Here is a 72,089-nt window from a genome sequence, read left to right on the forward strand (position 1 = left end):
GGCGTGAGAACAGACTTATACTGTAGTGCGGTGCAGTGTGTAGTTAGTTATCTTCCCCCTCTAGCTGGCTGCATGGCTGCTAGCTCAGAGCGCAGGCTTTATCTGGCGGCTGCGTTTTGTGCTAGGTTGCTGTGATTAAGTGGCAGGCGGCTAGGCTGGGCCGGGTTGAAAGTGTCCCGGGCTGGGCGGCGATTGGCGGCAGATCCAGGCATGTGATGAGAGAGGCGGCCAGCGAGAGGAGGAGGAGGATGAGAGAAGGAGGAGAGGAGGTGGAACCGTACCCACAGGTTCAGGAGCCAGGGAGCTCTCAGAGTTCGGAAGTCAGCCGAGGGAGTAAAAGTTAGTGGGTCAGACAGACACGCATGCGCACATGTTTATCTGGCAGAGTGTGTGTGTGTGTGTGTGTGTGTGTGTGTGTGTGTGTGTGTGTGTGTGTGTGTGTGTGTGTGTGTGTGTGTGTGTGTGTGTGTGTGTGTGTGTGTGTGTGTGTGTGTGTGTGTGTGTGTGTGTGTGTGTGTGTGTGTGTGTGTGTGTGTGTACTATAGTAACCTCTAGCACGTGGCCTCTAAGTGCTGGCGCGCTGCTGTTCTCTGGTCTGCCAAGTCGTGGCACGCTTGTGTGTTTATATACGAGGTGAATCTTTGAGCTATGGGTTCAGACGGAGGATTTCATCCATGCTGTCGCTGAACTGGCAATCTGTTTATAGAGACTGGCATAGCTAATCAATGTCCAGTATTCTGACGTATGTCTTGTTTTTGAATGGATTCTTTCATTGTAAGATTGGTTGTCAAAGTTGAGTTTTGCCATGTTGATGATCAGTTGAATATGAGGAAGTAGATTCAAATTTAGCCGTAGGCTTTTCTTGTTGCGCTAATGATCTTCACGGTTTCAGTTATACATGTTCAGACAGTCAGGGAATTGGTTGTCATGCTACTTTTGAACTCAGTGAACTTACTAAGGTCTAAGTGCTGACACATACTTCTCATCAGCTAAGGCTGTTGGTCACCATCTGTTGTTGTCATGATTCAAGCATCATTCTGGAAAATAGTCAAGACTGGCTCATACATCCACACAAACAACGCCCTGTTGAAGAAGCACTATAAAAATCTAGTTTTCACTCTTTAATTCTCCAGTGTACACATACAATATACAAATATATATATAGTTGAAGTCGGAAGTTTACATACACTTATGTTGGAGTCATTAAAAATAGTTTTTCAACCATTCCACAAATTTCTTGTTAATAAACTATAGTTTTGGCAAATCGGTTAGGACATCTACTTAGTGCATGACACAAGTCATTTTCCAACAATTGTTTACAGACAGATTAGTTCACTTATAATTCACTGTATCACAATTCCAGTGGGTCAGAAGTTTACATACACTAAGTTGACTGTGCCTATATCGACATAACCTGAAAGGCTGCTCAGCATGGAAGAAGCCACTGCTCCAAAACCGCCATAAAAAAGCCAGACTACGATTTGCAACTGCACATGGGGACAAAGATAGTACTTTTTGGAGAAATGTCCTCTGGTCTGATGAAACAAAAATAGAACTGTTTGGCCATAATGACCATCGTTATGTTTGGAGGAAAAAGGGAGATGCTTGCAAGCCAAAGAACACCATCCCAACCGTGAAGCACAGGGGTGGCAGCATTATGTTGTGGGGGTGCTTTGCTGCAGGATGGTCTGGTGCACTTCACAAAATAGATGGCATCATGAGAAAGGAAAATGATGTGGATATATTGAAGCAACATCTCAAGACATCAGTCAGGAAGTTAAAGCTTGGTCGCAAATGGGTCCTCCAAATGGACATTGACCCCAAGCATAACTCCAAATTTGTGGCAAAATGGCTTAAGGACAACAAAGTCAAGGTATTGGAGTGGCCATCACAAAGCCCTGACATCAATCCTATATAACATTTGTGGGCAGAACTGAAACAGCGTGTGCTAGCAAGGAGGCCTACAAACCTGACTCAGTTACACCAGCTCTGTTGGGAGGAATGGGCCAAAATCCACCCAACTTATTGTGGGAAGCTTGTGGAAGGCTACCCGAAACGTTTGACCCAAGTTAAACAATGTAAAGGCAATGCTACCAAATACTAATTGAGTGCATGTAAACTTCTGACACACTGGGAACGTGATGAAATAAATCATTCTCTCTACTATTATTCTGACATTTCACATTCTTAAAATAAAGTGGTGATCCTAACTGACCTAAGACGGAATTTGTACTAGGATTAAATGTCAGGAATTGTGAAAAACTGAGTATAAATGTATTTGACTCAGGTGTATGTAAACTTCCGACTTCAACTGTATATATGATGTATACATTTTAAGTATACACTGCTGTTTTCTAACATTTAGTTTCAGCTCTAGAAGGGTTACTGGTCTTTGTAGTAGCTCTTCAGGAAACACTAGAGCAACGTGAGCGGTTACAACAGACTCTGCTGGCGTGATTTCTCTTCTCTTCATACGCAGTTATTTCCTTTTCAATCATCAAATGTGCACTTGCACCATGCGCAAATACACGTAGACTGTTTACCGGAAAGGTAGATGGAGCAAAGACATGAATTAGTCATTGTGTTTCTGATTACAAATGGAAAGTACAGCGCTAGCAGGTTTGGTTGAACCGTGCTGTGTCCCAAATGACAACCTACTCCTATGGGCCCTAGTCAAACACTAGCTATGTAAGGAATAAGGTGCCATTTGGAACACAGCCATGTTGTGGAATCCCCACCCTCGATTAGATTAGAAAGGGTTAACCGTGACCTAGTTTATGTGGTAACAGTGAGTGGCAGATGACATCACTGTAATTTGAGCTGTGACGAGATGGGTTGCATGTGTGCGTGGGGGGGGGGGTAGCAGTGTCTGTAGGTGTAGTATTTACGGAAGGCGTGCGGTGTTCCAGGTTAGTTACATTCAGCGTCTTTTTTGTTGTTGTTGACCTGTCACTGAATACGGTTACATGCACACAATAATGCGATTACTGTGGATAGTCAGATTAATATAATAGTTCAATTTAAACATTTACATGCTTTGCAAAAAAAAAAATATCTATTTCCTCAATAATCCTGTTTACATGGACATATCTGAAATCAGGCTACCTGATGGGACTCTGATAAATGCAGAAAATCGCTCAATCAAAATAAACGTTCCACCACAGCGACCATGTTATTTTTGGGAAGCGTATTTGATTCTGAGTTCGGACATATAAAGTTTGTATGTGAAAACTACTTCTAAGACGCATACATTCAGTTGTTCTGAACTCACTTCATACATTCAGTTGTTCTGAACTCACTTCATACATTCAGTTGTTCTGAACTCACTTCATACATTCAGTTGTCCTGAACTCACTTCATTCATTCAGTTGTTCTGAACTCACTTCATACATTCAGTTGTTCTGAACTCACTTCATACATTCAGTTGTTCTGAACTCACTTCATACATTCAGTTGTTCTGAACTCACTTCATACATTCAGTTGTTCTGAACTCACTTCATACATTCAGTTGTTCTGAACTCACTTCATACATTCAGTTGTTCTGAACTCACTTCATACATTCAGTTGTTCTGAACTCACTTCTTACATTCAGTTGTTCTGAACTCACTTCATTCATTCAGTTGTTCTGAACTCACTTCATACATTCAGTTGTTCTGAACTCACTTCATACATTCAGTTGTTCTGAACTCACTTCATACATTCAGTTGTTCTGAACTCACTTCATACATTCAGTTGTTCTGAACTCACTTCATTCATTCAGTTGTTCTGAACTCACTTCATACATTCAGTTGTTCTGAACTCACTTCATTCGCGCAAAAGAGGGAGGCTCGCTCGGCTGGTGCTAACACATGCGCAGATCAAATACACCCCTGGAACACCGATTTAAGGTGTTTACATGTCCTAATAATTCAAAAGATTGCTCAGAAAACTAGGTGTTTTAATCGGCGTATGCTTACTTCGATTTTGACCTTTTTAGATAAGCAGAGTAAGTTGTTTGCATGACTATTGCATTGTCTGCCCACTGCCATAATCAGTTTAATATCGAATTATTACTGTGCATGGAAACGTAATCATGGCCCTGATGCCTGTTGCTAAATGTCCGTCTACTGTTTGTTGGATTGAGGAGGTGGGGTTTTATAGTGCCCACGTGTAGAGGAATTGAACACAAATCGAGCCGATTGTTGAATGTGATTGACCAAGTGTCAGTGCCTTCCGTTATGAGTCTCAATGCACTTGTGTCCTATAGATGACAGCTCGCAACTTCTTAAGAACGAAACCTGTCGAGCACAACGAACAATCATTCCTCATGGTTACGTTTCCATTGGTTACGTCAGATATTCGAGAATTATTACTCAGAAATCATCAAACCGTTATGCAAACCACTTCAAATCAAGTGACTGTCTCCCCATATTACTCACCGACCGAGATGTGCAGGAAACATATTGAGCCCCAATGGGATCCTAAATGACATTTTGATTCAGATTCTGTATTCACCCACTAATTCACCTCCCCCGATGCAGACTCCAGGGACCACTCAAATGTCAAGAAGGGATTGACTGTCATCAGCAGCTCTCTTGTAATGTGTCTTTTCTAATTAATGCTCTATAACAGACGCTCGTCCCAGTTCCCAGTCATGTTTCTTCCCCCTCACGGGTCCTGTCTGTGGGGCTGACTGAGTGCCCGTGGCTTGGTTTAAGTCCTGGCATGGATCATTGGCGGTGCCCTGTGTGGTTGAAGTGTTGTGGCCCTCGTCCGTGCCGGATGGCGTCTGGTTTCTCCTGGAGGATAGAATGGCTGAGCGGCCGAGCACCGCTGCCTGCCACGGTTAATGAAAAATGAATGGAGGGAGGAGTAGGAGGCTGTTGTGTCATGTCTTAAATTCTCACCTCTCTGCTGGCTGCTCTCTCTCGGAGACTGGGAACCAACTCTGTGTGTATAGTACTGTAATGAATCCAGCCAATCCACAACCTTTCTCCGCTAAACCATGACTATATGACAGGATTTAGAAGTTATCCCTGTAGGTCTGTTTTGAGTTTTCATGATACAGTATTGGAGTCTGGTGTGAAAACACATGGATCCAATCGGCTAAACTCTTAGAAAATGAAGGGGTCCAAAAGGGTTCTTCAACTGTCCCCATAGGAGTACCTTTTTTGGTTCCAGGTGGAACACGTTTGAGTTTCAGGTAGAAATCTTTTGGGTTCCATGTTGAACCCTCTGTGGAAACGGTTATACATGGAACTAAAAAGGTTCTACCTGGAACTGAAAGGGTTCTTCAAAAGGTTCTCTTAAGGGGACAGCCGAAGAACCCTTTTAGGTTCTAGATAGCACCTTTCTTTTCTACGAGTGTAGGCTACAAACGTATAGGCGATACAGTATGGCCTCAAGTGGCTTGAAAATGTTTGTTTACAACACACGTCATGGTTATTGGATATGTAGGGTATGTAGTAGTCGATGTAAAGCATGACACAGAGCAAGGCGATTGATGCTATAGGTTCTCTGCAGTGCTACAGGCAAGGATATCGCTGGACCTTTTAAAACGGGCTGCACTTGACTTGAACATATGGGGAGCTAATGTTAGCAACACACCGCCATGCAGGGGCTGGGGAAGGTTCTCTCCCTATTCGTTTCCTTTAACCCCCTTTCTATATATTTCTCCCTCTAGCTCCCTCTCCCTCTCTAGCCCTCTCTCTCTTGCCTTCTCTTTATCTCTCCCCCCTCTCTCTATTTCGCTCACAGTGTAGCCCTCCCCCTAGGTGTTACGTTGTTGCACCATAGTTGTTTTATTCTCTAATATTTTCCCTCCCTGTACTGCTGTACTGTTTGTTGTCTGTCTGTGTGTCTTTGATGGATGGGTTGTAGACAGACTCCTCCCCAAAATGTTCCAACTGAAAGTTACTACTGATTTAAACAGTATAACCTCATCGCACTAGTGACATCATCTGCTATCAATTCTACTGTCTTGTCAACTACAGTATGTAAGAGTATTATGTCCACTACTACTTTAAACCCTTTCACCCTTTCTCCCCCCCCCCTCTCTCCACCCTCTTCCCTCCATCCGTTTCTTGCCTCCTCATATTTCCCTCTATTTTTCGTTCAGTCCCAAGTCTTTCCCACAAAGACCAGTCTTTCAAAAACACTATTCCTCCTTCACTTTCCTCCCCCTCTGCTGGTGCTGGAGTGTTTTTGGTGGCTCCGCCCTGGCCTCCCTTTTCCTCCCTCCTCTCCTCCTTTCTCCCCTTCTCTTTGTGAGGAGTGGTGGAGTGGGGCAGGCAGGCAGACCTCTCCCTCCCAGCTGGGCTGTGTGTGTGTGTGCGTGCTGACTTGCACGTGCCATGTGTCAGGAAGGGCAGAGTCAGGAGCTACTTCCCTGTCCCTCTCTGTCTATCTGTCTGTACCTCTCTGTCCCCCCTGTCTATCCATATCTCTGTCCCTCTCTCTGTGTCCATCTGTCTGTCCCCCTCTCCGTACCTCTCTGTCCCTGCCCAGAGCAGAGGAGGAGCTCACAAGTCAGGGACAACACAGAGGAGAGGACAGGGACAGAGTTAAAGAAAAAAAGAGAGAAAGAAAGAAAGAAGAAACGGATGGAGAAAGACAGAGAAATAGTAAAAACTTCAATTTTTTTTAAAACCGGTATTAGCTGTCTTTTGGGCAATTTTTTGTTTGTTTTGAAAAGCCGATAAATACAATTGCTACTGGCCAATTGTCCGGGAGAAGAAGAAAAAATCGAATTGCGAAATAATGTTTTTTTCCTATTCATTGATGGACATACCAGTCGATGGAAATACATTTGACTGGTCATGCTTATAGGTTCATTTTAGGTAGGTTCATTTAGCATAATCTTGTGGAATTAAATTGTGGCGTGTAACGTATATTTGCAATGTATTTTATTTATCACACGTGTACAGCATACAGATACAGAGCCTTTGAGCAAAACATCTGTCAGACACTGCGAGAGCCACTGCCACAGCATCTCAAACAGCAAATACATAGGCAGCGGGAAGGCAGGCTTCATCGGCGCGTCACACACCACTTTGCAATGAGCTGGAAGCAGTATGCATTTTGAAAACATATACTTCATTGTTTGAAACCTGAATTTTTTTTTATACATATGAGGCATGTCTTACCTTGCTTCAAAGTAGCCTAGCCAAAATCAGATCATATTTGTGGAGGCAATTATTTTATATCAACTTTCTTTCATTGTCCAGTAGCCAAAGGCACAACCCAAGTCATATTAGCAACCCATGCTAGTTTTTGCCTATTAGATCTCACCTCTTTCTAAATTTCAAATTGATATTTACCTCTCTGTCACATGTCCTTTTGACAACTGTGTTTTCCTGCTAATTGCATTATGGAACGAACAATCCCGCGTAGACTGCTGCCTTGTGTGCATTGTTGCGCTTATAATGCGAAGAAATAATAGTCTATCAACATTTTAAGCTACAAGTTCTGATCTGTTGCATCTGACTCATGCCTTTTAACGTTGTTTTTTATGTAGCCTAGTTGTATGAATTTGGGATCTATCGTCCCACAACTGTCCCAGAGTCGGTTTGGAATAGGCTTTTTCTTCGTTGACAAGCTGACCAATAGAATAGGTACACTTGTCTGCTATGGGTGATAGTAGATTGACACAGGCTAGTGATTCTGCTGTTCGTTACTCATCTTGTTGGCTGAGGAAAAGTAAATGTGGACAGCTATTCTAACATGTTCAAAGTGCACATCAGAATTCGGTAAGAAGGGCGGCACATGGTTTCATCCTCAATTTGCATGTTCTGTTAATATGAATTACCATAATCTAAATGTGATTCCTGTCATTCTGAGCACCGTGGGTGGATGTCCTAATCAGGTTACAATGCATATGGGTCCGGTAAATTTCTCAAATGTCCGGTAAATTAAAATGCTGCCTGTCAAATGTCTGGCGCCACACAACCGAAAACCTGCTAAAAAGGTAACTGTTTTTTCTAAGAGTGTAGAGTGAGAGATAAAATAAGACAAAGGAAGGAAAAACAGAGAGAAGGAGTGAGCAGAACGATGAGGATAGATTCTCAGATATTTGTATTCTATGCTACACTTTCAGTTCCACTCAGCACCTGCTCATTCACCCTCACCAATACACTCAATGACCCTTGTTTACATTTGAGTCATTTAGCAGAAGGTCCTATCCAGAGCAACTTACAGTAGTGAGTGCATACATTTTTATACTTTTTTTTCTTTCTTCATACTGGTCCACCGTGGGAATCGGACCCACAACCCTGGCGTTGCAGGCGCCATTCTCCACTAACTGAGCCACTTGGGACCACCTTCAGTCATTGTATGCGTGTGAGTGAGAGCACAATCAATCAATCAAATGTATTTATAAAGCCCTTCTTACATCAGCTGATGTCACAAAGTGCTGTACAGAAACCCAGCCTAAAACCCTAAACAGCAAGCAATGCAGGTGTAGAAGCACAGTGGCTAGGAAAAACTCTCTAGAAAGGCCAGAACCTAGGAAGGATCCTAGAGAGGAACCAGGCTCTGAGGGGTGGCCAGTCCTCTTCTGGCTGTGCCGGGTTGGAGATTATAACAGAACATGGCCAAGATGTTGAAATGTTCATAGATGACCAGCAGGGTCAAATAATAATAATCACAGTAGTTGTCGAGGGTGCAACAGTGTGTTACACAAGCCAGCCAGCCTGTACTCCGCAGAGAGCCTTTGCGTGTGCTCCCCAGTTTGCATGTGCTCCCCAGTTTGCATGTTCTCCCCAGTTTGCGTGTTCTCCTCAGTTTGCGTGTTCTCCCCAGTTTGCGTGTTCTCCCCAGTTTGCGTGTCCTCCCCAGTTTGCGTGTCCTCCCCAGTTTGCGTGTCCTCCCCAGTTTGCATGTGCTCCCCAGTTTGCGTGTTCTCCTCAGTTTGCGTGTTCTCCCCAGTTTGCGTGTTCTCCTCAGTTTGCGTGTCCTCCCCAGTTTGCATGTTCTCCCCAGTTTGCGTGTTCTCCTCAGTTTGCGTGTTCTCCCCAGTTTGCGTGTTCTCCTCAGTTTGCGTGTTCTCCCCAGTTTGCGTGTTCTCCCCAGTTTGCGTGTCCTCCCCAGTTTGCATGTGCTCCCCAGTTTGCATGTTCTCCTCAGTTTGCGTGTTCTCCCCAGTTTGCGTGTTCCCCCCAGTTTGCGTGTTCTCCCCAGTTTGCGTGTGCTCCCCTGTTAAGTTTGTGTGTGCTCCCCTGTTTGCGTGTGCTCCCCAGTTTGCGTGTGCTCCCCAGTTTGCGTGTGCTCCCCAGTTTGCGTGTGCTCCCCAGGCGTTTGCCTGTGTGAATCTCTGCCTGTGTGCGTCTCTCTCTCTCTCTCTCTCCCTCCCTCTCCCTCTGTGTGTGTCACATGAAGTGTGTATCAGAACAGATGACCTTGATGGCATGAGGCTGGAAGGGAGCAGGGTGTGTAACGTGGGTCGGGGGATGGAGGGATGGGGTCAGGGACTGACAGGAAAACATTGGGTTGGGGGTTGGTCTCTGCTCTGTCAGGAACCTAGAGCAATGATCTAATTTGGGTGGCTGGACCGTCTAATCTATTGATGGTATTTGGCCTAGGCTATGTTTCTCCTTAGAAGACTTGCACTGTCCACTCCCTAGACCTCTCTGTTGTTTTAGAAGATGTGACTTAAGACATATGGTATGTTCTGACACAAGCCTCCCTACAAATAAGGTGAGAGGGTTGAGCGTAGTTGCATCAGCCACTAGGCTTACATGCTGTCTTATATTTGCTGTTTCCTCAACACTGAGAGCTGGTTTCCTCTGTACCCTGTAGAAATAAATGACACATTCTGTTTGTCATGTTTAATCTTTCTCATCTTTGAGATTCACCCACCACCTGTGCCTTCTTGATACAGTAAACGCGTACATGTGTTGATTTGTGTGTGAGGGGGGTGTGTGTTTTCTTTGTCAGTGTGTGTGGGTGACTGTTTGAAGGAAAAGATGAGTCAGTCCGTCTTAGTCATGGTAGAAAGAGGTGAACACAACACATGGCCCCAGCTGCACTCACTCTATTCTGTCATCACTCCTACAAGGCCAATACAATGCTTTGTGAGAGAGAGAGAGAGAGAGGAGTTGAGATGTGGAATCACATCTACTGATAAATCGGAGAACTAGTCAGATAATTATTTCATTTCTGAGTTACCACATACCACGCACCTCATGCTCAAATAGAGTACTCCTACTGTAAGTGTTGAATTGCCCTTCTGTTTTTTTTTTAAATCATCACATTCTCCTTCTTTAGGCCCCCTCATTAAACCAGCACTGTCTTGTTATTATTCACTAGTACATCAGCGGACCACTTGTTGCTATGGAACTACCCACTGACCACAGACGTCAGTTCCAGGACTAGTTTTGATTTACATTTGGTTGAGTTGTCAACTAACGTGAATTCAATGTGAAATCAACAAAACATTTCACCGTGTCATTGGATTTAGCTAAAGTTGGGTGAGAAAAAGACTAAATTCCCTGACGCTGATGACTTTTTCCAAATCCAATTATTTTCCCACGTTGATTCAACATCATCGCATTGTATTTTTTGGTTGAAATGACGTGGAAACAACGTTTATTCGACCAGTTTTTGCAGACTGGGTACCCTGCAGTGTTTTGAGAGCAGAGCACTCACTTTGCTCATTTCTGTAATGCCTTGAGAGTTGTCGATATGCTAGTTGTGTTCTTTACGGTTGGAAACAAAATAGTGTTATGTCTGTCAGGGCTTTGGCAGTACTTCAATTGTTGTGACTGTCTGGCAGTTTGGGTCTAGGGAACACAAGGTAGTCAGGGGTTTGCCTGAAGGAGTTCAAAGTACACGTGAAAGTTGTGTCTGCAGGTGGTTGAGACATAGGGAACGTTCTCTCTGGTGTATTGTTGAGGAGATCACAGAACAATAGTTTCTGCCATCTGGGACTCCTTTTGTTTTGATGAGTCTGATGGAACATATGGTTAAAATATATGGCTAATATGTGTGTAGATTTATATCATCGTGGGTAGATTTAAGTTTAAATCATTTTTCACATTTAATTTTGACAAGAGTGGATGTTAGTTTATCCCGTCCTATACATAAAGGGACAGTTTACCGTGCACAGATTAAGCCTAGTCCTGGACTAGATACAAACTCTATGGGAGATTTTACATTCAATTCTTTTAGTGTCCAGGACTATAAACAAACTCAATGGGAGATTTTACATCCAATTATTTTAGTGTCCAGGACTAGAAACCCTCAATGGGAGATTTTACATCCAATTATTTTAGTGTCCAGGACTAGAAACAAACTCAATGGGAGATTTTACATTCAATTCTTTTAGTGTCCAGGACTAGAAAAAAACTCAATGGGAGATTTTACATCCAATTATTTTAGTGTCCAGGACTAGAAACAAACTCAATGGGAGATTTTACATTCAATTCTTTTAGTGTCCAGGACTAGAAACAAACTCAATGGGAGATTTTACATTCAATTATTTTAGTGTCCAGGACTAGAAACCCTCAATGGGAGATTTTACATCCAATTATTTTAGTGTCCAGGACTAGAAACAAACTCAATGGGAGATTTTACATTCAATTCTTTTAGTGTCCAGGACTAGAAACCCTCAATGGGAGATTTTACATTCAATTATTTTAGTGTCCAGGACTAGAAACAAACTCAATGGGAGATTTTACATTCAATTCTTTTAGTGTCCAGGACTAGAAACAAACTCAATGGGAGATTTTACATCCAATTATTTTAATGTCCAGGACTAGAAACACTCAATGGGAGATTTTACATTCAATTATTTTAGTGTCCAGGACTAGAAACAAACTCAATGGGAGATTTTACATCAAATTATTTTAATGTCCAGGACTAGGCTTAATCTGTGTCCGGTAAACTGGCCCTTTATGAGTCCACACATGGACAGGGCCGTCAACTTTGGCGTGGCTCTGACGTACTGAGGTGAAAACTACAAGGGCCTATAGGGCTCGTCAGGGAGGTGGTGGTCTTGACCCACTCGATAAGTGAGTCTGTTGTCTGAGCTGTGATGGCTGCTGGTCTGCTCATCCTAGGTGGTGTATCACAGAACAGTAGCACTAACCTAAAACTCCCCCAGTGTTATCATAATATAGCTTTTTTTCTGGGAAGATATTATTTGTACGAAAATCGACTATTTTAGCTTCAAAAAATGTGAGAGAAAATGTATTTAAAAAAACAGTTTAGTTCTGACAAGTGTAGTCTGCTAATAGCAGAATGCATCTATATATTGGCCAGTGGAGGCTGCTGAGGGGAGGACGGCTCACAATAATGACTGGAACGGAGTCAATGGAATGGCATCAAACACCTGGAAACCGTGTGTTTGATGTATATGATACCATTCCACTTATACTGCTCCAGCCGTTACCACCAGCCCGTCTTTCCCAATTAAGGTGCCGCCAACCTCCTGTGATTGGCCCGCTAGTTGCTTAAAAGCATTTGGATTATCCTACGCTGTTTTAACTGTCTATATGACATGGCCAGAACAGCCTTTTAGAAATGGGTTGGGGCTAATCAAATTCATATTGAGAATTCATATCGTATTCAGGTTCTTAAAACAGGGGGGGGGGGGGGGGGGGGGGGGGGCAGGGGGGGGGGGGTAGTACAGAGTTTGCTTCTTTCTTTGTTGTACATACACTCTCTTGTTGAGCAGATGAGTGTGTTACGCTGAACGGAGACGGTTAAGTTTGCTCTAAGAGCGAGAAATGCTGTGTCACTGCACAGCGGGGGAGAGCGAGCGCTAGTCAGGAGGGTGAATGAATGAGAGTGTGTGTGTTTATTGGGGTAAGGGGGGGGGTCTACACACGGTGTCATATGAGACTTAAGTCCAGCCTGTGCGAGGCGGGGCAGCCGGGCGGGTTCTGATGATGTAACAGTTATGTCATAACTACATGCTTTCACTAGCTCTCTCTCAACCCCCCGCCCCCCCCCCCTCTCTCTCTCTCTCTCACTCTCTCCCTCATTGGTGCTTCCTGGACATGTGACACAACACACTTCCCTTTACTACTAGGCACCAGCTTGGGTTGTGCCGTGTTTGTCTGTGGGTTGCGCGTGCGCACGTGTGCGGTGTGTGTGAATGCCAGGCAGCGCTGGTGGAGGACTGTGTGAATCACAGGGCCAGACAACGAAAGCCTCCGACAGGGTTGGAGTGACACTGTCTGCCATGAACCTGGAGCGATGGAAAGGAATGGACAGAAACCAAACACGAGAGAGAAAGTGTGAGCGGAAAAAGAGAGAGTGAAAGAGAGATTAAGGGAGAGGGAGAGGTTACTCAAATAAATCCAGCCAATGCGCAGAGTCCACATGCTCATTCATAATAATAAAACGATACTGTGCAGGAGCTGACAAGGATCTCATCTGCATGGAGGAGAGACGAGACGTCGGCCATGTTTTTTCCCCCTTCTTCTTTGATAAATCTGATTCCAGATAGAGAGCGGGGACAGAGAGAAGAGAAGGAGCAGAGAAGGGCGGTCAGAGGGGTAGCATGTGGAGTGAGCTAGCGATGGTGGTGCTAAAGCTGAAGCAATGGTGAGGGGATAACGTTGGGAGAACATTGGCGGGACAGAGGGACCGGCCGGATGGGAGGAGAGGGAAAGCAGGCACGCCATGGAGAAGGAGAGACAGCGGAATCATTTCTGTCCTCTTAGACGTCGGTGCAAATGATGTTGCCGTTTGTCGATGTCTCTAGTAGCACCATGCCGCTGCGGACGGTCTCTGTCAAGCGACAAGCTGCTCGATCGCTGCTCCTCTGCTTCCTCGTCCTTCTCTTATCCATGTTCTCCTCTCTTGCTAGAGCCGAAGTCACATGAATAAGACAACTTACTAGGTTGTTATGTGTGTGTGTGTGTGTGAATGTTGCATTTCTGTAGCTCAACATCTCTCCTTACTCTCCCCTCGATGTTCCTCTCGTCTCTACTGTCCCTCTGGCTTCCTTTATCCCTGTGGTCTGTATGTTACCAAACTGCCATTGACTGCTGCTTGTGCAGTTCCCCAGACTCCAGTCCTGTAGTCTTTATCCCCCCTCTCTCAATCACATTCAATCCATTTGCTCCCTCTTTCGCATATGTATTAATCAGGAGATTATAGGCTTTAGAAACGATTGAGTGTGAAACGTATTGGCACCTTTAAAGTCTTCTCAAGCCATCGCTATCCTCTGGTATGTGGGAGACTCGCTATGCTTCGTCTCGCCTTTACAAGTCCTAGGCTGCCCTTCTTCCCCCGGCATCACCTCGCACTGAGCGACACATCAGCGGCCGGGGAAGGTAACAGACCTGTAAAGAAGTAGCTACTATTAACATTTTTGTAGTAGACGACAGAGACACGAACAGAGAGACCGTCAGCGGCTTTGTAACGACCAATGGACTATGACAGAAACAGAAAGATGGACGTACAGCTTGTCTCGCAGGAGAAAGCCTGAGTCTGAATCGGTCGAATTCAAACCACATATATATGGACTTAATGTTGTTGGTTTTTATTTCATTTTCTTGTTGATGTTCCAGCAAGTGCCCGCTGAGATTGGCGTTCGCCTGCATCTAGTGGTTTCCATCGCGTCCACATGCTCAAAAACCGCTCCGCTCTTAGATAACCCAAATGACTAGACATGACTAGATAGACTAAAACGCATAACATAATGTTATCCGAAACACACTGTTATGTATTCAAGGTGTTCCTATTCAATAAGGGATTGTGCTGGTGGAGAGAGAGAGAGAGCTTTGCCTGGTAACAGCTCTCGCTCTGCTGCAATGTGCTGCTGTTTCTAGGGCTGCCGCTAGCGTCCATCCCCGAGCTCTCTCTTTCTCTCTCTGCTCACTGCACACTCCTCCATTCCCTCGTACGTGCCCACTGTGCCTCAGATAATGGCCTCTCGCTCTGCACACACAGAAGAGAGAGGGGGAGGGAGAGCGAGCGAGGGAGAGAGAGAGAGAGGGGAAGGTGGGGGCTGCAAGTAGAACCAGACTGTGAGTGTAAGAGAAAGAAAAAGGATATTGAAAAGGGAAGGGAGGAGCAGAGAGAGGTAATGAGAAAGGAAAAAGGAGAAAACAGAAAGTGACGGCCGTAAGAAGAGACAGAGAGCGGGCGTGCGTTCCATGGGGGGAGGTGTGTGTGCGTGTGTACGTGCGTGTCGGTGCTTGTGTGCCGCAACAACAACAAAAAAGCCTCCACCAGATTGCTAGTGGCTCCCCTCCTCTCCCTGCTGTGTCTCTCCACTTCCACTGGCAGGACGTCTAGACCCATGTAAGTACTGAAGCTGTGTGGGGCTCTCTACTCTTTTCTGGGTCTTATTCTCATGGTTCCTCCTTCATGTTTTCTCGACGACTGACACGGCAGGAAAGGAAAGCCAGGGGAGGGGGGGATAGAAGGAAGGAGAGAGGGAGGGTGTCGTGTGTCTAACTGTTTGGATTTATGTCTACTCCCAGGCTTTATGCCCCCCCCCCCCCACCCGCTTTGTCTCCCCACCCTCCTTCCTTTTTGACTTTGTGCTGTCAACCTTGGAGGCATCTGTTCTGGTCTGGTGGAGGTGGGGACGTGAGGTGGGGACAAACGCGTAGTGGTCTAGTTGTAGGATAGACCAGCTTGACTGTTTAGCCGGCAACGTACTGCCTGTGTGTCGTTTAAAGGGACTAGGCTCAGAGTTTAGGGTGTCTAACAGGTTAGGCCGTCTCTTCTGGTTGGGCGTGTTGATGTTTTGGATTGGAAGCTTTGTGCGGTGCGTGCTGTTTGTGTGTGTGTGTGTGTGTGTGTGTGTGTCCTGGCAGGAAAGAGTAGGCTCTCACACGGCGTCAATAGTTGTCCGAGCACGTGGTCTGCTCTGTCAGAAGCGCCGTGGTAGGTGCATGCAGGTGTAAGCATGCCACAGTGTGTATAACACCGTGTGCACGAAGAGAGAGACGGTATTTGTGACAGTCTAATTTGGCTAATTACATCTGTGAAGTCCCAGTTGACTGGGTATGAGAACTGTCGTTGTGATCGTGTTGTTAAAGTGTTTGGGTTTAAGCCGGGCGTGTGGAACCGGCGATTCAACTGGTGCTGTACGTGTTAGAGAGAGTTAGAGGAAGTGTGTCAGTTTATCGACTGTGAGGAACAGAGATGAACAACAACAATGTGACTGGTTCTGGGGTTGTTGGGTTGTACAGTTCTGTGACCACGCTGTTTCAATATATTGCAATTCTCTTACTCACTCTGTCTCAACCCCCCCCCCCCCCCCCCCCCCCCCCATCCACTAAGCTCAGTCTGATGATCAGTCTGTGATGGGGCAACGTGAGGCTTCTCACGTATCGCCGGCCGGCTGTTCACCCCCCTCCACCCCCCCAGGGACCCCCACCAGACACCCGGCACAGAAGGTGAATTCAAAGGGCCCGAACAAGCGGCCCGTCCAATAATTAGACACTTCAAAAGGCTCATTTCAATATATTTAAATGACGGCAAGCAGGGTGTCTGGTCCACTTCAGCTGTCAACCAACTGTAGGAGCTACAAACGAGAGCTGTGTTCTCACTGTGAATACAGATGGGAGGAAGTCTGCATTATACACAGACCTGTTGGATCATAACTCAAACAACAAACCAGCCTAGTTCCTCTTCTATGATTAGGCAGTCTTTTGACATGGTGTAGTCTACCTTTATGTGTATCTGTGTGTGCAGTAAACGGTGTGTGTGCATGGCGGTGTAGTATACAGTATGTACGTGTGTACAACATAGTGTATGGATATGATTATGACTGTGTGTAATCCTCATAGAGCTCTGTCTGTCTGACCTCACAGGACTTCAAGCATTATCAACGTGTGTCTGTCTGAGGCATAGAGAAGGGCTTGCCTTTCACCTGCTATAGCCTCAATGCCACAGCACTCCCTGTTCTGACATGTCCACAGTGCCATGTTGAAGACTTCCTTATTTAGTTTAGGCTATTGTAGAATAGGACTTGAAGATGTTCCGAGGCAAATTCAAAATATGAAAAAGTGTTATTTGGTTATTTGGATACTCAGTGTGTCATGGATTTGTGTCTCGGTGTAGAAGTGGTTGAACATACACTACATTTCAAAAGTTTGAGGTCACTTAGAAATGTCCTTGTTTTTGAATGAAAAGCACATTTTTTTGTCCATTAAAATAACCTCAAATTGATCAGAAATACAGTGTAGACATTGTTAGTGTTGTAAATTACTATTGTAGCTGGAAACGGCTGATTTTTAACGGGATATCTACATAGGCGAACAGAGGCCCATTATCAGCAACCATCACTCCTGTGTTCCAATGGCACGTTGTGTTATCTAATCCAAGTTTATCATTTTAAAAGGCTAATTGATCATTAGAAAACCCTTTTGCAATTATGTTAGCATAGCTGAAAACTGTTGTTCTGATTTAAAGAATAATTAAAACTGGCCTTCTTTAGACTAGTATCTGGAGCATCAGCATTTGTGGGTTCGATTACAGGCTCAATATGGCCAGAAACAAAGAACTTTCTTCTGAAAACTCATTAGTCTATTCTTGTTCTGAGAAATGACGGCTATTCCATGTGGGAAATTGCCAAGAAAAACAAACTTTTGAACTGTGGTGCATATTCATTACCTGTACTCTGTGTTTGTACTTGGATTATCTTTGTTTGCTATGCCTCCTCAAACACAGTAAATCATAATGAATCGTCTTCAGACCTGTGTTCTCCCTGTTTTATACACACCACTGACAGACAGTGTCATATTACTCTAAAGAGGAAGTAACGTAAGCCTGTGTAGAGCAGATCACCTTCCCTGTTTGTATGTCAGATGCTTGTCAGTCTGCAAACAGTTTGTAGACACACTGAAAATATGGACACAGTTTTACTCTTAGGAACCAACTCATCTTAGTATGGGCTCCATTTTGACAAAGCAAAACAGCAGACCCAGTCCTTCCAATACTTGTATGATGTCCAGTTTAAGGGGTGTCACTCCAGATACATGATTCAAGCACAGATCGGTTGCATTTCCAACTTGTTTTGAAGTCAGTGTCGTGTTGAGAAGGCTGTTTGAAGCAATATAATGTGTTTTGACAACAGCACTGCTTTGGTTACACGGTCAAAATGTCCCTTTTAGTTTCCCCCTCCAAAACCAGGAGCCAGGAGACCAGATTCTCCCCTATAGTCTATCACCTTGCAGCCTTCATTCTGCAGGTCCAGTAAACAGTGATGTCATCACAGCTAATGTATTGGATGAGCAGCTTCAGCAATCAGATGAGATCATCGTGCTCTATCTCTAATGGACTCTAATGGAAGTGAGAGTCATACAAGGCTCTACTATCATCTTACGAAGCACACTTGTGAAATGGCATCAGGAATGTCACCGTAGACTATCAATGCACATGATTTGGTATTATAAACTGGGTGGTTGGAGCCCCGAATGCTGATTGTCTGACACCCGTGGTATATCAGACCGTATACCACGGGTATCAAATCAAATCAAAGTTTATTTGTAACGTGCGCCGAATACAACAGGTGTAGTAGACCTTAAGGTGAAATGCTTACTTACAGGCCCTTAACCAATAGTGCAATTTTTAAGTAAAATAAAAAAGGTATTAGGTGAACAATAGATAAGTAAGGAAATTTAAAAAAAAAAAACAGTACAAAACATATATTTTTACTGCTCTAATTATGTTGTTAACCAAAATATAAAAGCAATAAGGCACCTCGGGGGTTTATTGGCCAATATACCATGGCTAAGGGCTGTGTCCAGGCACTCCGGGTTGCGTCGTGCTTAAGAACATCCCTTAGCCGTGGTATATTGTCCATATACCACACCCCTTCGGAACCTTATTGCTTAATTACCACACCACTCTTTGCTACATCTTTGCTCTCTAGATCCTTGACACATTCCTATTGCGTTTGTGGATCCATCATGCATTTATTGAGCGTGTCTAGTTACCTCATGGTGATATGACAGGTGTTGAATGCAGCAGTCCCGTCGAGATAGATAGATACTCCCCAGTCATAAAGGCCTAAGGGAGGGAGAGGTTCAGGACCACAGGAATCAGGAACCCCGCTTGGCTAATAGACAGTCATTGACAACATATAGAGCTAATATATACACTGGTAATATGTTGACATTTAAATAGGGAAGTTGAGTTGAAAGTTTATTACCTGTAACTATAGAAGTGAATGGTTTGAGATGCAGTAATGTTGCCCGTAGTTCACAGCATTCTCCTCGTTCTTCCTTGAGTAAAACAGATATTGTGTATATTTGATTACTTTTTAAATAATCATTTGTGTGATCCTTTGTGCCTTTGGGGGGGGATGGTAAACTTTTACATGGGCTGACTGCTGTGTGTAGTAAGTAGCGCGAGCATTACTGCGCAATGATGTCACATGGTCTGTGACTTCAACACTCTGATCATTGTGGAAACACTGTTGAAGCAACAGTTCATTCATTTCCCCAACTGGAAGTGTGTGTGTGGGTGTGGGTGGGTGGGTGGGTGGAACCCAAACCAAGACATCTGAAATGAGGAATGGATTCTAGCCAGTGCTCTGTCATAATCATTATGATATGTTGATTTGCCCTTCTCTTTTTAAGCTAAGATCATCAACTGAATAAAAACTTGTTAACATGTTAAAACAATATATTTTTGTATATTGATTGCTATTGCTTATTCCAACTTGGTGCACAGTTCCTATTTTTTTTCTTCTGGTCTCTAACCTCTTTCATCTGTGTCCTCCCTCTCTCTCTCTCAGACTGTTTCGGACACTGGTTCAGTGGATGGCCCCAGAAGAGGAGGCCAGATGGAAACTGGGTCACATGACCGCCTCGAAGAAGGCGGTTCGTTGAGCCTGGAACCGACCAATGGGGTGAGCCGGCAACCCAGTGACACCAATGAGGAGGGTGGAGCCGGCCTGGACACCCAGAGGGAGCCCCATCGGTCAGGGAGTGTTCCCCCAGGACAGGGTTGGGTACCTGGGCAGGGCAAAGCCCCTCAACCCCAGAAGCAGCTGCCCTGCAGTGGCTGGAGCAGTAGTGGTAGGACTCCTGGGAAGCCCGTCCACGAGGCAGACATGGAGGACGCACGCAATCTGGTAGCCTTCTCAGCCAGCGTTAATGTGGGCTCCCTGGCCCCCATCCCCGAGGCCCAGTCCTACACCGCCCAGCTGTATGAGAAGTTCAACCAGGAGATGGGCACTGCTAAGGGGGCCGCGGCTCAAGCCAGGCTCCAAGCCCCAGAGGGAGGGGACCAGGCTAGCCCCCCAGAGGACTTGAACACCCTGCAGACCACCCTGAAGACCGCCCTGAGCCAAGCGAGGCACGGCCACAAGCCCCCAAACTGTGACTGTGATGGGCCGGACTGCCCAGACTACTTGGAGTGGCTGGAAAAGAGGCTCAAACAGGCGGGGGCAGGGGAGGAGCAGGACAACAACACACCCTGTTCCAAGATGGCCGCCGACACGCCGCCTCATCAACAGCCACCACATTCACAACAGCCCCCTCACCCCCACCACCGTCCTCACCCCCATGTCAATGGAGGTAACCCGCCCTCCTGTCCACCCCTTCACCCACACCAACAGGGCCAACACCCAGGCTCTGTCCCCTGCTCACCTCAGGTCCTCTCCATCGCCAAGGAGAAGAACGTCAGTCTGCAGACGGCCATAGCCATCGAGGCCCTGACCCAGCTGTCTGCCACCGTACCCCAGACTGTGGTCCCTCCTGCCCAGGCCTCCTCCACCAGCCACCAACAACCCCCTCTACACCCCCAGCACGGCAACCGCTTGCTCCCCTCCTCCCCCAGCCCCATGTCCTCTTTGTCCTCCTCGCGGTCACAATCTGTCCCCCCTGGACTGTACCCCCAGCAGAGCTCCGCGTCGTGGGAGCAGCAGCACAGACCCCAGTCCCAGGGTCAACCGGCCCACGCCTCCCCTCTCCCGTCCTCCACTTTGCTTTTCCCCGGGCAGACCCAGGCAGGCAGCCCCCACCCTCAGCAGTGGCAGCAGCAGCAGGCCCCTGGAGGAATCCAAGAGCAGAGGAACCAGTGGATGATGATGAACTCAGACTCCCAGCAGTCTCACTTCGCCCCTCCATCCGGTGGCCACAGCGTTGGCGACCCCATGTCCGAGCTCAAACAGCTACTGGGGGACTCCAGCGGAAAGTACATAAATGACCCCTTCAAGCTGCCTATCCCACACCACCACATCAAGCAGGAACCAGGGATGCCTCAGGTCAAGCAGGAGGTCAACTCTGGGGAGTACCAGAGCGCTGCCTGTGCCTACATGGGCGGTCGCTACGGCCTGATGAACGGCCAGCAGCAGCCTGGGTATCCTGGTCCACCTCTCTCCGCGGGCAGCGCAGCCATCCACTACTCCACCCAGACAGCCCTGCAGCAGCACCTTCACCACAAGAGGAACCTCTTCTCTAATCCTCCCGGCCCCCCAGGCCTCTGCCCTCCACGCCCCACCCAGGCCTGCCAGAACCTCCGCAAGTGGTGGCCCCAACAGATGGGCCCCGAGGGCCACCTCATCCCTGTGGCCATCAAGCAGGAGCCCAAGGAGCCCAAGAGGAGGAAGAGCACGGCGGGGACATCGCCGCTCCTCAAGCAGCAACCAGGGATGCTGCTCTATCCAGGTCCAAAACCCAAGACGATAGTCATCAAGAAAACCAAGCAGAAGGCCTCCCTGCCAACCTTCCTGCCTCACAGCCAGATCTCCATACAGAAACCGTCTCCACTGATCGGAGCCCTGCCTCTGGCCAGCGCCCATTCAGGTTCTCTCCCTTTCCCTACCTTCCCCCTCCTCAGTAACCCCACTCAGGCTGCCGCAGGCCTCCCAACCCCGGCCCAATCTCAGGTATCCATTTTAAACTCTTCTATTGCACGCTCTGTCACTGCTCCTGCCTTCTCTGTAAACAGTCCAGCCGTCTCAACCCCTCTGCCTCTCCCTGCAGCCCCGGACGCCCCGGCTAGCTCAGGGGAGGCCGGCGCCACACAGACCTCCACCACCTCTCAGTCCATACCAGGCCTCAGCTCCCTGGACCCCAAGTTTGAGGAGCTGATCCTCCAGTTCGAGGCAGAGTTCGGGGACAGTTCATCCTCTGCCCCAGTGCCCTGCCCTCCTCAGATCCAGCCTCAGGACCAGTCCCCCTCAGCCTCAGCCCAGCCCGTGGTGATAGATTCTCAGCCCAACATTACCTCAGGACAAGCCAGGCCCGCGTCACCGTCCAGCGCCGCCACCGCCACCCAGTCCTGCAGCCCCACTCCCTTAGCTTCTACAACAGCCCCACCAGCAGACCAGGACATGGAGGTGGACACGGAGAATGTGACAAGGGGTGTGAGTGAAGCATCCTATACCTCCGCCACACAGCCCTCCACTGAGAGCCCCATGGAGGAGCAGCCCGAGGGGGCCCAGTTGCCTCTCTCGCTGCGCCAAGAGGCCCATCTGGAGCAGCTGCAGCACCGCGTCCTTGAAGACCCCTTCACCGTGCCTCTCTCCCCCTCCGCGTCCCCGCTGCCCAAGCGCATGAAGATCGAGACCAATGGGAACGTGGCTGTCCTCTCCACCACTGGATCATTCTCTGAGGGGGGCGAGGACGACACCCCCACTAAGGACGGCTTCCCCCTCAACCCCTCCCTAAAAGGCTTCCTGGAGTCGCCGCTACGCTACCTGGACACGCCCACTAAAAGTCTGCTAGACATCCCCGCCAAGGACCTCCAGGCTGAGTTCCCCACCTGCGACTGTGTCGGTGAGTAGTGTGTCTGTGTTGAACTGCGCAGTTTTAATGTAGCTACATTTCGACCACTGCTGGGCCCCAGAGTTACACATGCTTTACACTCCCAGTAAGTGGGCTGCACACAAATGTTTTGGCGTACATAATAAAACCAGAAAACGATATAGTATCTAGTATAGAAACAAACAAAACTCCTATAGAAGACATGTATGCTATCTTGAAATCCTCTCACTCCATACATTTAGGATTACTAGAAAACATTAAATATACTGTACAGCAGTGGCTGATGCTATACAGCAGGCAGCAGCAGGTATATTTAAGCGATAAGGCCCGAGGGGGTGTGATATATGGCCAATATACCACGTCTAAGGGCTGTTCTTAGGCACAACGCAACGCAGAGTGCCTGGACACAGCCCTTAGCCGTGTATATTGGCCATATATCACAAACCCCCGAGGTGCCTTATTGCTATTATTAACTGGTTACCAACGTAATTAGAGCAGTACAAATAAATGTTTTGTCATACCCATGGTATACGGTCTGATATACCATGGCTGTCAGCCAATCAGCATTCAGGGCACCAACCACCCAGTTTATCAAGAGGTATACATCAAGTGGCCCAGTCACTTCTGCTCCAGCTCCTCTCTCTGAACATCACATGAGTGTGTCTGAGAATGTGTGTGTTGCCAGCCGGAGTGTGTTTGTGTTGCCGAGGTGAGTGTGATGCAGGCTTGTGTGTCCCGGGCCTCTACTCTCCAGTCAGCTACAGTGCAAGGTTCAGAGGGAGACGGTGAGAGTAATACGACACAAGAAGGAGTCCATTGTGTGGGTCTGGCTGGCAGACAGCACAGAGCAGGCCACTCTGTCAAGGCTACATGTCTGACAAAGTGGCACACGGCCTCTCGGTCCGCTTCCCAAATGTGCACTATTATTTGCGTGCCCTATTTAGTGCACTACTTTTGACCAGGGATCACAGGGAGGGAGAGAAGGGAGACATAGAGAGAGAGAGAGAGAGCAGCTGCAAGGAACACTTGCTATGCCGTGTGCTGTAAGGCTGTTACCAAGAGAAAAGGCCACCAGACAACGGGTCTCCATAGTGAAGCCTATTTACACACTGCCCTGTCAACACCACACGGAAACACCCCATGTGTAACCCGACTCCCTCACACACCCACACATTGACTCATTCACTCCTCTCTTTCACCGAACCCCTCTCTCTCTCTCTCTCTCTCTCTCTCTCTCTCTCTCTGTCTCTGTCTCTGTCTCTGTCTCTGTCTCTGTCTGTCTCTGTCTCTCTCTCTCTGTCTTTCTCTCACTCTCAGAGAAGCAAGCATAGTTTTACAAATCCCTCTACTCTGCTGATTCCAAACATGGAACCACTACTCCCCCCTCACACAACTATTTTCTCACACACTATTTAGGCCAGTAGTCCTGTGTAGTATTTCCTGCTTCTCTCTGACCACGCCTTGCCTTGGTTCCTCCCTGCACTGTCACAGGAATGTGACCTCAGATACACTCTCTCATACTCTAGCTTTCCTTCTTACACAGACGCATGCAGACACGCACGCAGGCACGCACACACACACACACACACACACACACACACACACAAAAACACACACACACACACACACACACACACTGACTCATTCGCTCTCTCAAACACCCTTGTTTCTACTGTAGTGTCCCCACCCAGACTCTCCCTCTATTCAGAAGCTCACTACTATTCCCCTGTCATAACATAGTCAGTCACAGGATACAGGAAGTGTGTGTGGTTTTACATATGGCTTCAGTCACACCAATCTATGGTTCCTCGTTGTTTCCATGGCTTGTTAGATCTGAATAATTGGGCACTACTACTTCTGATACCTGCAATGTCACAGAACTGTCCTGCACTAATCCAAATCATACAAATACTGTTGAGTGGAAGTTACAATGGTGGTTGAATTTGGACTGCATTGTGAACTCTGTCTGTAACTCTCTCTCTCTCTCTCCTTACAGAGCAAATCCTAGAGAAGGATGAGGGTCCGTACTACAATCACTTGGGCTCTGGGCCCACTGTGGCCTCCATTCGAGACCTGATGGAGACCAGGTGAGACTTCTGGAGCATACTTGATACCTGTTAGAGAAGAGACTGACATAGACTGAAATAACTCAGAAACCATAGGAGTATGATGCATACTAGTATTTCCCTCTAGATAAGGCAGGGAAAAGGAGCATGGACTGAAATTGATGGGGGGGGGGGGGAAGGAAACACTACACACTAGCTACAACAGTATTTTGCTTGTCCAGGGATTTTAGCCCCCTAGATTACAGCCACGCAACTCGCAATGGCAGTCTCCTGATTCACCTAGAGCAGAGCTAGTTGTCCTCTTCTTCACAGTCTCTCTCTCATTCTCCCTCTCCCTCTTCCTCCTTCTCTCCTGTCCCCTCTTCCTCTCTCTCCCCCTCTCGCTCTCTCTCCCTGTCTCTCCCCTTCTCCGTCTCTCTCCTCTCCCTTTCTCCTTCTCTGTCTCCCTTTCCCCTTCTCTCTCTCCCTCTCTATCCCACTCCCTCCCTTTCTCTCCCCTCCTTCTCCCTCTCTCGCCCCCCTTCCCTCCCCTTCGCCCTCTCTCTTTCTCTCCCCCTCTCTCCATTCCTTCTCTCCTCTCCTCTGCCTGTGAACAAGAGTCTTGGCATCAAACTCTCTCACAGCTGTGAGCTAGCTTCACTCTCTTTTCTTCCCCCTCTCTCTCTCCATGCCTCCCTCTATTTTGCTCTCTCTCCCCAGTGCTGCTGTCCTCCTACTCTCTCTCCCGCCTCCCCTTAACACTCCTGTGATCCTGTCTCCAGGGAATCCCTGACCCAGAATCCAATAGGAGGAACAGGAAATAACCACATCAGCAGATCAGACCAAACAGAGAAGAGGTCTAGGCATAGAGAGAGGATAGGAGAGCGGTAGGGAGAGATGAGAGGAAGAGACAGAGAGAGGAGAGGCAGGGAGAGATGAGAGGAAGAGACAGAGAGAGGAGAAGTAGGGAGAGATGAGAGGAAGAGACAGAGAAAGGAGAGATAGGTAGAGATGAGGGGAAGAGACAGAGAGAGGAGAAGTAGGGAGAGATGAGAGGAAGAGACAGAGAAAGGAGAGATAGGTAGAGATGAGGGGAAGAGACAGAGAGAGGAGAAGTAGGGAGAGAGGAGAGGAAGAGACAGAGAGAGGAGAAGTAGGGAGAGAGGAGAGGAAGAGACAGAGAAAGGAGAAGTAGGGAGAGATGAGAGGAAGAGACAGAGAGAGGAGAAGTAGGGAGAGAGGAGAGGAAGAGACAGAGAGAGGAGAAGTAGGGAGAGAGGAGAGGAAGAGACAGAGAAAGGAGAAGTAGGGAGAGAGGAGAGGAAGAGACAGAGAAAGGAGAAGTAGGGAGAGATGAGGGGAAGAGACAGAGAGAGGAGAAGTAGGGAGAGATGAGAGGAAGAGACAGAGAGAGGAGAAGTAGGGAGAGATGAGAGGAAGAGACAGAGAAAGGAGAGATAGGTAGAGATGAGGGGAAGAGACAAAGAAAGGAGAGGCAGGGAGAGATTAGAGGAGGAGACAGAGAGAGAGGTATATATATATAGAGAGAGAGAGAGCGAGAGAGAATGAGAATCAAACTGAGTACATTTGCATTCAGGAATGGATAAACTCAGTTTCAGAATTCCTCTTGGGAGAATGGTAACGTGAAACTAGGGAATGGAAACAATCACATTTACCATGTATCCTAATACTTACGCAAATCTCAACTGACAAAACTGGAATAGTTCAATGGCAGCTGAGTTTTCACTGACTAAACATGGGGGGCTGCTTAGGTTGGGTCCCACACATTGTTGTATAGGGGACCGGGGCCGAGAGGGACTGGCCATTATATTGACAGAGGACTGTTTCTATAGACCAGTGACTGATCAGGGTGGATGGGGGGGGATAGGTGAGGAGAGGAGGGAGAGCCTTCTTTGTTTGAGAGATGACGTAAGAACTAAAGCCCTCCATAGTCTCCTCCTGACCCCTGACCCACCTCTGACCCCATTGGCCCACCCCCGTGGAGGCCGAGCCAACACACTTTGACCGGCTGATGATTGGTGAATGAGTTCCCATTAAGGACAAAGCCACATGTGTCACACCATGATAGACCCGGTCAGGGGTGACGTTATCAACATGACAGGTATGATACACAGGGAAGAAGGAACATCTGAGTAATGCTGGTCGCTAACCCAACCACATCTCTCTACACATTGTGCAGCGAGAGACACACGCGCCAGAACCTAACCAGGCACATACACATATACCAAGCAAACGCACACTGATGCGGTTACACTTTATTTGGATAGTTGATGATCAAGAGATTAGGTCATACTAGCCACAAATGATCAACTGCACATGTTGATATGCAACCGCTTGCTAGGGTTATGGTTTAGGGTTAGAGTAAGGGTTAGGTTTAAGGTTGGAGTAAGGGCCATCTACAACATAACGATAACTATAATGATGAATTATACAGAACTATAGACGTTGACGAGCATCCTCGCCAGCGGACAGTTTATCGTTCTGCGGTACACCTGTCAATCAACTGATCAAAGCATCCTATTGGAGGCTGTAGGCCAGCGATCATCAACTAGATTCAGCCGAGGGATGATTTTTTTCTTCAGCAGATGGTCGGGGGGCCAAAACATATTTACAAATAATTTGTCGATTGCAAATTGACCGCAAAGAGCTCAAACAGGTATAATGTTTGATTAAAACAGAATCATTTTGGGGCCTCCCGAGTGGCGCAACGGTTTAAGGAACTACATCGCAGTGCTAGAGGCGTCACTATAGACTTGGGTTCGATCCCAGGCTGAGTCACAACCGGCCGTGATCGGGAGTCCCATAGGGCGGCGCACAATTGGCCCAGCGTCGTCCGGGTTAGGTGAGGGTTTTGGCCGGGGGGGCCTTAATTGGTTCATCACGCTCTAGTGACTCATTGTGGTGGGCCGGGCACCTGCAGGGTGACCTCGGATGTCGGCGACACATTGGTGCGGCTGGCTTCCCGGTTATGCGGGTGGGTGTTAAGAAGCCGAGTCATGTTTTGGAGGACACATGACTCAACCTTCGCCTCCCGAGCTTGTTGGGGAGTTGCAGCGATAAGACAAGATCGAAATGTCAAACCTTGCTTACGTTTGTATACGATCACGTGTCTCTATTATGCGTGGGAATACTTGGGAACAGTTTTTTTTAAGTAAAACTTTTATGCCCCCCCCCCAAAAAAATATATATACACTACAGTTCAAAATTTTGGGTTCACATAGAAATGTCCTTGTTTTTGAAAGAAAAGCAAATTTGTCCATTAAAATAACATAGAAATTGATCAGAAATACAGTGTAGACTTTGTTAATGTTGTAAATGACTATTGTAGCTGGAAATGGCAGATTTTTTAATGGAATATCTACATAGGCGTACAGAGGCCCATTATCAACAACCATCACTCATGTGTTCCAATGGCACGTTGTGTTAGTTAAGTTTATCATTTTAAAAGGCTAATTGATCATTAGAAAACCCTTTGCAATTATGTTAGCACAGCTGAAACGGTTGTTCTGATTAAAGAAGCAATAAAACTGGCCTTCTTTAAACTAGAAGCAATAAAACTGGCCTTCTTTAGACTAGGTGAGTATCTGGAGCAGCAGCATTTCTGGGTTCGATTACAGGCTTAAAATGGCCAGAAACAAGGAACATTCTTCTGAAAAGTCCGTCTATTCTTGTTCTGAGAAATGAAGGGTATTCCTTGCGAGAAATTGCCAAGAAACTGAAAATCTCGCACAACGCTGTGTACTACTCCCTTTTAACAGAACAGCACAAACTGGCTCTAACCAGAATAGAAAGAGTAGTGGGAGGCCCCGGTGCACAACTGAGCAAGAGGACAAGTACATTAGAATGTGTCTAGTTTGAGAAACAGACACCTCACAAGTACTCAACTGGCAGCTTCATTAAATAGTACCCGCAAAACACCAGTCTCAACTTCAACAGTGAAGAGGCGACTCCGGGATCCTTGCCATCTGGGCATAGTTCCTGTGTCTGTGTTCTTTTGCTCATCTTAATCTTTTCTTTTTATTGGCCAGTCTGAGATATGGCTTTTTCTTTGCAATTCTGCCTAGAAGGCCAGCATCCCAGAGTCGCCTCTTCACTGTTTACGTTGAGACTGGTGTTTTGCGGGTACTATTTAAACCAATACTTAAATGAAAAATAATATTGAAACTTGTATTTGAATGTAGCAATTCTACAACAAACGCTGTTTAGCCTGCACGTCTTTTACATGACATTGCTTGCCTCGTTGCTCAAGTCGTTTGCAAGTGATTTCCATTTTTTTATGCTTGTCATTTCGCTTGGATCTTTTTTTCCACTGTGCCCATCTTTCTGTATGTCCTGTGCAACCATGTGCAATGCATCAGTGCAATCATAGTATCATTACCGGCCCAAAGTGATCACACCAACGTATTCTCTCTCCTTAACTTTCCCTGGCAGTTCATTTACCCTAGGCCTATTTCACATTTTAGCAAGAGCAAGCCTGCTTCTCTCCACAAAAGGATAGTAGGCCTAGTATAAAAAAGTGCTAAAGAAATGTCCTATTTCTTTTGTAGCCTATAGCTTTTCCTGCGATTTCACGAGAAGAGGAATAGTGGAGAGGCTCGCGTCCGTAGCCATATAGCCTATTGAGCACTGGAACAGCTGGAAGAGAACGGCTAGAGTTCTGTAGCTGAAGTAAGAAGCTAAATATTAGGCCAGTCATTATCTAAATAGTAGGGCTATACATATTTACTTGTCAAAGTGCAAGACAAATAAATAAATATGTGCATTCCTCCAGGCTGCGCTCTGCAAGTCCCCTCTGGCACATAAAGCTCCACTATTGATTACTTCTGCATTTTTAAACCAAGAACATTATTCTACCTAGGATACAACGACACAGTGCAATGAGGAATGTATTATTGTAGCAAATGAGTACACAATTACTCTATAGGACTATATACTGCAGTGATGCATTTGCTAATTTGAGTAACTGCTTAAACGTCCTGTTTTGAATGATTCATGCCGAAATAACTGCATAAAGCCTTTGCAATCATTTGGATCAGTAGGCTAATGGGACTTTTCTTTGCAGTTTACAAGGTCCAGAAAGGCACATTAGCAGGCTCATCATAGTGTGTATTTTGTCAGGTTGTATCTCCGTTAACAGATACCATCAGAGAATATGGCCTTCTCGTACAGATATGCGCTGTTTTGGCGTTGATCATTCTCCCAAGTCGTCCTGTAGTTAATGTGGCCACCAATATGCTCACACATGCCCAGTCATTCATGCAACGTTACTGTGCACTTTGCCTTCTCTCCTGTTCCAAGCAGCCTCGCACACCTAGAACCAAGAACAAACTCTTCAACCAAGAACAAACTCTTTTTGATTGGTTGTCAACGTTTTATCATCTGAGGGACAGGGACAAACTGTAGCTCTCGTTAGCGCTCGCCGCTCTATTTGTAGTTGTCATTGAAGCGCGAATGCTCCTGTTCACTTGAATTAGAACGATAAAAACAAAACAAAAAAATGATATGGTTATAGTTATCGCACTTGGTGTGGACGGCCCTGAAAGGTTTCGGGTTTCATTCTCTTCATCAGACACACTGACTAAGAATGTTCTGGTCAGATTATGTTGGGCTTTGGCTGCTACTGTCACGCCTCTGTGAATATCAACGGCGTCCTGTGAACACTCCTCTTGGCCAGCCAGCTTGTGGTTTCTGTGTTTGAGAAGACACCTTCAACTCAAACATTTGCATTATAGTCATGCAGAAGCACATAGTCTACAATAATGCCAGAGGGCGTGTGGTATATTTAGTTAATATTTCACAGCTAACGGGTGTTTTAAGGAACGATGTGAATGTTTCATACTGAATACAATACAGTTGAACTGTTGTGTTCAGGAAGACATACAGTATACACTCACACTGTGCTGTCTGTCTCTCGGTGCAGGTATGGAGAGAAGGGAGATGCTATCCGTATTGAAAAGGTAGTCTACACCGGCCGGGAAGGCAAGAGCTCTCAGGGATGTCCCATCGCCAAGTGGGTGAGTACATAAAACACTGAACCTACCTCTTAAAAGAACAAACAAAGCCTAACCCTACACAACACCTGGTCCCAGATCTGTGTGTCAACACCTGGTCCCAGATCTGTGTGTCAACACCCAGTCCCAGATTTGTGTGTCAACACCTGGTCCCAGATCTGTGTGTCAACACCCAGTCCCAGATTTGTGTGTCAACACCTGGTCCCAGATCTGTGTGTGCTCTAACCAACTCCATTGGTCTCATTACCAAGCCAAACATGACAATGAGTGACAGGGGGTTGGCATGGTAGCACAAACAGACTGGCCCTTGGGCTGACACAACACACTAGTGTTGGTAACCACAAACAATTTCTTATCAACACACAACGTTTCATCAGACATTGTAAAACCGAACAGACACTTCACACGTGTGTTTTTTCTCTCTCTTCTATATACTAATAGCCATTAGTGAAAATGAGGGGGAGTAGAGCAGAGGAGATGGTAGTGGACAAACACCACAGCCTCACCCTCAGACAGTAGAGCAGCAGGGGGTCCAGCAGGGGGTCTCCCTGATCCCTCTCCTTCCCAGTTGGAAGTCTCTACCTCTGTCACTCTCTTTGACACCCTGCTAATGGTTTCATGGCTTCTCAACAGACACTATTGATAGAGTAGAGGAGAATACAGGTGTCAATCTCTCTCTCTCTCGCACGCGCTCTCTCTCCCTCTCCCTTTCTCACTCTCGCCCCCTCCCCCCCTTTTCTGTCTCTCCCCCTCTCCTGTCAGGTGATTCGTCGGGGCAGTGAGACAGAGAAGTTGATGTGTCTGGTGCGTCCCCGGACGGGTCACCACTGTCCCAACGCCTTCATCATCATCCTCATCATGGCGTGGGAGGGCGTGCCCCGGGCGCTAGGCGACAAGCTCTATCGAGAGCTCTCTGCCACCCTCACACAGTTCGGCAACCCCACTAGCCGCCGCTGTGGACTCAACGACGAGTGAGTGACAGGAAACATTCACAGAACCACGAATGAGTCAGCTGAATATGCTTATATTCTTCTTAAATTAGCAGTAAACTCAGCAGTGCAAAGATGTTTAGATGGCGCACTGAGGGAGGCTTACAGACAAAACATCTGTGCATGAAAATAAATGAGTAAGTTAGTCTACTTATGGACTGCAGACCATTTCATTGTCGTTTTCAATAGACATTCAATGCACTGAGGCGTTCTCTTTCTGAACGATTAACATGACCTTGTGAGTGTCTGATCGGGTTGTGAGTGGTGCTGACTGTGTTCGTGCTCTCTGTCTCCCCCTGCCTGCCTGCAGTCGTACGTGCGCGTGCCAAGGCAAGGACCCCGACAGCTGTGGAGCTTCCTTCTCCTTCGGCTGTTCCTGGAGCATGTACTTCAACGGCTGCAAGTACGCCCGCAGCAAAACACCACGCAAGTTCAGACTAACAGGAGACCACCCCCAAGAGGTAAGGGTCTATGTGTACTAATGAGACTTGAAAAAGGTTGTGCAGCCTCCACAGACAAGAGATGCCTCCCTTCCTTGCTTTTATATCCAAATACTACATACCACCTGTGTAGAATTATTATTATTGACCTCACCACACTAAGCTAACACTGTGATTGAGCTACCAGGGTATCTGTCTTTGTGTGTATGTTAGGAGGATCAACTCAGGGATAACTTCCAGGATCTGGCCACTGAGGTGGCTCCCCTGTACAAGCAGCTGGCCCCACAGGCCTACAGTAACCAGGTAACATCTGCCTTTTCACACACCATCACCTACCTGCACTTACACTCTTAGAAAAAAAGGTGCCATCTCGAGCCTGAAAGGGTTCGTCGGCTGTCCCCATAGGAGAACCCTTTGAAGAACCCTTTTTGGTTCCGTGTAGAACCCGTTCGCGTTCATTGTAGGACCCTTCCCACAGAGGGTTCTACATGGAACCCAAAACGGTTCTCCTATGGGGACAGCCAATGAACCCTTTTTTCTAAGAGTGTACACCTAACTGAGAACAGCACCAGAAGTGTAAATAGTAGACGGTTCCTCTGAAAGTAACAAAACAAGCTGAAGGGTGTTAGATATGTTGTGTACTGTAACAGGTTGCTCTTGGACATGCCATCCTCTTCCCTGTGTCTCTCAGGGATTTTACACTCCGCTGGAGAAGAACTTTGTAGACTTCCCTCCATAAAGTGCACAATAAGAACTCCCGGCTGCTATGAGTGTTAGATATGGTCTGTAGAGTAAAACCACGCTAACCCAACTTGTGTCCTCCCCTCTCCTGTCCCTCAGTGTCAGAATGAGACGAAAGCCACAGACTGCAGGTTGGGTCTGAAGGAAGGGCGGCCGTTCTCCGGCGTCACCGCCTGCATGGACTTCTGTGCCCACGCCCACAAGGACCAGCACAACCTCTACAACGGCTGCACTGTGGTACGACACACAGACCCACCTCTACCCCCCGTCTCGTTCTCTCTCCGTCACTCTCTCGTCAATCTTCTTTCTCGCTCTTTCCCTCTCTGTGTGGACATTGTATGGATGCTCCGCTGTGTGTGGGGGCATATGGGGGTTGGCATAGAGTCTGTGTCTGACTACATGAGGATAGAACAGACAGTGAGTGTCCCACCCTAACCCTTCCTCCACCCCTACCACTCCCCCTGTACGGTCCAGGTGCACTTGCCCCCCAATCCCCCCTTCCACAAAGCATGTGTAAATATTGGACTAAAATGTTTATTCTATTCTACTGAGCCATTTACTTTATGGTCGTATTCTTATCTTTTATTATTTCTTATTGTTGTTGCATTGTCGAGAAGGAACCTGCAAGTAAGAATTTCATTGGCCAGTGTATCACCGTACACACACCGTACATAAAACTTGAAAGTTGTGCAGGACAACTGTACGACACACAGCAGTTACCATGTCTCTCTCGCTGCGCTAAGACCCCTCTGTTCACCCCCAGGTGTGCACTCTGACTAAAGAGGACAACCGTAAGGTGGGGGAGATCCCAGAGGACGAGCAGCTCCACGTACTTCCCCTCTACAAGGCCGCCCTCACAGACGAGTTCGGCAGCGAGGAGGGCCAGCGGCAAAAGATGCGTACAGGCGCCATTCAGGTGCTCAACAACTTCCGCCGCGAGGTCCGCAAGCTGCCCGAGCGCGCCAAGTCCTGCCGTCAGCGTCGCCTGGACGCTAAGAACCGTGCCTCCGAGAAGAAGAAGGGCAAGCAGCAGCCGCCAACGCCCACAGATACGCCGGAGAAACCCGGGATCAAGATGGAGGTCCGGCACACTGGCTCCCCTGTCAGACAGAATGGCAATAAAGGTGAGATGACCTCTGAACTCTGCTATAAACATGTAGGAGAGTGGCTTTTATGAGTGCTGTGAGGTTTATGATAACAATAAACCCATCACTCTAGTATTGTGAGCAAAACTCCAACCAGCTTTACAGTATGATGATAATAGTGTGGTCATAGAGCAGATCAGGGATCGTTTTTCTTGAACGGACGGTCAGGGGGCCGGAACAAATGGTCTACCAGTTGGGGAGCGCGAGAGTAGATGCTTTAATCCAAACTGACCTACAGTTAACACCTATAGCTAGTCAGCTTACAGTATGCAGCCCATGCAGGAATCAAACCCATCAATCCCAAAAGTCCAACCAAGTGAACCATTAAAACCGCTTGATCTTACCCGTCTTATCACCCCTCTATCTTCCCTCCTCCACAGCCATCCCTAAGCAGGAGGTGAAGCCCACCATAAAGAAGGAGCCAGTGGACCAGCGCTTCCAGCCCTTCCATGGTCAGCTAGAGGGCTACCCTGCCCAGGCTGCAGACCCCTACCACGTCTACCCCTCCCACCCTGGCTACTACGCACAGGGAGGCCTCTCTTCCAATGGCCAGCCCCCTGCACTTCCACCTCCACCAGGCCCTGTCAATGGCTACCGCCCTAATCTACCGGCAGCACTGCCCTATGGCTACTACAACTACCCCCTCAACCCTAGCACACTTTTCCCCCATGAGCTCACTTACGAGGGCTGCAATGGCTCCTGGCACCACATGGGGCCCAAGTTTTCCCCCAGTCCTGTGGACAAGAAGCCAGACGTTCAGAGCCTCCAGGCGAGGCTGGCTCACTCCTACTCGAGCCCAGGCCACCTCGAGCAGCAGCAGCACGGAGACCCAGCCAACCAACACCAACGCAGCGCTTACCCACACCCTCACCAGCCTGACTACAACCAATCACGTCCCTCCTCAGTCTCCTCAGAGCCCTCCCACAGAGGGACCCCCGTCATCAAGCAGGAGCCCATGGATATGCCAGTTTATAAGGGGGTCAATGCCCAGAGCTGTCCCGGCACGCCCAGCACCACCCCACAGCCTGGCGCTGCTGGAGGGCCCTGGCATGGGCACAAGCCCAACGGCATTAGGGTGCCCAGCAGTTGGGAAGGCAACCTCCAACCACCAGGCCCCCCGGAGGCTCCCTTCACTTCAGACAAGCAGCAGTTCCACCAGCAGGGACCTCAGCAGACTTTCCAGTCCCCATACCCCCAAGAGCAGCATCAGCATCCCCCACAACAGCCCTCCCCATACTCCCAGCAGTGGAACTCTTACCATGGCCCAAACACCCCCACAGCCTCCCCTGCGCCCTCCCCGTCCCCCTCCATAAAGATACCCCCGTCCCCCTTTCCCTCCTCACACCCCGGCACCCCCCGCCACTGGGACAGCCCTGATTCCAGCCCTCAGCCTAAGGCTTGGCCCATGGGCATGGTTCCTGCTGGTTACAGCCCCAGTCCCACCGGAGGCTTCCCCGACACGATGTGGTCCAAGGCGGGCGAGAGTTGGGGCTCGACCCCCTTGGGGCTCCAGGAGAAGGCCTGGAAGTCTTCCGGAGGCTCTATGGCAGGTACACCGTCCCCGGCCCCAGAGGGACGCTTGTTCCCCGATGCCCTACAGCAGTCGGATGGACAGTCCCAGGCTGAGACTCCTCGCAACCTCGAAGAGGAAGAGCGGTGGTCAGACAGCGAGCATAACTTCTTGGACCCCAGCATCGGAGGGGTGGCGGTGGCGCCCGCCCACGGGTCCATCCTGATTGAGTGCGCCCGGCGCGAGCTGCACGCCACCACACCGCTCAAGAGGCCCGACCGCTCTCACCCCACCCGCATTTCCCTGGTGTTCTACCAGCACAAGAACATGAACCAGCCGTGCCACGGCCAGTGGATCTGGGAGGCCAAGATGAAGATGCTGGCGGAGCGGGCTAGAGAGAGGCAGCAGGAGGCAGCTCTACTGGGGCTGCCCTACGAGGACATCAAACATGGGAAGAAACGCAAATTGGGGGCCACGGCAGCAGGGGCCAGCCCGGGGCCTGGCCAGACCACGGACAAGAGAGAGGGGCCGGTGACGCGGCTGGCCCCCACGCGACACACCACCTCTACCGTCACTGTATCCCCCTACGCCTTTACCACCCTCACCGGGCCCTACAGCCACTTTGTGTGAGGATGGATGGACACACAGACACAGACTGGTGGAGGGAGAGAGGGCTGAGCAGTCCAGGGAGGAGTGTCTCAGCCCTTCCTTTAGTCCTGTGTCTCTCTCCATCCATCTCTTCCTGCTCTGTGTCCTCTGGGCTGGAAGGAGGGGGACTACTGGTTTAACCCCTCGTTTTGTTTGTTTTTTACCTCATGTCAGGCAGCAGTTTGGACCAAACCCTGGACCATACAGACACACTGCCTGTGGTGCTCGTCCTCTTTCCTCCGCGGGGGGACTCCATCGCTTCTCCTTCTTCATAGAATTTTAATGATCCTCCTAATTATCACTATTATTATCAATATTATTACGATTGCTATTGTTACTGTCAATGTTGTTATTACAGGTATTGTTATTTTTATGATGCTGAGTTGATTTGTTTTTTTTTGCTGATATGGTTGTTTTGTCATTAATGTTGTTATTAATGATGTGATTGGTTTTGGTTTTGTCTTTGACCGAGGGGGTTCTGTCTCTCAGTCGGATCTTTATTTTTTTCCCATATTTCTGGAAATCTGCCCATTTCTTTGTTGTTTTTCCTTTGGCCTTTGACATCCTTGTGACTGTACTTGGAGAATGGCCTTTCTCAGCACTGCACGGCTCCTCAAGACAGCCTTTCCAGCATAGAACTCTAAACATTTGAATCACTAATCATTACCAAAAGAGTGAAGAGAAGCGCCACCACCCACAGAAACTTCTCGGAACCATCCGTTTTTTTAGCAACGTCCCCAAACTCATGCCTTTTTAAAAAACTCCTGTCTTGTCTGCCGTGCTGTGAAGAGAAGGGTTCTTCTCTCGTCATTGTTACCTTCACTCTATTGGTGCTTCATGTTGACCTTCATCCTTTTCACAGGGAGGATGTCAGTCACTCCATTTCTCTACTCTTCATGGCACTAGATGCTGAATATAAGGAAGGGTGCTTTTATGGCATAGACGTAGAGTGAGTAGAACAACAGGCACTAGAAGTCCTCATCATCCTTCAGGTGTTGGTTGAGAGATCTATCCCTCCAGTTCTATGACTCCCCTGTAAGCCCCTGTAACATGGTGCACTGATACACACAGACACATGCACGCACACACAAAGCTCTTGTCATCCAGCCAGCACAGAGCAATGCCTTACTGCTTTAAACCACCGAAGCATGGCCGCTAAAGTCTGGTCCTTCCAATGACCGCAGGCAGCACGGGCCACGCAAGGCCTTTACACTGAAACCGGAGACATTGATGGGAATAGTGTGTGGACAGAAATGCACTCCTAAACACACACTGGTGCTTTCTCTACACATGTCGACACACAAAGGGCTCAGTCAGTCAGTCCTGCTTTCTGCATGGTGCTGTTGGTTGTCTTGAAGCAGAGCTAGGTTTGTCTCTATGCATACATTGTCACAACAGAGCCAGTAAAAATGTATTCACCAATCCTGGCTGCCTCTGCATTGGCCCTAAGTCATCAAGTGTTGCAGTCAGTGGGTTGAGCCCCAGCTGTCTCTATCTAATGTGCACCACAGTGGACTGGGCTATAAGAGGTTGTGAATCTTTTTCCCACATCTTGCACTAAGATCCTCCTCAGCCTGTTAGAGAGGCCTCTCACTCAGTGCAGCGCTGCATGTTTTATCCAGCTCTTAGCTTTGTGTGTGTGTGTGTGTGTGTGTGTGTGTGTGTGTGTGTGTGTGTGTGTGTGTGTGTGTGTGTGTGTGTGTGTGTGTGTGCGCGTGCGCGTGCCAGAGCCTGCTTGGTGCTCACTTCTGAGATGAAAAACCCTGGTGCTTATGAAGTTGTCGATATAGAGCTCTCTATACCTCAACGTTGCAGAGACACTGGTCACGGTTGCAAAAAGCTAGAAACACACACAGGCACCACAGAGGACAGAGAAACATGAAAAACATCAGTCCACAGCTTCCCTGTGTGCTCTCTTATCTAAACTCATTTTAATCCACTTTTTTATTCTTATTTATTACATGATAATGATGATTGTTTTTCTTTTTTTTTATATAGGTAATACAAATTGTACATACAGAAGAAAAGATTTTATAAAAGCACTTTTAATCTTGAAAAAATAACAGATTATTGACAACTTGAAGCTTTGTTTTTTTTGGTTTGTGTTTTTTTGAGGGGGGAGAGATAAAAAATGTAAATATTTAAAATATTTAGGTAAGATTATTTAACTGGTGAGGGATAATGACTAAATCATGAATGATTGCAGGCTTTTAAGTCCAGTCAGTTTGTCAGACAGCCTTCAGCAGCAGAAAGCAACACAGAGATTTCCAATGTGCTGTTGTGTCTGTTGATGTATACTCAATACTGCTGTCCGGATTTCATTAGTACTGTACTACACGATACCTCTGACAGCAACCAACCAGTCCCCCTTCATGAGAAGAGATAGACCTAATCAGTAATCAGGCTGCTTATAAACCTGAGTATGATATCTAGCTATCCGTTCTGAGAACCAATGCTAAACGAAGGGCTCTGTAATCAATCCGTATCGCAGAAATTCAGTGGTAAAGCCCAATTGAAATTTAAACTCAACGGTCCGGTGTTGGAAGAGACGGCATTCACGCTAAATGCATCACATGTCGGCGCAATCGGGAAATGACTACATTTCTATCACGAAATCTGTAACGCTTCAACGATACGGATTGAATAGAGCTCAAAATATGTTTTTTTTTTTTTACACGAGAATCAAACAGGTGCAGAATCAAACTCATCAGAAATGTGTGAGAGAACTCTAGTGACAGAGGTGGGGTGTAGCCCCAGCAATCTATCTTGTTCATTGTGTTAGACTATGAGGTGAGAGGTTGCCACCACCGTAACTCATTTTTAATGTGGTTGTTGGTTATTATTATCAATGATAGTGATTATAACAGTAGTGACGGATGTAACCGTAATGAAAAACCATGACAACTTAACACTTGTAGTACCCGACTGAAGGTACAGTGCATTACTGGAAGACACCAGATAATACCTGGTAGTATAGTTTGTAATATTGTCTTTTGTTAATTGTCATAGATTGTCACAGACATGACCAACAAGACTTTGACTAACTTAGGGACTGGGGGGAAAATATGCCTGTTCCTTTGTCTCACAACTAGTCATGATCCGGTTTCAATTGTATTCTATTCTCACTGTTAGAACAAACTCCCCCTTTCAGAACGACAATGCATGAGTCACACACAGTTATAATGATCCAGTCATATTTATGATCCGTATGTAATAATGGGTGCTGATCATTATGTTCTTCAGATGAATTTTTTAAATTTCTATTCAAGACGTGATGGAAATAACAGAAAAATGCTCAAAGGAGGCTGGTGCTATGGTGCCCCCCCCCCCCCCGTGGGATAGTGTGTGTGTGTTGGGGGAGGGGGGGGGGTTATATCACTGATATTTTTTAGAGCTCTTAGAATGATAAGAGGAACTATTATTTTAAATATGTTAGTTTCAGTGGATGGGGAACTTCTCCGGTGCTGATCTTATGGGAATTTCCCATTCATGTTCAAGGCAGTGAACAAAAAAAAATGACAACTGTTGAATTGAAGCACTCACACATTTCATACATACACTTTTATTAATCCTTGTCCCCATAAGGTACTTTTAACTGGTATGGGGATTGAATGATCATATTATATTGAAGTGAACAGACTGTTATCTTAATTGAAATTGAAGCTATTCTATTAAACATGACTGTTTGGGTATGTTGTACATTTTAATGGTGAGGGGAGAATGTTAAAATATTGGAACAATTGTGTACTCCCACGCTATTTTTCTCCCTCATGCACTTATTTTCTTACGTACTTATACACTCACTAACTGCTTACACATCTCACATATTTCCTCACATACTTTCCAGCTCTCTCTCTACCCTCCCCCCCTCTCTCTTCCTTTTCTCCCTCCCCCCTCTCTCTTCCTCCCCCCTCTCTCTTCCCCCCGTTCTCCTTCTCACAAACGCAGACAAATATTATCACAATTTATACCCCCCTCTCAGTTCTCAAGTTTAAATCGTGCCCCAAATAAACAGAAAACAAACAAAACACCACAACTGGCAGCTACATTCCTTTTTGAGTTCAAAGATTGTTCTTGGTTCTATTTTTTCATGTCAAGTATGCAGTATGTAAAAAAGTTGTTTTGTTTTTGTTCAGTCTCTCTTTGTAGCTGTATGGTGTATTATGTGAATACATAGTGTATGTGGTACAACCCACAATACTGTTTTATGTTGCGCGATAAATAAAAAGCTAAAAATGAAAATCATTTGTGGTATGATCAACATTTTTGACAATTTCTTGTCAATTTGACTTATAGCATGTTAGTTTGGAACAACTTAGACTAACGATCACTCAAAACACAGTTCAGTTACCTCTTCATGTCCACGTGATGGCAGCACAGCAATATTATGTTCTATATGCCTGTCTGTCTGTGTCTGCCTCTCACTGTCTCTCTCTGTCTGTCTGTCGTCTCTCACTGTCTCTGTCTGTCTGACTGTCTCTGTCTATCTGTCTGTGTCTGTCTGTCTGTCTGTCTGTCACTGTCTCTCGCTGTCTGTCTGTCTGACTGTCTCTGTCTGACTGTCTGTCTCTGTGTGTGTGCGCATGTGCAACCTTGCAGCAAGAGCCCAGCAGCAGGAGAAAAAACACAATGATATGTAAAATATGATGATTTCATTCACAGAGCTCAGCTGCCAATCAAATTGGAAGGATAGCATAGAATAAATCAAAGAAATAGACACATTCACATTTGCAGGGAACTCAGAGCAGATTAGCTCTGAATAAAATTTGTGGCTGTTGTTCACACACGCATCTGCCCTCTCATTGGCTAGAATGGTCCCACTTGATCTCGCATCCTCTCAGCTGCCTGCCTTCCACCTTTGAGAACATGTATTCCCATTGTTAGAGTGGTCGCTCGACTATCTTGTCAATATAATTGTCACGCCCTGATCTGTTTCACCTGTGGTTGTGCTTGTCTCCACCCCCTCTAGGTGTCGCCCATCTTCCCCACTTATCCTCTGAGTTTTCTGTCTGTCTGTGCCAGTTCGTCTTGTTTGGTGAAGTCAACCAGTGTTTTTTCTCAGCGCATGGATTTTTTCCCAGTCTCGCTTTTTCTCGTCCTCCTGGTTTTTGACACTCGCCTGTCCTGACCGTGTACCCACCCGCCTGACCACTCTAAATGAGCCTGCCTGCCATCCTGTACCTTGGCCTCTACTCTGGATTATCGACCCCTTGCCTGCCTTGACCTGTCGTTTGCCTGCCCCTGTTACAATAAACATTGTTAATTCACACAGTCTGCACTTGGGTCTTACCTTGTTTCCTGATAATAGAACATTTAATTTCATACAAACACATTTTCGTCCACGTTCCCTTTCCTCGCCGCCAATCTTCAATAGCCTTTGACCTTTTTCAAAAGGATCCGAGAGGACGCAGGAGTTGAGGAAATCCAATTGAGAAAAGGTCAAGGTCTATGTCTACGCCAGCATTAAGTTTTATTTTTCTGGTGGAAGACTTCAATTTCACATCTTCAATCATTTCTTCAATGAGAAATAATTGTGCCAAAGCATTGTTGCCAAGAAGCACTTTGTGGCGAAAATCAATAGGAACTGAATACTTGTCCTTTGTTCAATGTCATTGACTGAGTGTCCCTCCATTTTTGGTACAGTTACCATGTCAAAGCCCTGCAGGATGTAATGACGGTGACCAGGAGCAGTCGTTTCTAAGCATATCTATTTAAGTGTCAAAAGCAAGACCATTATAATGCAAGAGTCATTTAACCCTGCTGCCAAAATGTTCTAAATAACCACAAGAACAAAAAAAATTGCTCACATAAGTGCCAAATCTGTTGTTCTGTCATTGAAATAGGTGATGGCTGGACTTAGACTTAGTGTTATATTACTGCAAGATTCATTTCATTTCTCTTTACACCTACAGTATGGTTCCCATCTGTTCTTTTATACATTACAAGCACTTCCCAACAAGCCAACCCAGAGAATATCTTTAAATTAATCTTTACAATTCTTGAAGACACTGGAAATGTCAGTACCAGGGCATTTCCCTCAGAAACCATTTCATATATTTCTCATCAATCCACCATTACTTTGGTCTCAAAATATAATTATTGTCCACATATGAGCCTCATAGCTATCCTAATATCATTTCAGCATTTATTGGAAAGTTAGACTACAGCTCTGAAATACAAATTAAATACACAGGGGTGTAACTTTGGTTTTAGAAGAGGGGGGCATAACTTGGCAGGGGTCTGGGGGGTCCTCCCTTCTTTGGGGGCATCTAAAGCTTTCTACACAATCTAATATGACCCATGGCCCTTCTAGCGGTCTCTATTTAGAACAACAAAGTAAGCAAAAATGCCCACAGTCATCAAGCTAGGTATTAAATATGTTTAAGTGATTGATAAGACTGAACTAGATCCAAAGTAATTCAATAGTCAATATTGTGTTGCACCTTTAACCAATCGCCTAACAAATGAACAACTCTTACAAATAAAGTACAAAGACTTTTGAATGTCTTAAGACATCCTCTATATCAAATTTCAGCCAGAACGACCAATCAGCCCAAGCCGCCTGCACGCCCGACCCCCACCAATCTAGTCAATAACTCAACTCTCCCCCCAACACAACTTCGTCCCCAAGGAAAGGTTTGGAAAAGAAATGTTTTCTAAAACACATACACATTAACACACAGAAACAGTAGACCCTCCATATAATTCATATCATAGGCATAATGGTACTCTTTTTACTTGAACACAATATTGCTGGGTCAACCTGTCCTGCCCCTAGGGGTCCACAGCCCTGCAGCTCCCCAACCCAACACACCCCACTCACCTTTAGGATCTTAGTGAAACATTCATTATCGGTTTCAGGTGTGTTAGGCCAAGGCCAGAGTGACAACCAACAGTGCGGCAGATCCCCAGGGTCAGGACTGAGCAGCCCAGCAGCTAGGGGTTGCCTAAATAGGTATCTCCCCTGATGTGTGCATGTTTCCAATACAAACTCTAGTCGTACAGTATTCCATATAAGGCATCCAGACCTTATGAAAGTTGCAGTGTACCCTTAATCTTGTAATAAATCAAGTCTAGTGATACATAACTTGACATTTCTTCCATCCATTGTGGGAGGATAAACAACCTTCCAATGAATGGCAATGCATTTCATAGCTGCTATCAAGGCACAAGGCGAGACCCAAACACAGACACAGGAGGCAGATGGTTGGAGTCTTACAATTTTTATTCATCCAAAGGGGTAGGCACGAGAATGGTCGTGGACAGGCAAAAAGGTCAAAACCAGATCAGAGTCCAGGAGGTACAGAGTGGCAGACAGGCTTGTGGTCAAGGCAGACAGAATGGTCAGGCAGGCAGGCGGGTACAAAGTCCAGAAACAGGTAAGGGTCAAAACCGGGAGGACTAGAAAAAGGAGAATGCCAAAAGCAGGAGAACGGGAAAACCACTGGTTGACTTTAAAACATACAAGACGAACCGGCACAGAGAGACAGGAAACACAGGGATAAATACACGGGGGGAAAAAGCGACACCTGGAGGGGGTGGAGACAATCACAAGGACAGGTGAAACAGATCAGGGCGTGACAGCTGCTATAAATGCTAGTTTACATAGTTTCTTCTGATAACAGTCTCCAGTATCAACATTTCCAAGTAAACAAAAACAGGGAGAAGAGAGAATCTGTAGACATGCTGAGATAAAAGAACATACTCTTTGCTAGAATTCAGCCAGCCTTCACAAGACCATAACATATGCAAAAATGTCCCCTTTAGTGTTTTACACCTCCAGCAGAGGTATAACATTTCTGAGTGCATGATATTCACTTTCACTGGCATATAGTATGTTCTATGGATGATCTTAAACTGCTGTAATTTATGTCTGAGATTATATGAACATGACTGGGCATTCTAACATATCTCTATCCATTCATCATCAATAGTGTCTCCCAGGTCTATCTCCTATTTTTGTTTTATATGCTTTGTGTCATCAGGAAAAGCCTATCAACCCTTGATACAGTTTGGAAATCAATTTTAGAGGTTAGTCAGACTGCCTTGTCAATCGTTGAAGCTTCTTGCTTGTCCAGTGTTTGCTGCACAGAGAAAATACATTGCTGTATCTGCAAAAGTTCACCTCTGCACTGTCACAGACTGGTCTTCCCTGGCTGTCTGACCCTGCAGGGACACCTGAGACCATCTGATCCTGCTAAGACATGATGAGCATAGTGTTGTGTACTGACTGTGCACCATGACAGTGAAGCCTATAGAGCTGTATATACCGTGTCAGTGGGAAAAGTAGGGAATTAGCTAGGGAAACAGACAGATCAATAACGTTACATTACTTTACTGACTAATAAAAACTCATATTGAGCTGAAAAAACGTCAGAATATCTTCAATCGTTTGGCCGCTGGTTTCATCATTTGATTCAGGTTGTTAGGTTCTTATTTTTCAGAGTAAATAACTCACGGACACTAGAGAAGCTTTAACTAAGTTGAATTCTTCCCGAAGGTTCTGTACAGCTGTAATTCAGACAACCCAACATTTCTCCCATATCAGGTATATATATCCCCCTTAAGACACTCCTCCTTCTCTCCAATCCTTACATCGTATGGTTCCACAGGAAAAGGGTAGTACACCCTTATTACTCCCTTCAGGGGATATAGCAATCCTTTGAGCTCCTCCCGTCCACCCAGCACATTCCACAGCCACTGTCTTTCTACAGATTTCACTCCTTAATATACTATGCGTCTGATCTATCATGTCTTTAATATCTCAATGTTCAAAATGTCGAATCCAACAGTCCCTCCTCTTGAACAATAGCATCCTAATGTTCAATTTATATAAACTTGGAAATTACTAATAAATGGATAAACAATGATAATAAAACATGAATAAAAAAAGGAACAAATGATTATAAAACATGAATTAAACAAACTAACAAATGGAACAAACAATGAACAAGCATTCACAGTGAGGTTTACAAATTCAGAGACTTATGGCCTTTGTACTATGATCACACACTTTTATTTCCATCTATCATCACAAAAAGCCATTCCAGCTGAATCTGCTGTCTCATTCTATGTCAGATGGAGCAGCTTTTAGTTTCTCCACTTCCCCCTTCTGGTTCCTAAGAGAGTAGTAGCACAAGACTTGGAGAGCAACAAAAAGACACACAAAACATAACAGTATTAATGATGTGATAAACTATGCATAATTATATATGCATGAAAACCAAAGTCTGAGACCATGACAATTCCCATTCTCCCTTCACCTGACTCTATGCCTCCAGGATACTTTCCTACTGGGTTCCACAAAAATGAAAGCTCTAAAAAGCTTCCTTATGCTTTCGCCCAGTCTTCCCCTTTAGGCCCCAGGTTCCGAGAGGTGTTCCCAAGTCATGTCATTTTCACTTTGTTCCCCATCTCCTCCATTTCACCTGATAGGCACGTCACCTGATATGCAAGTGCGTATCCCTAATCCACGTCACATCCTCTTGAGGGAACTCAGCACTGTACATGCTTTCACATCAATGCCTTCAACATGTTGTTCACAGTACAATGACCCCTCTATCCTCTATCATATGATGCATTAACCAATAAAGCAGCTAACCCCAACCCAACTATGATGTTTAAAGTAGCTCCCAGACCCCACCCATCTGTATGTCTTAGTGGAATCTAGTCTCTCTCTCGCTCCGCTTCCTCTGTCATGGTGTCTTCACTCACCCATGATGCAGCTGGACCTCACTTCACGTGAGAACTATGCAACCCCCAAGGAGAGACATGACAATCTTTACCGCTGCAGGCACTGTACGGAGTAGTGTGTGTCCCAAACCCCCGCCTGGTGTCTCTTGATGTACACTCAATCTCCAGAATTCAGCCCGTGCCCTTGGTTATATCTCTGCTTCCACCTGAGGATATACACACTGCAACACATGGGTCATTTCCTGACGACATCATTTGTGACATTTGAATAACCGCATCCCCTGTCCTCCCATCGGTCCCCCAGTTACCAATCCATGTGACATGAGTCGTCATAAACTGATATCCCAACCCTGCTACTAAAGTAAACACTGCTACTTCCAACGTGACCCATGACTATAGTCTCACAATACCCCTCATTTGCACAGTAGTCCAATTCCATGCTATCAATATATCATCCTTCGCTACTAATACTGCTCCTTCAGTTACTGTCCCTACAGCGCCTGTGGTGAGAATACCTCCTGCATGTAATCTGTCAAATGTTCACTGTCTGTTAGAAATTGGAGAAAAATTAATGAGTTGGGAATAACAAAACTCTGAGCCCCAGGTGTCGTGAACGTTTACCATAGTGTCTGATATGCCACCACTATCTCTTCTACTCTCACCATGATCTAGGTATGTGTAATGTTCAACTAAACCCCCATATTGTGTACAGTTAGCTGTCCTCCCTCTTCTATGAGCTATCTCCTGTAACAATATACAGTCTCTGGGAATGATACTCCTCTATCATTACATCTAACCCATAACACACGGTAGTCCTCTATCACTACATCTAACCCATAACACACGATACTCCTCTATCACTACATCTAACCCATAACACACGATACTCCTCTATCATTACATCTAACCCATAACACACGATACTCCTCTATCATTACATCTAACCCAGGATACACGATACTCCTCTATCATTACATCTAACCCAGGACACACGGTACTCCTCTATCACTACATCTAACCCATAACACACTATACTCCTCTATCATTACATCTAACCCATTACACACTATACTCCTCTATCATTACATCTAACCCATAACACACTATGCTCTATCATTACATCTAACCCATAACACACGGTACTCCTCTATCATTACATCTAACCCATAACACACGGTACTCCTCTATCATTACATCTAACCCAGGACACACGATACTCCTCTATCATTACATCTAACCCATAACACACGATACTCCTCTATCATTACATCTAACCCATAACACACTATACTCCTCTATCACTACATCTAACCCATAACACACTATACTCCTCTATCATTACATCTAACCCATAACACACGATACTCCTCTATCATTACATCTAACCCATAACACACGATACTCCTCTATCATTACATCTAACCCATAACACACGATACTCCTCTATCATTACATCTAACCCATAACACACGATACTCCTCTATCACTACATCTAACCCATAACACACTATACTCCTCTATCATTACATCTAACCCATAACACACTATACTCCTCTATCATTACATCTAACCCATAACACACGATACTCCTCTATCATTACATCTAACCCATAACACACGATACTCCTCTATCATTACATCTAACCCAGGACACACGGTACTCCTCTATCACTACATCTAACCCATAACACACTATACTCCTCTATCATTACATCTAACCCATTACACACTATACTCCTCTATCATTACATCTAACCCATAACACACTATGCTCTATCATTACATCTAACCCATAACACACGGTACTCCTCTATCATTACATCTAACCCATAACACACGGTACTCCTCTATCATTACATCTAACCCAGGACACACGATACTCCTCTATCATTACATCTAACCCATAACACACGATACTCCTCTATCATTACATCTAACCCATAACACACTATACTCCTCTATCACTACATCTAACCCATAACACACTATACTCCTCTATCATTACATCTAACCCATAACACACGATACTCCTCTATCATTACATCTAACCCATAACACACGATACTCCTCTATCATTACATCTAACCCATAACACACGGTACTCCTCTATCATTACATCTTACCCATAACACACGATACTCCTCTATCATTACATCTAACCCATAACACACTATACTCCTCTATCATTACTTCTAACCCATAACACACGATACTCCTCTATCATTACATCTAACCCATAACACACGGTACTCCTCTATCATTACATCTAACCCATAACACACGGTACTCCTCTATCATTACATCTAACCCATAACACACGGTACTCCTCTATCACTACATCTAACCCATAACACACGGTACTCCTCTATCATTACATCTAACCCATAACACACTATACTCCTCTATCATTACATCTAACCCATAACACACGATACTCCTCTATCATTACATCTAACCCATAACACACGATACTCCTCTATCATTACATCTAACCCATAACACACGGTACTCCTCTATCATTACATCTAACCCATAACACACGGTACTCCTCTATCACTACATCTAACCCATAACACACTATACTCCTCTATCATTACATCTAACCCATAACACACGATACTCCTCTATCATTACATCTAACCCATAACACACGGTACTCCTCTATCACTACATCTAACCCATAACACACTATACTCCTCTATCATTACATCTAACCCATAACACACGATACTCCTCTATCATTACATCTAACCCATAACACACGGTACTCCTCTATCACTACATCTAACCCATAACACACGATACTCCTCTATCATTACATCTAACCCAGGACACACGGTACTCCTCTATCATTACATCTAACCCATAACACACGGTACTCCTCTATCATTACATCTAACCCATAACACACGGTACTCCTCTATCATTACATCTAACCCATAACACACGATACTCCTCTATCATTACATCTAACCCATAACACACGATACTCCTCTATCATTACATCTAACCCATAACACACTATACTCCTCTATCATTACATCTAACCCATAACACACGATACTCCTCTATCACTACATCTAACCCATAACACACGATACTCCTCTATCATTACATCTAACCCATAACACACGGTACTCCTCTATCATTACATCTAACCCATAACACACGATACTCCTCTATCATTACATCTAACCCATAACACACTATACTCCTCTATCATTACATCTAACCCATAACACACGGTACTCCTCTATCATTACATCTAACCCATAACACACGGTACTCCTCTATCATTACATCTAACCCAGGACACACGATACTCCTCTATCATTACATCTAACCCATAACACACGGTACTCCTCTATCATTACATCTAACCCATAACACACTATACTCCTCTATCATTACATCTAACCCATAACACACGATACTCCTCTATCATTACATCTAACCCATAACACACTATACTCCTCTATCATTACATCTAACCCATAACACACGGTACTCCTCTATCATTACATCTAACCCATAACACACGATACTCCTCTATCACTACATCTAACCCATAACACACGGTACTCCTCTATCATTACATCTAACCCATAACACACGGTACTCCTCTATCATTACATCTAACCCATAACACACGATACTCCTCTATCATTACATCTAACCCAGGACACACGATACTCCTCTATCATTACATCTAACCCATAACACACTATACTCCTCTATCATTACATCTAACCCATAACACACGATACTCCTCTATCATTACATCTAACCCAGGACACACGATACTCCTCTATCACTACATCTAACCCATAACACACGATACTCCTCTATCATTACATCTAACCCAGGACACACGGTAATCCTCTATCATTACATCTAACCCATAACACACGGTACTCCTCTATCACTACATCTAACCCATAACACACGGTACTCCTCTATCATTACATCTAACCCATAACACACGGTACTCCTCTATCATTACATCTAACCCATAACACACGGTACTCCTCTATCATTACATCTAACCCATAACACACTATACTCCTCTATCATTACATCTAACCCATAACACACGATACTCCTCTATCACTACATCTAACCCATAACACACGGTACTCCTCTATCATTACATCTAAACCATAACACACTATACTCCTCTATCATTACATCTAACCCATAACACACGATACTCCTCTATCACTACATCTAACCCATAACACACTATACTCCTCTATCATTACATCTAACCCATAACACACTATACTCCTCTATCATTACATCTAACCCATAACACACTATACTCCTCTATCATTACATCTAACCCATGACACACGATACTCCTCTATCACTACATCTAACCCATAACACACGATACTCCTCTATCATTACATCTAACCCAGGACACACGATACTCCTCTATCATTACATCTAACCCATAACACACGGTACTCCTCTATCATTACATCTAACCCATAACACACGATACTCCTCTATCATTACATCTAACCCATAACACACGATACTCCTCTATCATTACATCTAACCCATAACACACTATACTCCTCTATCATTACATCTAACCCATAACACACGATACTCCTCTATCATTACATCTAACCCAGGACACACGGTACTCCTCTATCATTACATCTAACCCATAACACACGATACTCCTCTATCACTACATCTAACCCATAACACACGGTACTCCTCTATCATTACATCTAACCCATAACACACGGTACTCCTCTATCACTACATCTAACCCATAACACACGGTACTCCTCTATCATTACATCTAACCCATAACACACTATACTCCTCTATCATTACATCTAACCCATAACACACGATACTCCTCTATCATTACATCTAACCCATAACACACGATACTCCTCTATCATTACATCTAACCCATAACACACGGTACTCCTCTATCATTACATCTAACCCATAACACACGGTACTCCTCTATCACTACATCTAACCCATAACACACGGTACTCCTCTATCATTACATCTAACCCATAACACACTATACTCCTCTATCATTACATCTAACCCATAACACACGGTACTCCTCTATCACTACATCTAACCCATAACACACGGTACTCCTCTATCATTACATCTAACCCATAACACACTATACTCCTCTATCACTACATCTAACCCATAACACACTATACTCCTCTATCATTACATCTAACCCATAACACACTATACTCCTCTATCATTACATCTAACCCATAACACACTATACTCCTCTATCATTACATCTAACCCATAACACACGATACTCCTCTATCATTACATCTAACCCATAACACACGGTACTCCTCTATCACTACATCTAACCCATAACACACGGTACTCCTCTATCATTACATCTAACCCATAACACACGATACTCCTCTATCATTACATCTAACCCATAACACACGATACTCCTCTATCATTACATCTAACCCATAACACACGGTACTCCTCTATCATTACATCTAACCCATAACACACTATACTCCTCTATCATTACATCTAACCCATAACACACTATACTCCTCTATCACTACATCTAACCCATAACACACGATACTCCTCTATCACTACATCTAACCCATAACACACTATACTCCTCTATCACTACATCTAACCCATAACACACTATACTCCTCTATCACTACATCTAACCCATAACACACGGTACTCCTCTATCATTACATCTAACCCATAACACACGGTACTCCTCTATCATTACATCTAACCCATAACACACGATACTCCTCTATCATTACATCTAACCCATAACACACGGTACTCCTCTATCATTACATCTAACCCATAACACACGGTACTCCTCTATCATTACATCTAACCCATAACACACGATACTCCTCTATCATTACATCTAACCCATAACACACGATACTCCTATATCATTACATCTAACCCATAACACACGATACTCCTCTATCACTACATCTAACCCATAACACACGATACTCCTCTATCATTACATCTAACCCATAACACACGATACTCCTCTATCATTACATCTAACCCAGGACACACGATACTCCTCTATCATTACATCTAACCCAGGATACACGATACTCCTCTATCATTACATCTAACCCAGGACACACGATACTCCTCTATCATTACATCTAACCCATAACACACGGTACTCCTCTATCATTACATCTAACCCATAACACACGATACTCCTCTATCATTACATCTAACCCATAACACACGATACTCCTCTATCATTACATCTAAACCATAACACACGATACTCCTCTATCATTACATCTAACCCATAACACACGATACTCCTCTATCATTACATCTAACCCATAACACACGATACTCCTCTATCATTACATCTAACCCATAACACACTATACTCCTCTATCATTACATCTAACCCATAACACACGATACTCCTCTATCATTACATCTAACCCATAACACACGATACTCCTCTATCATTACATCTAACCCATAACACACGATACTCCTCTATCATTACATCTAACCCATAACACACGGTACTCCTCTATCATTACATCTAACCCATAACACACGGTACTCCTCTATCACTACATCTAACCCATAACACACGGTACTCCTCTATCATTACATCTAACCCATAACACACTATACTCCTCTATCATTACATCTAACCCATAACACACGGTACTCCTCTATCACTACATCTAACCCATAACACACGGTACTCCTCTATCATTACATCTAACCCATAACACACTATACTCCTCTATCACTACATCTAACCCATAACACACTATACTCCTCTATCATTACATCTAACCCATAACACACTATACTCCTCTATCATTACATCTAACCCATAACACACTATACTCCTCTATCATTACATCTAACCCATAACACACGATACTCCTCTATCATTACATCTAACCCATAACACACGATACTCCTCTATCACTACATCTAACCCATAACACACGGTACTCCTCTATCATTACATCTAACCCATAACACACGATACTCCTCTATCATTACATCTAACCCATAACACACGATACTCCTCTATCATTACATCTAACCCATAACACACGGTACTCCTCTATCATTACATCTAACCCATAACACACTATACTCCTCTATCATTACATCTAACCCATAACACACTATACTCCTCTATCACTACATCTAACCCATAACACACGATACTCCTCTATCACTACATCTAACCCATAACACACTATACTCCTCTATCACTACATCTAACCCATAACACACTATACTCCTCTATCACTACATCTAACCCATAACACACGGTACTCCTCTATCATTACATCTAACCCATAACACACGGTACTCCTCTATCATTACATCTAACCCATAACACACGATACTCCTCTATCATTACATCTAACCCATAACACACGGTACTCCTCTATCATTACATCTAACCCATAACACACGGTACTCCTCTATCATTACATCTAACCCATAACACACGATACTCCTCTATCATTACATCTAACCCATAACACACGATACTCCTATATCATTACATCTAACCCATAACACACGATACTCCTCTATCACTACATCTAACCCATAACACACGATACTCCTCTATCATTACATCTAACCCATAACACACGATACTCCTCTATCATTACATCTAACCCAGGACACACGATACTCCTCTATCATTACATCTAACCCAGGATACACGATACTCCTCTATCATTACATCTAACCCAGGACACACGATACTCCTCTATCATTACATCTAACCCATAACACACGGTACTCCTCTATCATTACATCTAACCCATAACACACGATACTCCTCTATCATTACATCTAACCCATAACACACGATACTCCTCTATCATTACATCTAAACCATAACACACGATACTCCTCTATCATTACATCTAACCCATAACACACGATACTCCTCTATCATTACATCTAACCCATAACACACGATACTCCTCTATCATTACATCTAACCCATAACACACTATACTCCTCTATCATTACATCTAACCCATAACACACGATACTCCTCTATCATTACATCTAACCCAGGACACACGATACTCCTCTATCATTACATCTAACCCATAACACACGATACTCCTCTATCATTACATCTAACCCATAACACACTATACTCCTCTATCATTACATCTAACCCATAACACACGATACTCCTCTATCATTACATCTAACCCATAACACACTATACTCCTCTATCATTACATCTAACCCAGGACACACAATACTCCTCTATCATTACATCTAACCCATAACACACGATACTCCTCTATCATTACATCTAACCCATAACACACTATACTCCTCTATCATTACATCTAACCCATAACACACGATACTCCTCTATCATTACATCTAACCCATAACACACGATACTCCTCTATCATTACATCTAACCCAGGACACACGATACTCCTCTATCATTACATCTAACCCAGGACACACGATACTCCTCTATCATTACATCTAACCCAGGACATACAATACTCCTCTATCATTACATCTAACCCAGGACACACGATACTCCTCTATCATTACATCTAACCCATAACACACGATACTCCTCTATCATTACATCTAACCCATAACACACGATACTCCTCTATCATTACATCTAACCCATAACACACGGTACTCCTCTATCATTACATCTAACCCATAACACACGGTACTCCTCTATCATTACATCTAACCCATAACACACGATACTCCTCTATCATTACATCTAACCCATAACACACGGTACTCCTCTATCACTACATCTAACCCATAACACACGGTACTCCTCTATCATTACATCTAACCCATAACACACGGTACTCCTCTATCATTACATCTAACCCATAACACACGGTACTCCTCTATCATTACATCTAACCCATAACACACGATACTCCTCTATCATTACATCTAACCCATAACACACGATACTCCTCTATCATTACATCTAACCCATAACACACGGTACTCCTCTATCACTACATCTAACCCATAACACACTATACTCCTCTATCATTACATCTAACCCATAACACACGATACTCCTCTATCATTACATCTAACCCAGGACACACGGTACTCCTCTATCATTACATCTAACCCATAACACACGGTACTCCTCTATAATTACATCTAACCCATAACACACGATACTCCTCTATCATTACATCTAACCCATAACACACGGTACTCCTCTATCATTACATCTAACCCATAACACACGATACTCCTCTATCATTACATCTAACCCAGGACACACACGTCACTACTCCTAATGCATGTTCTACAGTTATAAACATACTAACACATTCTCAAATCAGTTAGTCAATATACATCATTCCCTCCTCTGGAACAATGAACAACCTCATGTTCCACAAAACCTAAAAACATATTGACTTGAAAAGAAAAGAGAAACAAAGTACATGTTTAATAACTTATCACCACCCATTGATGCGATGTAACATAACAATTCTGAATAGAGGGTAAAACAAAAGAGAACAAAAAACTTTCATGGTCGCCCCAAGCTGTCACCCAGTGATACCCCAAACAAACCACCTCCCTTCAGGATGACACTTAGAGATACGTTTCTGGAGACTCTCTCGGCCAAATAAATGTTAGCAGCGCCCCCACCCCTCATCCTGCTTTAGCAATTCTCTCTCGCTGTATCCCAACTAAATTGAAAAGACCCCATCCAATAAATCCCACAACACGGCGACATTATCTCTCCACCGAGTAACGATTCACTGGTTTCCTTTTCTCCATGATTCTCCATAACCACCACAGCACACCACAAATGTAAAGTACATTTTAGGTTTGGTAACCCCTATACCAATTCCTCGTGACTCCAGTTCATTTTAGGTTAGGTAACCCCTATACTAATTCCTCGTGACCCCTCCACCCTTTCGTACATTCTAGAATTCCATTCCAGAATAAGATGACATAAAACGTAAATGTATTTAAAAATAAAACCACATAAAATGTCTAATGATTGAAACAAACCTAAGGCCTTCTGCATTTGCAAGGAGTGTTTGGCCATATAATTTAAATGTGTTACCTTTAGAATCCATTCCCCTGGCATTTCGCCTAAAATCTTCAACCCAAAATACGTTTTCCTGTGGCAAATTTAGCCAATTTCTCATCGTAAGGAATCCGCAATATTTACATGTGGTTCTCTAACCCTTTCTCTCACCAAGGCAGACACCTTAGCCATTTCGTCTGCTTTACGATTACCTATGGCGATTTTATCTGTACGACTAGTATGAGGTTCACATTTTACCACTGCTAATTTACTGGGTAACTGACATGCTTCTAATAATGCCTCTACCTCCAGGCCATTTCTTTATCGGTGTTCCTGTCGCTGTTAACATGCCCCGTTGTGATCACAATGTACCGAAATCATGAACTACTCCAAATGCATACCACACACAGCGTACCCCGTTACTCTCTTCCCTTCTGTGGTCATGTAACTAGAGCCATCTGTATACAATACTTTTCCCGATTCCAATGCTGTCTCTTGCAAATCAGGCCTCGGGTTTGGAGTAATCTGATCTGGGTCACATGTATGCGATTCACCCTCCCCATGCAACAGCATTAACGATGCAGGATTCAAAGCACCAATCTTATGAAATTGTAGATTTTCCCCATTTAACGTTAACTCCCAGTTTGTCCATCTTGCACTAGTAACATGTGCTTTCGTGCTGTCCACTATGGTTGCTACTGCGTGTGGAACATACACATCTACTTTTTGACCCGTTGTAATGGAAGACGTGCTATGCAACACCATTTCTATCGCCTGTACCGCCCTAAGCCACAATGGCATTCCTCTTGCCCCTCCTGATTTTTGCGTAACCATCACACTACAATGTTCTTCCTGTTCATGAATTTTTTTTTAAATATCATTTTAGGTTTGGCAATCCCAATGCTAGCACTTGACACAATTGCTTCTTTAACTCGACAAATACTTCCTCACACTCTTGATTACACTCTATCCTCTCATGGGGACCCTTCTCCCCTTTCGTCCACTCTGTAAGTGTCTCACCAGTTTCAGAGAATGACGGAATAAAATGTCTAACAAAATGTAAAACTCCTAAAGTTTTCCTGAGCGTGCGAGGAGGTTTTGGCCGTGCCAAAGAATGCATGGTTTCTACCCAATCCCGGGTAATTGTGTATCTTGCACTAAGAAATCGAAACCCCCAAATATGTTACCTCTTGCTTTGATAGTTGTGCTTTGTCATACGATGCTTTATGACCCTGTTCCGCCGAATTGTCTACCAATGTGGTTCGGTCTCGCTTATGAGTTTCTTCGTCTTTTGACGCTAATAACAAATCCTCCACGTATTGTACCAACACAGAACCTACAAATTGACACCCTTTTAACGATTGTTTCAATGCAAAATGATACCAAGTGGAAATATTTTTAAATCCCATAGGTACTCTACTAAAAGTTAGGTAGAACGTGATCTCATACGTCTTCCATCACATAGAAACTGTAATCTCTATGAACCACTTATCGATCGAACAGAGACTATACACCGCTAGGTGAAAGTTTCATTCTTGCTAATCTCAAAACGATTAGTTGTTGCTCTTTTGAAAAAGATGCAAACTCTTGTATAGCGGCATTTCCTTCGAATGCAGTAGGTTCCAGTATCACCTTACACTCATTCTCCCAATGCCCCATAGTCCCACATCTAAAACTGGGAGTTATCTCCTTACGCTTTGATGTTTTTTCGCTACATTTCTTAGTCTTATCTCTGCTATTGAAACTATAGTTAGTGATTTTCTCCATGCCCTATTAACCCCTCGCACGTCTGCGAGGTGAGCAGAGTTATATTCCAGTCTCAAAACATCGTCTTGAATTAAATCTACCCCCCCCCCCCCCCCCCCCCCCCAATTACCGTTTTGATCACAGGGTTCAAACCTGCCATCAAAGCAGAAGTGCAAATTCTATCAATACACTCCTGTTCCCAGTCCTTCTGTAGTAGCGTACTGGTACTCATTCTGGGTTTATCGTGATGCATTTTTTGTTGATAGAATACTGACATCAAACGCTGGTATATCGAGCTTTTGATTCTGCTTTTATGTCTTTATGCCAAGTCATAATTGCCTCCCTGAAGTCTTTATTTGATTTGAATTCTCCGGGTCTGTTTGTCACCATATCAATAGTTATTATTCCCTAAACACTCCCGACGGTGTTCAGGGTATTTTAGATTTCTTCACTCCCGTCTATAATACACACCTTCTATGAACTATGTTCTAAGATAGAACTACACACTCCCCCGGATAATAATTCATTGGTCACGGCACTTAATACTTTCTATTAGAACCGATACCATAGCGTCTGCAAATGTATTACTGGAGAATACGGATTAGTTAATGGCTTTGTCCTGTATCTCCTCCAATATCCCTATTATAGATAACACACATTACCAAAATGATTCACACTTGTCTTCCTATTTCCACATAATCTGCCATGGTTCACTACCCCAACAGGTCACAAAACTAACCTCTTTCACACACACACTCACACCCTGCGCTCTCACGGCCACTGCGACTGGGTCTTTTGCCCTTCTAACGGGTCTATATACCGTTACACTATGGTTTTACCCTCCACAGGACTACCCTGTCTCTATGAGATTTTACCCTCCACAGGCTTTATGCTCGGGACTTTATCTATGAGATTCTACCCTCCACAGGAACTATCCTGCTCGGGTCTTATGAGACTTACCCTCCACAGATCTATTCTGCTCGGGACTTACTCTTTAAATTTGACCCTCTACAGGAACTATCCTGCTCGGGACTTATGAGACTTACCCTCCACAGATCTATTCTGCTAGGGACTTACTCTTTAAATTTGACCCTCTACAGGAACTATCCTGCTCGGGACTTATGAGACTTACCCTCCACAGATCTATTCTGCTAGGGACTTACTCGCTATAAGACTTACCCTCCACAGGATCTATCCTGCTCAGGACTTACTCAATACTTTATGGTACTAGCATATACGACAAAGCTACGACCGGCCGTTACTCAATGGACCTGTAGAATTAAACTTAGGCTCTCCAGGTCCGTATCCCATAATTAGTTCAACGATTCACATCTCCCCAAGATGTCAAAATGAGTGGAAACAGATATAGGAACTAGCCTGCCTTGTTTGTTGCCAGCTCTGCTCGACTGATCTGCTCTTTGGTTTGACTACAACTTGTGGTGAATCCTGCCGACAACATAATCTGTTAGGTTCTTATTTTTCAGAGTAAATAACTCATGGACACTAGAGAAGCTTTAACCAAGTTGAATTCTTCCCAAAGGTTCTGTACAGCTGTAATTCAGACAACCCAACATTTCTCCCATATCAGGTATATATATCCCCCTTAAGACACTCCTCATTCTCTCCAATCCTTACATCTTATGGTTAGACAGGAAAAGGGTAGTAAACCTTTATTACTCCCTTCAGGGGATCTGACCTCACCTCCTGACCTCAACCCCTCCTTCTTCTAGTCCACAGGTGTCCATCAAATCAAATCAAATCAAATGTATTTATATAGCCCTTCTTACATCAGCTGATATCTAAAAGTGCTGTACAGAAACCCAGCCTAAAACCCCAAACAGCAAGCAATGCAGGTGTAGAAGCACGGTGGCTAGGAAAAACTGCCTAGAAAGGCCCAAACCTAGGAAGAAACTGCCTCCCTACATCTGCCTCCCCTATAGCAATCCTTTTAGCTCTCTCCCGTCCACCCAGCACATTCCACAGCCACTGTCTTTCTACAGATCTCACTCCTTAATATACTATGCGTCTGATCTATCATGTCTTTAATATCTCAATGTTCAAAATGTCGAATCCAACAAGGTCTACTGTGATTGAGGGAAAAATAATAGCTAGCTAACATTAGCCAACGTTTGGCTAGCTCTGCTAGCTAATGGTACATCATAAAATGTACTTCTGTTGAAACGGTACAAAACAAAGGCTACAAAACATTTCCATACACACAACAGCTAATATGGAGAGTGGAGAGGGTTAGATACAGCTAAGTGACAGATAGCTAGAGGCTAGCTACAGCTGAACTGGCTGTGGTAGGTACAGTACTTGCTAACTGCTAGTAGTTCATTCACTTCAGTCGAAAGGGGATGAAACATTAGCTAATGTTACACTACTAGCTCAGCACTGGAAATATATATTTTTTCTCTGTCAAACAGCAGTTACCTGGCCAGCTAGATAAATCAGCTAAAGCGTAGCCAGTTTCTGCTCTGCTTGCTTTTACAACTCAGAGAAAAAGCGCAACACAGACAGCGGCTGTTCATCTCTGCAGTGCTGGTCCTATACGCCAGCCTTTCAGAAGCTTTTCATTCACACAGCCTGTCCGCACGCTCTGTGGTCTCCATAATCCAGCCATCTAAAACCGGAAAACATCCTACCTGACCTCTCTGAGGCGTCCGCAATGTCCTAAAGCACCCCCAGGGTTGTATCACAGCGCAATGATAAAACTGGGGGAGACAAAAATTCAATTTCAGAATGTGGGGGGTTGGGGGGTTATGTCCCCCTCGTCCTCAGTGAAAGTTGCGCCCCTGAAAATACATGAGAATGCAGTGTAATGGATAACACGTTTGATAAAAGGTCAAACGTCCCATCGATGGAGCATTGTGATGGAGCATTGTAATGGAGCATCAGCTTCTTGGAATGTTGGTGGTGGTGCAGCATATTGAAGATGCATTGAGATGCATCTATACAGATAGCGTATGTTCTGGCATGGCTACTGACAAAAGGAGCATAGTCAATGGATTTCTGAGCCTTGGTGGAAGGTTGACAGTAGGCTGAGATAGTCAAACACACCCACTACTCTCTTATGTGTAAGTGTCCTTGCAAGGCTGCCGGCCCAGATGACATCCCAATCCGTGTCAAATCAAAATCAAATCAAATGTTGTTTGTCACATGCGCCGAATACCTTACAGTGAAATGCTTACTTACAAGCCCTTATCCAACAATGCAGTTTTAAGATAATACCTACATTTTTAGGGCCTTCCTCTTACAGCGCCTGGTATAGAGGTCCTGGATGGCAGAAAGCTTGGCCCCAGTGATGTACTGGGCCGTACGCACTACCCTCTGTAGTGCTTTGCGGTCGGAGAACGAGCAGTTGCCATAACAGGCAGTGATGCAACCTGTCAGGATGCTCTCAATGGTGCAGCTGTTAAACCTTTTGTGGATCTGAGAACCCATGCCAAATCTTTTCAGTCTCCTGAGGGGGAATAGGTTTTGTCATGCCCTCTTCACGGCTGTCTTGGTGTGCTTGGAACATGTTAGTTTGTTGGTGATGTGGACACCAAGGAACTTGAAGCTCTCAACCTGCTCCACTACAGCCCCGTCGATGAGAATGGGGGCGTGCTCAGTCCTCCTTTTCCTGTAGTCCACAATCATCTCCTTTGTCTTGATCAAGTTGAGAGAGAGGTTGTTGTCCTTGCACCACATGGTCAAGTCTCTAACCTCCTCCCTATAGGCTGTCTCATCGTTGTCAGTGATCAGGCCTACCACTGTTGTGTCATCTGCGAACTTAATGATGGTGTTGGAGTCTTGCCTGGCGGTGCAGTCATGAGTGAACAGGGAGTACAGGAGGGGACTGAGCACGCACCCCTAAGGGGCCCCCGTGTTGAAGATCAGCGTGGCGGATGTGTTGTTGCCTACTCTTACCACATGGGGGCTGCCCGTCAGGAAGTCCAGGATCCAGTTGCAGAGGGAGGTGTTTAGTCCCAGGGTTCTTAGCTTTCTCACGGAGAACGTGAGAGTCTCCCCTTTCCATAGTGGGGTTGGACGCTCCAGACATTTTCGGGAGAAGACAGATTTTCGGTATGTATCATGATCTGACAAACACTGCTTGGCCACCTTCCACCGCAGATGTGTAAGGCCGACATAGGTGGATGTGATGGAGTGAGAGGCAGCCCATGCAACTGATATATCTAGCTTAAACTGACAGATTTCTATGAGGATGTTTTATTATGTTACTTAGATTGACGCACAGGTGCGAGTCAATAGACTCTTAAGGATTTTAAACACTGTAGCTGTTTTAAAATCCCCATTGGACTCATAGTAAAATCCCTGCGCAGTTTCCTTCCTCTCCGGCAACTGAGTTAGGGATTCCTGAATCTTTGTAGTGACTGGGTGTATTGATACACCATCCAAAGTGTAATTAATAACTTCACCATGCTCAAGGGATATTCCGCTTCTGCTCTTTTCTTTCTTTTTTCCCATCTACCAATTGGTGCCCTTCTTTGCGAAGCATTGGACAACCTCCCTGGTCTTTGTGGTTGAATCTGTGCTGGAAATTCACTATTCGATTGAAGGACCTTCCAGATCATTGTATGTGTGGGGTACAGAGATGGGGTAGTCATTCAAAAATCATATTAACCACTATTATTAAACACGAAATTAATTAATTTCGTGTTTTTAATTAATTTTTAATTAATTAATCCATGCAACTTATTATGTGACTTTTAAGCACATTTTTACTCCTGAACTTACTTAGGCTTGCCATAACAAAGGTGTTGAATATTTATTGACTCAAGACATTTCAGCTTTTAGTTTTTAACTAATTTCACAGCTGGCTAGTTACACCCAGGACCAGAGCTGGACCAGAGCTACTGCAGACCAGAGCAGTAGTTGTGGTCAGTATTTGTGGTCAGCAGTTATGGTAAGTAGTTTGTTAGTTGTGGTCAGTAGTTGTCAGAAATTGTAGTCAGTAGTTATGTGGTTAGTAGTTGTGTATTTGTGTTGCAGGTTCTTTGGCCCTACAGTATGGATGTGGTCAATAGTTGTGGTCAATAGCTGTGGTGTGGTGATCATTAGTTATGTGGTTCAACACTTTTGTGGTCAGTAGTTATGGTCAGTAGTGTGGTTATGATCAGTAGTTGGGGTCAGTAGTTGTGTGGTTGTGGTCATTAGTTGTATGGTTCAGTAGTTGTGTGGTCAGTAGTTGTGGTCAGTAGTTATGTGGTTGTGGTCAGTAGTTTGGTCAGTAGTGGTTGTCAGAAATTGTAGTCAGTAGTAATGTGGTCTAGTTGTGGTCAGTATTTGTGGTCAGTAGTTGTGTAGTTGTATTGTAGGTTCTTTGGGCCCTATAGTATGGATGTGGTCAATAGTTGTGGTCAGTGTCTAAGCTACAGTTGTTGCGTGTGAAAACTGAAAGAAGTGCGTTGAGAAGTGATCGGATGAAATTTGAAGTGAGTGAACGGAGACAGCTTTGCTGTATCCAATTCAAGCAGCAGGATCAACATACAGCCCGCCTTTCTCTTTACAGACAGGCAAAACTATATGCTAATTTATGCATATTTAAGTAGTTATAATTTATAGTGCATACCAGAGCTAGTGCGAACTAGAGCTGGCTACTACACATAGGAACAGAGCTAGTGCAGGACAGAGCAGTAGTTGTTGTCAGAAATTGTAGTCAGTAGTTGTGTGGTCAGTAGTTGTGCAGTTGTGTTGCAGGATCTTTGAGCCATACAGTATGGACATGGTCAGTAGTTGTGGTCAGTAGTTGTGTGGTTGTGGTCAGTAGTTGTGGTCAGTGGTAGTGGTCAGTAGTTTTGTGGTTGTGATCAGTAGTTGTGGTCAGTAGTTGTATGGTTGTGGTCATTAGTTGTGTGGTTCAGTAGTTGTGTGGTCAGTAGTTGCGTGGCTGTGATCAGTAGTTGTGGTCAGTAGTTTTGGTAAGTAGGTTTGTGGTTCAGCAGTTGTGGTCAGTAGTTTTGTGGTTGTGGTCAGTAGTTTAAAAAGTATGCTTTAAAAAACACATTGTTTTGTTGTTTAATTTAAATAAAAAGCCAAACTTATTAGAAAGTGAGAACGTACATGGCTCAAATGCAGTGTAATTTCGTGGAGAAGTGCAAATATGATCTGTAAGATGGGTCTAAGATGTTTATAAAACATTACATTTGGGAGCAGTATAACGGTGAGTGGACATTCCCCCTTTCTCTTTATATAGGATCTTTATCCAGCTTCTGTGAAAACTTTGGATGTGCGTAAAACCTCTATAATCTAAGTGGCCTTGTCTGTATTATATGCATATGGGAGCAAATGGTGCCTGCAACTGTATTTAGACATAGCCATAAAAAAAAAAGTTAGGATTTTATTTGAATTATAAGCTGTCTTTTTAGGTCTTATCATGCTTATTGACTATGTTTGGCATGTCCATGACAAGACTACAATTTACAGTAGGCTTAGCCCCTATATCAGTGTGAATGTTACTGTGTATGTTTAACAATGTGTTTCCATATTGAAGCAATGCCATTAGAACAATGTGGACTGAACATTTTTCAAAATATTTAGCAAATATAGGGCCGGCTATTTAATGAACTAAGCTATATCGGACTAACATTCGAATTGGAGTTGATATCAACACAATACATAAAAGACCATAAATACACAACTTGAAGCAACCACATATTTAGCCATGGAGCATGTTCTGACTGGATAATGAGGGGCCAAGCCTCGACACACCCACAACTTGTTTATTCATCAAAACCCAGCCCTTTCGCCTCGAGAAACACTCTTTTCACGCGACTTTGATACAGCTACCGACCGGAAGTGACTTTTTCCTCAGTCTTTTTTTTAGCAGGTTAGGAGAACTTACACAGCAGGTTAGGATAATTAATTAGGTTAAGGTTAGGAAAAGGGTTAGGGTCAGGGTTGGTGAAAACGCTCTCCTAACCTGCAACAAAAATCAATCTGAAAATAGTTTGTCCACTTTCGCTCCGCTGCACCCATAATTCCTATAATGCTACCTACAGCAGCAAGATTTGTCATTGCATTAGGTTTGTTAAAATAGAGCCCCTTAAGTGAAACCCTAATCTCGGCACCCAGAACTAATTCAGCTATTAACAGACTAGTGAAATCCTTAAGGCTTAAGATGTTTTATGCAACCTGTTACTTATCCATTGTCCACAGGAATCCACTGTTAGTTTACATCTCTGTTGTGGGTAGGCCTATGTACTAGAGCTGGGATGATGAACCGAAAATTGCCAACACTGACATTGCCTTCCTCTTACCAAAGTTTATGTCAGTCATTTTTTGCTTCACAAAGTTCCTATAGATTGTTCGAGAACCATTATCTGGTCAACAGTAATAACCAGAGGTGCAACTTTCACTGGGGATGGGAGGGGAAGGACCATGCAGATGCCTCAGTGCTAATGTTTCATTCCTTTTCAACTGAAGTTCTGTCTGAAGAGACTAAACTAGCTACTAGCTAGCTGTAGCTAGCTCCCACAGCTAGTTCAGCTCTACAGCTAGTTCAGCTCTAGCCTCTAGCAGTATCTAACATCTGTTGTGTGTATGGAAATGTTTCGTAGCCTTTTTGTCCCGTTTCAACAGAAGTAAATTAACTTGGCTAGTTTTCGGCAGTTGATGTACCATTAGAGCTAGCCAAAAGTTGACTGACATTAGCTAGCTAGCTCATTAACTTTAGGTATTATTTTTGCCTCAATCACACTAGACCTGAATCAAACAATGAAACCAGTGGACAAATCATTGAAGACCAATATTCTGACGTTGTTTGACAGCCCAATGTGAGTTTTTATTAGAGTCAGTATAGCAATGTAACGTTATTGATCTGTCAGTTTCCCGAGCTAATTCCCTACTTTTCACACTGACACAGTATAAACAGCTCTACAGACTACACTATATCTCACACCAGCCTTCACTTTGGCTCCCTCCCCTGTCCAGCTCAGGCGTTCGGTGTCGTCGGCCTTCTAGCTGCTGCCGAACCTGCTGCTGGAAAACGCCATTCACTCATCAACCCCGGACTTGTCTCATCATCATTACACACACCTGATTCCAATCCCCACTCTATCACTGTATATATACTCCCTCTGTCATGTGTCTTTGTCGGTCGTTGTAAATGTTGTTTGTTCTCCTGAGAGGAATCGATCCTACTATTTCCTGAGTACTTTGTTAATTTGCACTTTGGGTTTTGTCCCGCTTTTATATATGGTGCTTTAATAAATTCAGTAGTTCTAAACCTGCGACTGCCTCCTGCCTACTCCTCTCTACACTTGTGACACTATCATGGTGTACAGTCAGTACACAACAAACTATTGATGATGATGAATGGATACAGATATGTTTGAGTGCCCAGTCATGTTCATATAATTTCAGAAATAAATGACTGAAGTTTGCTAGTGAAACTGAATATAATGCACTCAGAAATGTAATTCCTTGCTGGAAATGTAAAACACAAAATGCGACATATTTGCATATGTTGTGATCTTGTGAAGGCTGGCAGAATTCTGGCAAAGAGTATTATTTTATCTCAGAGTGTCAAAGATTCTCCCTTCTCCCTGGTTTTGTTTTCTTGGAAATGTTGATCTTGGAGACTGTTATCAGAAGAAACAGTGTAACCTAGCATTTATAGCGACTAAGAAATGCATTGCCATTAATTGGAAGGTTGGTTATCCAATGGATGGCAGAAATGTCAAGTTGTCTGTCATTATATTTGATTTATTACAAGATTAAGGGTATACTGTGCAACTTTCATAAGGTCTGGGTAACCTATATGGAATATGTATGACAAAGGGGTCTGTATTGAAAACATGATATTTTTTTTGTCAAGCAGTCACAAATATACATATTTTTTCATGGCACATGAGACACCTGTGTGATTTGCGCCTGTCTCAGTGGATTAATCCATTGAGGAGGCTGCTGGGATGGCACGGTCCAAGAATATGGGGATTGTGGCTCAGATGCACAAGGCACGTCTGTCTCCAGAATGCGCTCTCTCCCGCCATTTTGTGGGAATTCATTGTTTCATAACTTCATTGTGTGCAGTGTTAGCTGTGCCTATCAATTCCCCATTAAATGAATCACCAGTAGTAGCCTACATTTACCGTTAATTACCATAATTTCTCATCTGCAATGTTTGGTTGTATCATTTCTCTTAATGCACTCAGTAAATTATTACTACAGTATTTTACTGTTCGTTCTCATTGTCGGAGTGGACATGTGTTTTGTAGAACTCACTTATGAGAAACAAGTTTGTTTATTTAATTTACGAGTTTTGTCAATTTCTTCATTGTCTCTTTTGGTTGAAATGCTCCTGTCAATGTAGCATAAGGACGCGCACCTGATTACGCATATAAACTCAGCAACAAAAGAAACGTCCCTTTTTCAGGACCCTGTCTTTCAAAGATAATTAGTCAAAATCCAAATAACTTCACAGATCTTCATTGTAAAGGGTTTCAACACTGTTTCCCATTCTTGTTCAATGAACCATTAACAATGAATGAACATGCACCTGTGGAACGGTCATTAAGACATTAACAGCTTACAGACGGTAGGCAATTAAGGTCACAGTTATGAAAACTTAGGACACTAAGAGAGGCCTTTCTACTGACTCTGAAAAACACCAAAAGAAAGATACCCAGGGTCCCTGCTCATCTGTGTGAACGTGCATTAGGCATGCTGCAAGGAGGCATGAGGACTGCAGATGTGGCCAGGGCAATAAATTACAATGTCCGTACTGTGAGACGCATAAGACAGCGCTATGGGAGACAGGACGGACAGCTGATCGTCCTCGCAGTGGCAGACCACATGTAACAACACCTGCACAGGATTGGTACATCCGAACATCACACCTGCGGGACAGGTACAGGATGGCAACAACAACTGCCCGAGTTACACCAGGAACGCACAATCCCTCTATCAGTGCTCAGACTGTCTGCAATAGGCTGAGAGAGGCTGGACTGAGGGCTTGTAGGCCTGTTGTAAGGCAGGTCCTTACCAGACATCACCGGCAACAACATCACCTATGGGCACAAACACACCGTTGCTGGACCAGACAGGACTGGCAAAAAGTGCTCTTCACTGACGAGTCACGGTTTTGTCTCACCAGGGGTGATGGTCGGATTCGCGTTTATCGTCGAAGGAATGAGCGTTATACCGAGGCCTGTACTCTGGAGCGGGATCGATTTGGAGGTGGACGGTCCGTCATGGTCTGGGGCGATGTGTCACAGCATCATCGGACTGAGCTTGTTGTCATTGCAGGCAATCTCAACGCTGTGCGTAACAGGGAAGACACCCTTCTCCTTCATGTGGTACCCTTCCTGCAGGCTCATCCTGACATGACCCTCCAGCATGACAATGCCACCAGCCATACTGCTCGTTCTGTGCATGATTTCCTGCAAGACAGGAATGTCAGTGTTCTGCCATGGCCAGCGAAGAGCCCAGATCTCAATCCCATTGAGCACGTCTGGGACCTGTTGGATAGGAGGGTGAGGGCCAGGGCCATTCCCCCCAGAAATGTCCGGGAACTTGCAGGTGCCTTGGTGGAAGAGTGGGGTAACATCTCACAGCAAGAACGGGCAACTCTGGTGCAGTCGATGAGGAGGAGATGCACTGCAGTACTTAATGCAGCTGGTGGCTACACCAGATACTGACTGTGACTTTTGATTTTGACCCACCCCTTCGTTCAGGGACACATTATTACATTTATGTTAGTCACATGTGTAACGATTCTCGTCTGGTGAAGGAGAAGAGGACCAAAATGCAGTGTGGTAAGTGTTCGTCATAATTTAATTGAAAACTGAACACTACACAAAATAACAACGAGGAGTAAACGAAACAGTTCTGCAAGGTGAACAGACACTACACAGAAAATAAACACCCACATCCAAAATTGGGAAAACAGGCTACCTAAGTATGATTCTCAATCAGAGACAACGATCGACAGCTGCCTCTGATTGAGAACCATACCAGGCCAAACACAGAAATATAACAACATAGAAAAAAGAACATAGACTACCCACCCCAACTCACGCCCTGACCAACCTAACACAAGATATAAAAAAGGAACTAAGGTCAGAACGTGACAGTACCCCCCACCAAAGGTGCGGACTCCGGCCGCAAAACCTGAACCTATAGGGGAGGGTCTGGGTGGGCGTCTGTCCGCGGTGGCGGCTCTGGCGCGGGACGTGGACCCCACTCCACCATAGTCTTTGCCCGCTTAAGTGGCGCCTTTGGAGCGGCGACCCTCGCCGCCGACCTCGGACTGGGAACCCTTGCAGCGGGCCCCGAATAGATGGGAGACTCCGGCAGCACCGTAGTGAAGGGCGACTCCGGCAGCGCCGTAGTGAAGGGCGACTCCGGCAGTGGCGTAGTGAAGGGCGACTCCGGCAGCTCCTGACTGACGGGCGGCTCTGGCAGCTCAGGACAGATGGGCGGCTCTCACTGCTCCGGACAGACGGGCGGCTTTCGCTGCTCCGGACAGGAGGGAGACTCTGGCTGCTCCGGACTAGAGGGCGACGCTGGAGGCTCCGGACTAGAGGGCGTCGCTGGAGGCTCCGGACTAGAGGGCGTCGCTGGAGGCTCCGGACTAGAGGGCGTTGCTGGAGGCTCCGGACTAGAGGGTGACGCTGGAGGCTCCGGACTAGAGGGCGACGCTGGAGGCTCCGGACTAGAGGGCGACGCTGGAGGCTCCGGACTGACGTCCCTCGTTGGAGGCCTCATGCCATGGATCCTCACCGGAGGCTTCGTGCCATGGATCATCACAGGAGGCTTCGTGCCATGGATCATCACTGGAGGCTTCTTGCCATGGATCATCACTGGAGGCTTCGTGCCATGGATCATCACAGGAGGCTTCGTGCCATGGATCATCACTGGAGGCTTCTTGCCATGGATCATCACTGGAGGTTTCGTGCCATGGATCACCACTGGAGGCTTCTTGCCATGGATCATCACTGGAGGCTTCGTGCCATGGATCACCACTGGAGGCTTCGTGCCATGGATCACCACTGGAGGCTTCGTGCCATGGATCACCACTGGAGGCTTCGTGCCATGGATCATCACTGGAGGCTTTGTGCCATGGATTATCACTGGAGGCTTCGTGCCATGGATCATCACTGGAGGCTTCGTGCCATGGATCATCACTGGAGGCTTCGTGCCATGGATTATCACTGGAGGCTTCGTGCCATGGATCACCACTGGAGGCTTCATGCCATGGATCATCACTGGAGGCTTCGTGCCATGGATCACCACTGGAGTGGAGAGACACACAAGAGGCCTGGCTCTGGGAGAAGGCACAGGACTCACCAGGCTGGGGAGACATATAGGAAGGTTAATTCTCGGCGCAGGCATAGGACTCACCAGGCTGGGGAGACATGCATGAGGCCTTGTCCTTGGCCGAGGCACCGGATGCACTGGACCGTGGTGGCGCACTGGCGGTCTCGAGCGCAGAGCTAGCACCACTCGTCCTGGCTGGATCCCCCCTGTAGCCCGGCAAGTGCGGGGAGTTGGAACAGGCCGCACTGGGCTGTGCTGGCGAACTGGAGACACCGTGCGTAGGGCTGGTGCAGTATACCCCGGGCCGAGGAGACGCACTGGAGACCAGATGCGCTGAGCCGGCATCATCCCTCCTGGCTCGATGCCCACTCTAGCCCTGCCGATTTGAGGAGCTGCGATGTAGCGCACCGGGCTATGCGTGCGCACTGGGGACACCTTGCGCTTCTCCGCATAACACGGTGCCTGCCCAATCACTCTCTCGCCACGGTAAGCACGGGGAGTTGGCTCAGGTCTCCTACCCGAGTCCGCCCATCTACCCGTGTGCCCCCCCCCAAAAAAATTCTGGGGCTGCCTCTCGTGCCCGTTACCTCGCGCCAATTCCTCGTAGTGACGCCGATCCGCTCTAGCTGCCTCCAGCTCCTCTTTCGGAAGGCGATACTCCCCCGGGTGTGCCCAGGGTCCTTTGCCGTTCAAAATTTCCTCCCATGTCCAGGAGTCCATGTTCCCATGCTGCTTGGTCCTTTGTTGGTGGGTGTTTCTGTAACGATTCTCGTCTGGTGAAGGAGAAGAGGACGAAAATGCAACGTGGTAAGTGTTCGTCATAGAAAAAAGAACATAGACTACCCACCCCAACACACGCCCTGACCAACCTAACACAAAGACATAAAAAAGGAACTAAGGTCAGAACGTGACAACATGTCTGTGGAACTTGTACCGTTTGTCTAAGATGTTGAATCTTGTTATGTTCATACAAATATTTACACACGTTAAGTTTGTGGAAAATAAACGCAGTTGACAGTGAGAGGACGTGTCTTTTTTTGGCTGAGTTTAGAAGTAGGGCTCGTCTACCTGGCCTCCGTGCAAATGTAGGCCTATACATGTGCCCATTTGGTGACGTCTGATAGTATTTCTGATAGTCTTAACTCACCACCATTTTTGAGCTGTGGAGCTTCTCAAAGTCATTTTTCTTCACCTCAGACAGCAAGTAAACAAAGTGTTTTTAGAATCAATTGAGATGACAATAGCAGCCTGGCCCACCCAGAGGGAAAACGGGAGGAACCCCTGGGGCTGGCTTGCTGAATAGATGCTCTCCTGCGTCATGGATGATCTTAACTTTGAGTCTGAGGAGGAGGCAGTCAAGTATTTGAAAAATATTTCCAGCTCGATAACCACTCGACATGAAAGAGAAAAATGTAACGGTCTGATCCAGTGGAAACGTCATAAAACACCTGATTACGTCTCATCCCTTGCACAAATAGCTCACTGGCACTGGAAACTCTGAGTGCCCAGAATATTTTATACAATGTTTAAAGTTTGCTAGAGAGAGTTTTTGGGTGCGAACCAGTTGATAGTTCATACAATGTTTCAAGATTGTTGCAGACAGGCCATGCATAGCCAATGTGATTTATAGAGTATTTATTTATATTATGATGTTTTTTACCTGCAGGCTGCAATGTTTTTATGTTTTGGCTTTATGTAGGTTATTATTACATAGTTGGCAATTACAATAAAAGATACTTTTAGATTTGTAAAATGTTCATTTATATTTAGATAGAATGTAGAATAACCACAGACAATGTGTTGTGTCACGCCCTGATCTGTTTCACCTGTCCTTGTGACTGTCTCCACACCCTCCAGGTGTCGCTTATTCTCCCCATTGTATTTATCCCTGTGTTTCCTGTCTCTCTGTGCCAGTTCGTCTTGTATGTTAGTCAAGTCAACCAGCGTGTTTTTCCCGTACTCCTTTTGCTATTCTCTTTTTGATAGTCTTCCCGGTTTTGACCCCTGCCTGACACTGGACCACTTTTCTGCCTGCCTGATCATCCTGCCTGCCCCGACCTTGAT

At 45.2% G+C, this 72,089-nt stretch overlaps 1 protein-coding gene across 1 annotated transcript; it reads left to right on the plus strand.

Moving 5' to 3' along the window:
* Positions 1-14,895: 14,895 nt before the first annotated feature.
* Positions 14,896-40,459, plus strand: LOC120037635 (methylcytosine dioxygenase tet3-like). The gene is made up of 10 exons (XM_038983666.1): positions 14,896-15,234; positions 19,688-22,676; positions 24,661-24,751; positions 30,651-30,744; positions 31,504-31,712; positions 32,041-32,191; positions 32,384-32,473; positions 33,011-33,148; positions 33,675-34,035; positions 34,437-40,459. The coding sequence occupies exons 2-10, from the start codon at positions 19,736-19,738 to the stop codon at positions 36,194-36,196; spliced, it is 5,835 nt and encodes a 1,944-aa protein (XP_038839594.1). The 5' UTR covers positions 14,896-15,234; positions 19,688-19,735; the 3' UTR covers positions 36,197-40,459.
* The last annotated feature ends 31,630 nt before the right edge of the window (positions 40,460-72,089 follow it).

Source organism: Salvelinus namaycush, chromosome 1, assembly GCF_016432855.1.
Source record: "Salvelinus namaycush isolate Seneca chromosome 1, SaNama_1.0, whole genome shotgun sequence".
Classification (NCBI taxonomy): domain Eukaryota; kingdom Metazoa; phylum Chordata; class Actinopteri; order Salmoniformes; family Salmonidae; genus Salvelinus; species Salvelinus namaycush.

Excerpts from the sequence above, each read along its gene's own strand:
- LOC120037635 (XM_038983666.1), top strand. The coding sequence starts at position 19,736 with ATGGAAACTGGGTCACATGACCGCCTCGAAGAAGGCGGTTCGTTGAGC. Across the intron at positions 31,713-32,040 it reads CGCTGTGGACTCAACGACGA|TCGTACGTGCGCGTGCCAAG; the intron begins GTGAGTGACAGG and ends GCCTGCCTGCAG. Across the intron at positions 32,192-32,383 it reads CAGGAGACCACCCCCAAGAG|GAGGATCAACTCAGGGATAA; the intron begins GTAAGGGTCTAT and ends TGTGTATGTTAG.